The sequence below is a fragment of the Callionymus lyra genome, chromosome 3, assembly GCF_982586985.1.
Source record: "Callionymus lyra chromosome 3, fCalLyr1.hap1.1, whole genome shotgun sequence".
Taxonomy (NCBI): domain Eukaryota; kingdom Metazoa; phylum Chordata; class Actinopteri; order Syngnathiformes; family Callionymidae; genus Callionymus; species Callionymus lyra.
This window is the reverse complement of record NC_141820.1, coordinates 40,639,751-40,696,745: the sequence shown is the minus strand read 5'-3', so window position 1 is coordinate 40,696,745 and position 56,995 is coordinate 40,639,751. Positions and strand designations below refer to the sequence as shown.

Genomic DNA, 56,995 nt, shown 5'->3' with positions numbered 1-56,995 from the left:
AAGGAGGCACTTGGGTTTGTGCTCTCACTTATGTGTTCTAATTATCGCTTGATAACAAACCTTACTCGTCTATGTACGAAGCCCCGGACATGGATCAATGTTTTTTTGTCTTGTGTTACTCGTATCTCATGAAATTCAAGTCTAGTGTTATTTTATTGTTCACTTCTTCACGATACTTAAGCTAAAAAGGACCAGAAATATATTCCAGAAGTTATATTAACTGACTTTAGAATCACATAGTAAATGTTCATAACTGTAGTTATTTAGCTTAAACCAAGTCAATATAGTTAATTTCTATTAACGAGAAGTTAACAGACATTGGTTTCAGCTGTATGAATGGAAAATGTTAGTTCTACTTCTTGGTTCTCTGCCCTCTAACCAAGCTTCAATTAGTTAATCTTCAAGGCCCTGCCTCGTCTCTGAGAAACCTCAATGAACTCGCAACCTAGTTGGGTGCAACCCCCTTCCTATAAAAGGTTGGGAATATCCCCCGCACTTCCTCCTTTTCAACTCCACAGACAGCTCCTGACTGTGAAAAGAGAAAGTTCACACTGGAACACGATGGTAGGTAAAAATATGAATATTGAAGCTGACATGTGTGTGTTTGACATGCGAAACTGCCCTGGAGAGGGGAGAAACATGTATTCTGTTTCAATCATGCAGCAGTTGTGGCCAGTCATCTTCCTGGCCTCTGCTGCCATGTCTTTCCTCCAACACTGAGGGACTGAGAGTGTTCGCCTCAGCCATAGGCCCAACAAGGCACTTCAGGTTCGAGGGATCTTTGGCTCGTAGTCAACCTCTGGTGGTGCAGTTATTGTGGGTGGCCTGCACGCTTCCACCTCCTGTGAGGCCTTCCAGCCCTCAGTGGGATCTCCACACAACAGATCCACTGATTCAGACCTTAATTGATTGGCAGATACAGTGAAACTGCGCCCAGGCGAGAACCACTGTAACACAGACTCAGACAGTCTCACTGCATCCCTCAGTCTTCTCAGCAGGATCTGCTGATCAACTGTGTCAAAGGCTGAGGACAGATCCAAGAGAACCAGAACAGTGTATTTTCAGCCGACATCATGATGTAACTGAACACTTTCAGTAAAGCTGTCTCTGTAGAGTGATGTTTGCAGAAGACAGACTGAAACTTCTCATGGATGTCGCTCTGATCCAGGAACAAAGACAGCTGCTCAGACACCATCTTCTCCAAGATCTTGGACAAGAATGGGAGCTTAGAAATAGACCTGAAATTGAGTTTAGTCATGTCTAAGTCTGTCTTTTTGAGTAAAGGCTCCACAATGGTATACTTAAATGCATTGGGAAAACCCCCTGTGGAAAGGGAGAGGTTTACCATTTTGGTAACCCAGAGGCCAATTACGTCAAACACTTTAATAAAGAGCCTACATAGAAGGATGTCTGACGAGCAAAAAGAAGGTTTTCATCTTGTTCACCAGTGCCGAAATATCGTCCCGAGTTACAATGTTAAAGGAAGACCACAAGGCGGAGATAGGCTCAGTGACAGCTAGGGTTCCAAACAAAAGGGGAGCGATTTCCGCTTTGATCAATTTGATTTTGTCAGTGAAAAATCACAACAAAGCATTGCTGAGGTGAAGTCTGTGCACCTCATGTTTAGTGGACTTCCAGAGACGCTCAGTCTTTTGACAAAGTGTCTTCAGACTCAGGAGATCTAGTATTTCAACACATTGATTAGTGAAACAGTGAATCAAATTGTCCACGTTAAGGCAATCATTGAAAAAAGATACTGTCTGCAGTATCGGCTGAGATAACACGCCTCTGAGACCTAACTTCCAAGGGCTTAGGTTCAGGGTTCCAAGGGCTTAGTCTAGGTTAAACAAAACAAGAGAATGATCACTCAGATGGACATCATGTACAGATACATTATAAATGTCCAGGCCAAGAGTAAAAACTGAGTCTAAAATGTTGCCTTTTTGGTGAGTGGGTTCAGAAACATGTTGCTCCAAATGAAAGGCTTCACTCAAAGTTAAAAGTTCTTTATCGGAGCAAGTTGTGATGCATCAACATGAAGATTAAAGTCTCCAAGAATAAGAACATTGTTGTAGACTTAATAATACAGTTAGATTATTACAACTGCAGCACAATTACTGTACCCAGACAAACACAGACATATTCAGTGTGCACAAGAAACTCTGCCATATCACATTTATTCATATTTACACACTATAATAATAAATCAATAAAACAACTTCCTTCAATAAAGAACTGTCTTAATTCACATAAAATACAATTAACTGTCATTCGCCTGAGTGTATGTTTTTTAGTTGCATTACTTTTGAAGAATAAAAAAAATAATAATATGAATGTTGATACACCTTAATATTTTGTACATCATCAGTGTGCAGCTTTAGTAATCGCTGAATACAAATTAAGCTAAAAATGAATCCATTAAATTCAACGAATCACTTGTTAATGTCGTATAGTTATTCAAATTAAATATTTGGATTTTAACATTTGTCCAATAAAACATTTCTTTAAGACTAATTTAATTATATCGATATATACAAAATACTGATGAACTAAACAAAGGTCTGATGTTAGTCACGTGTTTACTTTATTACATTATGTTTTAGATCATTGTTGGCAATGGCTTAAAAACCAGAAACAGATACAAAGTGATGCCCGCGAATGCGCAGACCGGATACTGTAGGCCACTGAAATGGATTTTGTCCCTTTCAGTACACGATCAAGTGTAGGTACCATTTGGGTCAGCCCTGCAATTTGGGTCCTCGCACTTTCTACATGATGACGTCACAAGTTGCATATTTAAAATATTTTTGATAAGTCAAAGCAACTAAAAGATTGCTTGTTACTTTTTACCACACGTAAAACCTTTATATTGATAAAAAGACGATCTTTGTCAGCCAAATCACTTTCCGTTACTCATTTCCTGGTCTAACGACAAACGTGACTTTGGCCCCAACGGAATGTGGCAGAGCCACTGATTGGCTAAAACTGTTTTGCTAATAAGTAATTAGGTAAGTAAATTATTTGTATTTATATACTCACTCTTAACTGTACAAGGCAATATAAACATTCCAGTGCGGAACAAAGATTACCAATTAATTAGCTTTTCAAACCCCTGTGTTTTAACAATACTCGAAATAAACATTTTCTTCTTCATATGATATTATTGTGATTTGTTCTCTTAACATAATACAATTGAAACGTACCCTCCTATATTGTCGAAACTTCTGTTGCCTAACTTCTACAGTGAGTGCTTTCCTCATCCATCACACTGTGGTTCGCAGCGAGCACAGCAGGACAGGAGGAGTCTTCAGTGGACTGTGAAGACTGCAGAGCGGATCATGCCCTCCATCCAGGAGCTGTACGAGTCCAGGACGAGGAAGAGAGCAGGAAACATCATCAAAGACCCGACTCACCCCGGATACTCCCTCTTCTGCCCCCTCAGGCAGGCGCTACAGAGCCCTGCGGACAAGGAACACCCGCCACAAGAACACTTTCTTCCCCTCCGTCATCTCACTCTTTAAACACATTTCATTCCTACCATCCCATTTATACTTCATTCATTGCACTGCACTGGCGTTTTTTTGCACTGGTTTTCTTGATTATTATTATTATTTCTCTTGTATATTTTGTACATATTGTTTATCCCTATTCTTATTGCTATTCCGGAGTCGTCCACAACCACAGAAAATTCCATGTAGTTGTACTGGCGAATAAAGCTGCTCTTGAACCTTGAATTCTTCCAGTTGCATAATAAATACAATTCTACAGTAAAGTCTGTTTATTAACACTGGAACGAAAACCATAAATAACAGAAACAATGATAACATGACAACATAACTAAAAAGAAGATGCACATGGTAAGCAAGATAATGGCAAAGTGGTTTGCATGTTTTTCTGTACATGCACATTTCTTTTACTAAAACTGTTATCGTTTAAAGGTTCAGACTGAAAAGGCCAACAGGTGTCTCATAGTGGGGGTAATCCTAATTCAAATGATGTTGCCCTGAATAACAGGTATTACAAAGAGAAAAAACATAGCGGATGCTTCATGTCACTCGTGTCAGAATCACATGCATCTTTTATGTGAATTTTTCCATCACATTTAATCTTGCATCTTACTTTTGTTTTGCAGTTGCCAAAAGAGATCCTCTATAATGCATGCCTAACATTGAGCCTGGTGTGCACCACCTTAAGTGTTACTGTTTTCTTAATAATACGAGCACATTTTCACTGACTCCATAGTAAGTACAACATGCTTGTATCTACAAATCCTCTCCAACTTTTTTTTTAAACAACTTTTATTTTTTACATTTCCTGAGGCATCAATACCTGGATCTGCATCCTTCAAAAAAAGAGTTCTACAGGATGTACAAGATAGACGTATTAAAAAACAGTTTACCAGGTTAACACGTTAAATTATATGGCTTCGATTCAATCACAAAGGTACATTATGGTCTTCCATAGAACTGACAAATGGATAACCTATATATTTATTTCTATTGGTTACACTGGGACCGGAAAAGGGGTAGATTTGAAGGCCCGAAGCTCAGAAGCTACCGGATACTGCAGTCATTCTTGCAGTCTAATGCCATAGGCAAAAGTATGTTTTTTTCAGATATCATAGTGTAGAGTAGTTGCACTCCATACTATGCATCTCTGCCTTCGCAGTTCTTTGCCTACAGGCACACATCCAGTCTCCATTGTCCTTGTACATTTTGGTTAGGTGGCTTTTTTCCAACATGTTGAGGTGCAGGACACAGGTGAAGTGACCCGATACTGTTTTGTTCAACTAAGAAAAATCTCTAAACTTAGGGAAATGTTGTGTCTTCTCGTCTGGAGTATTGTAACAGTTTGTTTTCATGTCTTAACAAGAAGGAGCTGTCTCGCCTGCAGTTGATTCAGAATTCTGCAGCGAGAATTCTGACCCGCTCAAGTAGAAGAACTCACATTTCTCCGATCCTTAAAACTCTTCAATGGCTTCCAGTTTCTTTCAGGATCAACTTTAAAATTCTGGTTCTCACTTTCAGAGCTATTCATGGTCAAGCTCCTCCTTACATCACTGATCTGATCAAGCCTTACACCCCAGCTCGGGCTCTGAGGTCTGTGGATCATAATCTACTGATGGTTCCTCACACGCGGTTCAGGACCAGAGGAGAGAAATCCTTCCACACTGTTGCTCCTAAGGTTTGGAACAATCTTCCTCTCTCTTTGCGCTTGATGGATCTACTGACTCGGAAATGACGCGACAGCTTCTTCTTCTAATACTATTTAACGATGGTTTCAACGAGGTGTAGGAACGATATCGCCGACACCTGTTGGCAGCACGTTTTGCAAGTTTGGAAGAAGAATTAAAGAAAAATATGAGCAACGAAATATTCGCGACATATTTACGCCTGTATCAGCACAGAAGACGTGTCATTACTGTTGGCTGTAAATGCACCTGTAAGTATATGCATATATATGCATTTATATATGACGTAACTTCCATTTACAACGTCACTAAGATGGCAGGGTAGATAGTGTCCATCGAACCATACTCAGTTTGGTAGGCGTTTTAGTACGCCAATTTAGTGTTCATGGCGCACTAAATTTCACATACTAAGAATTGAGATTCACTTACACATTAAAATACTAACTTTGAGTACGCAAGTATGCGATTTGAGACACAGCATAAGTCTGTTCATCATGCTTGGCCTTTGTGCAACCAATTAAGATTTACAAATATAAATATAGACGTTATACGTATAAGTAATGCTACAGAATGTCAGAGGTAACTACATAAACAATTATTTCAAGTTATCTAGGAAATTTCGCTGATTTCAATATAATAGCAGATCGTTCTTACCTTTTAATAAGAAGTTGCGAGCAGAATGACGCATATCCAGTTTTTCGGTCTTTGACAGGCTGGAGTCAATGAAGCCGGTTAAGATAAATTCTCTAAAACACTTAAAAAACCTAAAAGTCATCATCTTTAGCTAATAGATGTGGAACACAACCTACTTCTCTGTGATTGGACGTAGAAGAACACGTGTATCTAGTGAGGCGTGCTCTAATGACGTTGCTAATTATGCTAATATATGGAGGTTCTCGTAAAACGTTGTGCGCATGTGGAAAGGGAATGACGTCACAACAACCCGGATGAGGAAGGTAATTGGCACGGAGGAGGTTTTAGGGCAGTGACAGACGTGTATACATAGACAGAATAAATCTCCATGGTAACTGATGTCATACGTATCACACTTTCTTCAATCCTGCTTTGTGCAACAGGATCATAGATAAATTGATAACCAAGATAATCCCTTATCCTACTTTTGTGCAAAAGGCTTCTGGTGTATACTAATAGTTTGTGTGCGTGCATGACAGTATTTTTCGTTATTTTTTTAAGTTTGTTATTTTTTGGTTTATAGATCTTGTGTATGTCTTTCTAATGATGGTCGGTTGTTCTACACTGGGAGCCATCAGCAATACTTCTGTCTGGTGATTTTGTCTGAGGATATAAAGTGTTCTGTTCTTCTTAAGTGTCATGATCAACCTGGGACTAGAAATCATCGAGGTTTTAGATCCTCTGGAGACAAGGTTGTTTCTGGCTGCTACTGGACAACTCTCAAAAGTAAGTAATAGTTGATGTGGAAGACTAGGTAAGAACTTAAGCATAGTAACTGTATAAAAAAAAAGTAATAGCTAAAAAGCTTCTTGTCTTTTTGTTTTGTTATTTATCTGGTGAGAAGTTGTCATCGATGCAAGCTCAACGACCCCATTAAGACCCAGACACCAATGTTGCATCCAATTAAGATGGTGTACATATTTTTTTATGAACAAATGCCACAAAGGTGTTTAGATATATTGTATATAATAATAATAATTAGTTATATTCCACTAGGTTAACAAAGCTTGGGATGTGGTTGGCTTAGACCTCATCGGTCCTCTATCAGACCTCTGATGACAGATCTCTACACAAAGTAGGTTGTTGCGAAGACACTGTGCAACAAAAGTGCCAGTGAAGTGTCCTCTGCCATCGTCAACAAGCTCTATGCCTATGGTGTGATCAGGAAAATCATCACTGAGCGGGGAAAGGAGTTTGTGAATGAGGCGATTTTCAGGTCAATGTGTTACTGCTATTTACTTTATTTATATATTTTTAAGAAAAAGAAAAAAAGTTCAAAATATCAGTTACTTTGGTCGTTGCGTGGAAACTTATCTTCAGTATGTTCCGTTTGTATTTTTCCTAGAAAATTGCTTTGTCGCTTGATGTAGGACCATGGAGGGAAAAAACTGATCGTATTGTCAGCAATTTTAAATGTTGACATATCGTGTTGTGTTTTTCACAGCTTTCCTGACAGACCTCATCAAACCACTGTGGAGTGGTTATGGCTATGGTAAAAATTGAAGGGTAAGAAGACTTTTCAATCAGCAAACCTTTTTTTCTGTATGTAATAAATGTATTATATTAAAGGCATGGTCAGTTATTTGCATACTGGAACGATCACTTCTGGTATTTATTTATTTTTGTACCGTAAATATATTAATTTTGGGTGGTAATTAGAAGTTGTTTACTGTGCTGTAGGGTCACTCAGAAACTGAACAATGGATTGATGATAATCCAGGTGTTTTCCTCAGGAAGGTGTTGATTCTTTGGTGCCATGGCGAATGGGGGAAGGAAGATGCTGTGTCAGGTCCGCTGAACGAGGAAGTTGAAGACGACAACTTGGTGTCCAGGGATCCTTTCATGTTTGTCTTTGACAACAAGGAGGATATGAGAAGGTTTATGTGTCTTGATCGGATAGATCCGAGAACGTATTTTAGATACTTGTGAGTTAGTGAGTTGTCTTTGTCTGTTGGGGCATTTGAAAATAAAGTGGCTGTGTACTTGTTTTGTTAATAAATTGAATTGTATGAACTGAAATTGTACCTACAACGGTGTAGGTACAATTTTGGTCCCCCCTACAATATCGGTCCCCCCACTTCCTACGTGATGACGTCAAACGCTGCTTATGCGAACGTCTCTTTAAAATATGTTTATGGGTTAAAGAAGCGTCAGCAGAACGTTAACTTTTAACCACATAAACATTTATATTGACAAAAAGACGGTCTTCGTCAACCTAATGACTTCTCGTTTGTTCATTTCGTAGTCTGACGATACATGTAACTTTGACACCAACGGAAGTGCCCGCGCTACATGTGACATAGCCGCTGATTGACTGAAGCTGTTTTACTAATAACGCACAACTGTACAATGCAGTACAAACATTCAAGTTCCGAAATAATTCGCTTATGTACATTTAATAATTGATTTAGATCGGGGGGTTAAAAAAACGAAATGAAAACTAAATAATTACTGAGGTGTTTATGATCCGAACTAATTTAATTTCTAAGAGGGTTGTATTTAAAAATCTATGACTGAGGTAGTATGTTTTTTTTAAATAGATTTATAGTAAAATATTCCTTCTAATAATGTCTGTCTATTTGGTCTGAGGTTTGAAAAAAGCTTGACAAATGAGCGATTTATCACTTTTATAGTGTAAACACATCATTCCTCTATCGACGTAATGCACTGAAGGAGCGAGTGGCACTGTGCCAAGATGGCCGCCCTGTATACGCACCGCTCTAGTGGACGGCAGTAGTCGATGCGGTGTCTAAGTATATCTGTCTATGGTCAGTACAGGATCGGGGCTTTTTTCACGTGGTTTGTTTTTAAAATCTCAAACCAGATAGAAAGACATTATTATAAATATTTATAGTATTATAAAATTTAAAAAAAACATGTATTGAATATGATGAATTTGATACAACAAATACCGTTTAAAAATAGGTCCAGAATTCAGCGTCAAACGATGCCATCCAATGGCTGAACTAAAGAACTACGGTTATAAACATTATATATTATTCAGAACAAAGACTTGTTTATTTTAGTGAAGACGAAATCACTATGTAACTACTTAACAACCACCTTCTATATTTCTGGTCCCTTTAAGCTTAAGTATAGTTAACAAGTGCGTCAAAATAACACTAGACGTAAATGTCATGAGATACTAGTATGACGAGATTCCATGTCAGGAGTGTTGATGATATTTCAACAATAGATATTATAACAGTATATATCATATACATTAAGAACCAGTTTGAAAAGAGCGATTGAGGGGGCACCCGGATTTGAACCAGGGACCTCTTGATCTGCAGTCAAATGCTCTACCACTGAGCTATACCCCCATGTTTTACCGTCAGTGTACTTTGTGTTTATAAACCATTACTGGTAACAGCTCAATTCTAAACCGGTGTTAACTAAAACTCTGTTTTTGTCACCGTACACGTGTTAGCGTTCTAGTGACCTCGTGATCATTTCACATATACTCTTAATTTATAACATTTTATAAAACTCAACCTAGATTCTGACATCAATCCTCAAAGTTCAGTGAAAACCAAGTTAAAGTCTGAGGTGTAATACACGCTTAAAAGGGGGGTAGGTGGAGCAGAAGGGCAAAAGCCCACTTTGTTGACACACCCAAACTGCGCCTGGGGTGTGTGCTGGAGGCTTGTATTGTAATGTGCCGGACTTCAACTCCACCGACACAGCGGACGGACATCGGGTTTACGTGGACTTGTTTAGACCCACAAACAACGAGCGGCTCCAGGCGAACCCTGATCCACACTCCGGTCTCGTGTCGGTGACAGTATGTCTGTTCGCTCCAGGACCGGATTCTACCGACAGGAGGTAAACAAAACCGCCTGGGACGCCCCGGAGCGCTACCGGGAACTGAAACAGATCGGAACCGGAGCTTATGGCAGCGTGTGGTGAGTTATTGGGTTTGAATGGTCGTTCTACAAAAGTGTTACAGAACTTGTCTTCCGTGGAGAAACTATCACCATAACTCCACGCTTGTGTATCTCTGTCTATCTGACCGCATAGAATCAAATAGTCTCTCTCTGTTATTTATTTTCGAAACCCGTCCTAAGGATTGGTGTGTACTCTTCAAGTTGAACTGTGTGTGGGGGATGTTTCTCCACAGCTGGCTCTGCAGGGCCTCACATATAGAATTGAATGGGGGTCAACAAAGGCACCCACCCCCAGCTTCATTGTTATGAAAAGTCAAAGACTTTAAGAGCTGCTTTCTTTCAAGCACAGAGTATATTGAGCTTAAGTCCACAGCGGAGAAAGGCTTTAACTAAAGCTGCACAATTGTTTAATCACATTTTCAATCACAGTTCTGCCTGGGACAGACGGGCCGGAACCCAAGTGGCCATCAAGAAGCTCCATCGTCCCTTCCAGTCCAAACTGTTTGCCAAAAGAGCCTACAGAGAGTTGCGACTATTGAAACACATGAAGCATGAGAATGTAAGAGGTTGAAGTGTTTCCAAGTTCAAACACCACAAGCTAAAAGATGGTCCTCTGCTACAGGTGATTGGTCTCCTCGACGTCTTCACTGCTGAGATCTCCCTGGACCGGATTCTGGACTTGTAAGCCTTCTTTCTGTTAGACATTGGGGAAGCAAGCTTCCTAAAGTTTCTCATAAAGTCCACTACTCCGTGACGAATGCTAAACATGAATATAATTAAAGTCCTGGAAGTCTTTGGCGGCGATCTTATACAAAATTAAAATTTATGACCGACCACAAGATGACTTCTGATGACATGGTTAATTTTTTTTATTGTAGCCATACGTAACCCAAGGGACGTCCCAGCACCCCTTAAAGAACTGACGCGTGTCTCTTCTGCCATAGTTACCTTGTGATGCCCTTCATGGGCACAGATCTTGGCAAACTGATGAAGCTGGAGAGGTTGTCGGAGGACAGAGTACAGTTTCTGGTCTACCAGATGCTGCGAGGGCTGAAGGTGACACGTTAAAAACATCTCATCTAGACTGACACCATATAAAACATCCTGATATTAGATGACTGTATGCTTCTTCTTTTACAGTACATCCACTCTGCCGGGATCATACACAGGGTACGTGTCCAACATGTTTGTGTGTTTCTGAATCTTTGTGTTTGCATGCATGCTGTCTTTTTTGTTGTGTGTGTGCTTCTTCTATGGTGTTTGTCCGTATGTGTGGTGTGTCTGTTGTTGTGTGTGTGGGTGGTAAGAATGATATGTTTAAAAAAAGTGTGATCTTCATGACGTGCTAGAAGAGAAAATGTTCATGACAAAAGACAATTTTAAATGTAAAACAAGGCCATATTACAAGGACAAATACTTACTTTCCTTTTTTATTTTCACCGCAGGACCTTAAACCAGGAAACCTGGCCATCAACCCAGACTGTGAGCTGAAGGTTTGTGATTTTCAAGACATTTCCTAGGTTATTGACTATGCGACTCAGTGCTTAAGTGTCTTGCTCCAGATTTTAGATTTCGGTCTGGCCAGACAGGCGGACGCAGAGATGACGGGATATGTTGTGACACGTTGGTACAGAGCACCTGAGGTCATCCTCAACTGGATGCACTACACACAGACAGGTAGACAACCACTAGAGACATGAGTCCAGGTACAGTGGTCATCCTGTATTTATTCATTAATTTTCTCCTCAGTGGACATCTGGTCAGCTGGTTGCATCATGGCAGAGATGCTGCTGGGGAAGCCGCTGTTCAAGGGCAATGATCGTATCCTTCTCACAGCCAGCAGGGGGAACTAAATCAGCGGCGTGCGTGTTATCTTTCCTCAGGCCAGTAGTTGGAACCCTGTTAATGTATCTGGCTTATAATGCTTTAACACAATTAAAACAATTGAAACCTTGGACAGAAAACCCGCCACTAGTAGATATGGGTGTCTGTGACAGATTTTAGTCACTTCTATTAACTTCCAGTAAGTTCCAAGGGTTAGTACCTGCTAACACTTTGTCCAACTAACATGAAAAATGTTAGCTTAGCGCCATGGTATTTGATCGTGATATTGACATGAGTTGGCAACTGAAGAGCAACATCCACCCCTGAAACCCACTTAATTGTCAGGTAGTGTTTGACCATTGACCTCCTCTCAGATCTGGATCAGCTACGAGAGATCATGAAGGTCACAGGGACTCCTGCTTCAGACTTTGTTGTGAAGCTAAAGAGTCAAGACGTAAACTCTCGCCTACAGTCGACTGAAGATAAGCCATCAAGTGACTTGTTTCTGCCCCACAGGCCAAGAATTACCTCAGAGGTCTGCCCAAAGTGCCAAAGAAAGACCTGAACACCATCCTGTCCAAAGCTAGTGCAAGCGGTATGTCTGCTCTGGTTCCTTCTGTGCTGACCATTATCAGTCCTGACTTGTCCTCTTGTCATCAGCTGTCAGTGTTCTAGAGAAGATGCTGCTCCTGGACCCGGACGAGCGGGTCAGTGCCTCAGAATCTCTAGACCTTCAGTTCTTTGCTGAGTTCAGCGACACAGAGGAGGTGACAGAAGCTCAACCCTACGACCAGACAATGGACAAAACCGACCTCACACTGGAGCAGTGGAAACGTAAGTCTGTTTTCAGGTCTGGAGGAAACGTTTGATAATAATTTAAATGGTCATATAAACAACTCTCACAGCTGCTTGTCCCAGAGTTGACAGATTGTCAGCAGCATAGAGACATCAACTTTTGTCTGATTGAATTTTGATGTTTAAAAACAAATTAACGTTGACTAGGAAATTCAATAGTCCTTTTCAAAGTGGCGTTTTTTCTCACTTAGAGATTTATTCTGGCCAACCATGTCTTTTCATGCATGTTATTCCTGACTTTCTCAGCACATACTTATCTTGCCAGTATATTTTTTACTAGTATCTTTAGCTTTATTTCTTAAATGATTTCCTTTGTGTCCTCAGGTCACACAATCACAGAGATCCTGACATTTCGTCCACATAAAGACTCCAAAGAGACGTCTTTGTAACGAATACAGGTTATGGTCAAGATGGTCTGACTTCTTTTGTCCTGAATGTTTGTTGCATTTGATAGTTTGAAATTGACTTTTTTTTAAATAAATCTTGAGAGTAAAAATTGTTGGAGGGCAGTTTTTAGGTGACAGACTTTCTTTTTCCCATAGTTACTAAATGTAATGCAATATAACCTAATCACACGGTTCAGGACCAGAGGAGAGAAATCCTTCCAGGCTGTTTTTCCTAAGCTTTGGAACGATCTTCCTCTCTCTCTGCGCTTGATGGAGTCTACTGAACATCTTGAGACATTTTTATTTGTGCAGGCTTTTTTTTTCTTGATTTTCTGGAACTCCTGTGTTGTTCTCAGTATTATCTTGACCTTTAAAGTATATATTTAAATTTAGTTTTGTTTTGATTGTTTAAGCGCTTTGTGACCCAGGTCTGGAAAAGCGCTATACAAATACAAATTACTTACTTAAAAATCAAATTTTACTCAATTTTAACGGACATTAAAAATTTAACTACAACCTGCAACTTTTATAATTCATCAAAACTCTATATTATGGCGGCCCTTCCTGCAGTCCTATGACGTTTCATTTTGACTTGACGGATGTACGGAATCATTTTGAAAAATGGATCATGAGATGGCATTATTCGTTGGACATTTATAAATGAAATCACTTTACTCAAACACTTCATTATGACACTGAAGCCAAACAAGACATGTAAAGTGTCATTAGTAAGTCGTTTTTATTAAAATAAATCTGGGATGTTCTGGAGTTCCTTTTTGCACTTTTCCATCTTTATATCAACACTTTCCAATTCTTCAGCATCGCGGTGTCAGACGCCATACTTATTCTTTAAAGCTGCGACCAACACGGTTTCTGAGCCAGCGCAGAGTAAGAAGTCAAATATTTCTCTGAGAACTGCATAGAGAGGGAATGTTATGAGAGTGATTGACAAGGTAAAATAATTGACTTCAAGACGCTACCTTGCTTTTCTGACGAGGACATGAACATGACGGCCATGTTGAATCGCTGGATGCACGAAAGGTTCTGAAGAATCTCCAGTGTGACACTGGCCGGTTCATTTCTAGACATATCACATAAAAAATTGAATGGAGGTTAAAAAAAGAAAGCTAAATATTAAGATGACGAACACTCACTTGATGTAGAAGTTATGAAGTGTGTCGAGGATCTGGTTAAGAATGTTAGGTTCGAGGGAGTTCTGGAAAATGTTAGCAAAATCCTCCGGCCTCATTTGCTGCGTAAAGACGAGATTAAAGGGATAAGTACATAAAGTGATTGATAGATAATGATAAATCCATTAAGATGCTGCAGGTTGAGATATGTAAAAAAAAAATATTTCCATCATGGCTGAAGTACTAAGAGTTCAGAAGGAAAAAAACAAAACCGGCCACTGACCACAATTCGCCCATTTCTGTGAAAATCCCTTATATCACTGGTGGCCCATACTCTGCATAGCGACAAAACTACAACAAACATGTGGAAGTTTTATACTGTGTGTGGGAGCGATGGAAAGTTTGAATTCAGCAACAAAACCCTTTAAAGCATGAGCACAAATTTAATAAGACATAAAAGGAGGAATATTTAGATTTTGAGGCTCACAGGAGAGAACAAATAGAGAACAGCCTGAGCAACTACATTTAGACCAAGCCCTAGCCCGTATGAGGTTAACGGTCAGAAACCAGAAATAATTAAATTTCATTGGATTAGATAACCATCCTTTTTCAGTGGTTGAAGACACCTGGTTTCGCCTACTGCTCCATCACTTGGAGACCTGCTGCATGCTAACGTAAACTTGCTTAAACTGTGGACAAATACAAGAATAGACTCTTGACTGTCAAAGCAGACGTACTACTCTACCTGGAATGCTCAAAAAAGTTGGTTTATCTGTTAAAAATGGGCCATTTTACATAAAATTCCAAAGATCCATAATATTAATATTATTTACATATGTTTATTAAAAGTAAGTAATGGTTATTTCTAGAGCGCATTTCTAGAACAGGGACTTAAAGCGCTTTAAGTATCACAAGCAATAGACACAGTTTTTTATTAATTTAAAATTGAATTTTAAAAAGTAAACTGTTACAATAGTCGTGTTGTACTAGAGACATGTCTTTGTCAAACACAACACTCAGGTTTCTCAGGCTCAGTTTGGCAGACTGGCCTAAGACACTGACTCAACCCTGGAGCTTTATCATCGGGCGCAATAACCAGAGTTTCAGTTTTTATAAGACAGCCAAACAATATTTTCTTTGAATTTTCACAACATATTTTGTTTATTCAGAAAGAAAGTGATACTTTGGTATTTTATTAAGTAAGTTGGGATACTTAAAATAAACGTACATTTAACTCACTATATAATTCATTACTTTATATTATTTTATTGATCCAAATCTGTCTACAATATTAACTTGTTCTCTCGAGGGATTTGGTTATTGTGATCTTTTAAGGAATGCAGTAGCAATCATTACTAAATAAAAAAATACAATGCCAACCATGTGATCGTTATATGTGATCGGCAGCATCAAACCTGAGCATTCTGAATATGAAATAACACAGACGACGAGGAAGTCACGTGACTTACACACATGTAGGCATAGACCATCTCCGGCGAGTTTCTGATTGAGCGGAGGTCGGCCTCCAGCTGAAAGCGGTTGCTAGGAGGAGGGGGAAGAGCTGTGGACAAGGGAGGTCTAGCCGGTTTGTTCTGTGTCTGAGGTCTAGCCAGTTGGTTCTGTGTCTGAGGAACTGTGTATGAAACCCTGAAAAAAAAAGTTAGAGAAAGTCAGACGATGTCAATTGAATTATTCACTACGTTAATTTCCAATTTACCGATCGGATGGCTGCAAAGAGCTAGTTTCATCTATCTTGATGATCTTGGCCCTTGGTGATGTGGCTAGCTGCAAAGAGCGGCATTCCTCCTGCGACACTTTCTGGACCAGCGACACGCTGGGCTGACAACTGACCTCCTCGATGTCCAGCCTCCTCAGCGGCTTCTGAGCATCAAAATACCATTATCAGCAACAACAAAAAATGAAGAACCTAAGCTCGACTAAAACTGCTTTAATGTAATATATGAGCACTCACCGTCGATCTCAGGCTTTCCAATTTGTCGACAGGCTCAACGGTTCTTTTCTGAGAGTCTTCCAAAGTTTGAAGGAGTCCACTGGAGTCCTGAAGCACATTAGGTCAGGTCTCTGCAGTCATGTGACATACTCTTGATGAGGAACTTACAATTTGCAGTTTCCGGAGTTCATTAAGCGCCTGCTTGTTTCCTGGCTCCAGTTTCAATAACTGCTGAAAGTCTGCAAACACACCTCAACTGAAGAATCAGAGGACATGAAACAGAAAGTTTTTCACATCTCACCTGCTCTTGCTTCCTCCAGCTTCCCTAATGCCAGTCGGGCTGTTGCTCTGCGGGCGAAGGCTTTGGAATAGGTGGTGTCCAGAGCGATGGCTTGGGTGCCGTCTTCCTCCGCCTCTTTAAACCTGGACAGGACCTGTTGTTACATCACTGGGCCAAGATGCATTTATCAGTGAATGAGTGCTGACCTGTCCAGTTTCAAGTAGGCCATGGCTCTGTTGGCGGGCAGCAGCTGGTTCAACTGGTCCGCTTCCATTCCTCGACTGTAACACTCTACCGCCGCCTCATACTTTCCCTCTTTGAAATAAGCATTTCCCTGGAGACCACAAACTGTCTTATCAAGTTGGCTCAAAGTAAAAAATGGAAGAGTAGAATAAAGTTAGCTTGTCATGGTCACACAAGTTTTGAATGGATTCTTTTGTCAGCTAGTAAGCAAACATAATTCCGGTACTGCTCATCATTTGGCCCACCATCGGTGTTTATCCTTTTTAATTCCTTTTTCAACATTCTTGAAATGATTCCATCATTTAACAATACATGTTTGAATAACCAAATTTAAATGAACAATTAATTAATAACTTTAGGAAATCTGTTATTAAACTTCTCTCAATGATAGTTATGAGAGATATACTTAATTATTATTTAGTGTAATTTAAACTGTTAGGTGTCTGACACTATAATACAATACAGTTTGATTACATTTAAAAGTACAGCAGACAAAGGCGAGAAAATGAAGCGCAATGACCACATGGGGTCACCATTTCACCAACAAACAACTGTATGACTAGCATAGCACTTATACATAATTTATTACGCTCGCATTAACCATTATTCTTCATAAAATCACTTATAACCCAATTATATTTAATATAAGGCCTAAGGCCAGGTTGGCTGCAGTTACGTGTAAATAACAATAAAAGTGAAAAGTGAAATAGAAGTAGAAAATAGAAAATATAGAAGTAGTAAAATATAAAACTGAATTATTTTCTTTCTCTTCATCATATGCAATATAATTCAAAAGTGACAAGTAATACTATGATGCAAACACTGAAGCATTTCATAATTCATAATTCATTTAATTCTTAACAACAATTAAAATATATATTCAGCAATTAAGATTGGGTAAATAAACAGAATCCTACTCTGTCCTTCTGTACGACTGCTTCCTGTCGTCTTTGCTGCTCATCCACCAGTTGCTGCTGCTCAAGGTCAATGGTTGAATTCTCCTGAGGCTGTGGCACATCAGCTCGGTCAGCAGGAGCCGGACGTCCAAGTCTCTGCCAGGACAAGAGTCATGTCACAGAGAAGAAGCAGGTAGAACAGAAGCTTCTCCCAAACACCTCTTTGATCATCTTTGCTTCATTCTGGGCTTCCAGGTTCCCTGGGTCCAGCTGAAGAACAGTCTCATAATCTACAATAATAAAAGAACAAGACTATTGAGTGAACAAAATGAAAAAAAAAAAATTGTTACCTTCCAACGCTGCTTCATAATTCTTCATAGCGAACCGGGCAGCTCCTCTTCGTGCAAACGCTTTGTAATAGTTGCCGTCCAGAGCAATAGCCAGGTTACAGTCGGCCTCTGCCACTGCGAATCTGTAAGATAAATTATTTATGTGGGGGACGAGATACATGCGAAAGTGTGGAAAAATAAATGTAACATGTACATCACAGATTAAGACAAGATAAAACATTGAAGCATTTACTGAGAAAAATCACTTTCTCTAAAAATCTCATGGTGGTGATGAATTCCCCTAAAATGTCATCCAGATGATTTATTCATGTTTCATTCTTTAAATCATAATGTATATCTGATGCGACTACTAGAATTTAAAGTGATTGTTAACTGGAGTCAGAATTCAAATCTTTAGGACAAATTGGATTAAAGTCCTTTAGTAAAATGCATCTATAACAATACTGAGGAAGTTTAACAGGTTGTTAAAGTCTGAGCGAGTCATTTGTACAATTTGATGATTTGGGCTGTTCATGGCTCGGAAACATAGCTGTGTGGGCCTGTATGAATTGAGGATTGCTTTCTTTTGTGACCCCAAATAATCTGGAGTTCACTTATTCATCAGTATAAATTAGTGCTATCAAATAACAATTCATTCATTTATCAGTTTAATTAAACAAAAATCTTTGAATTAATCACATTTAATTGCAATTTTTTAAGAAAAAAACTAAACGTAAATGCCCACTTTTGAAATAAACAAGTGCACAGTGATCTGGTTTAAGGAGACTCTGAACTTTTATTAGCACTGCTAGTAAAGATTAAACTAAAATTATTTTTTTTAATTATTATTATTATTATTAATTGAAAATAATAGTAGAAGAAAGATATAATATATTTATCTATATGTATACATTAACTTATTTAATATATTCATATCAGATAATATAAATAATTAGATAATAGTAGAAAAAAAGTGGGAGTGTAAATAAAAGCAGAGGCCACTAAACAAATACATAAACACTCACTTCCTGAGTCTGTAGAAGGCCGTGGCTCTGTTTGTGGGAAGAACAGGGCTGTAGGGGTCTGCGTCCATTCCTCTGCTGTAACACTCTATGGCCTCATCATATTTCCCTTCCTTGAACAGCCTGTTGCCCTAGTGATAGATGAAAAGTATAATCTGAGTTCAACAATGTTTTCGTTCCATGTACTTAATTCTTAACTTGCTTTTTCCTTTTCAGCCAGAGCTTTTTCTTGATCTGCCATTTCGGAGTCTGACTCATTTGACTCTGAAGGACTTTCTTCTTTATCCAGCTCTGCCAGGGCCTTGTCCTGCAACAGAGGAGGCCTTAATCAATCAGTTATCCATTTTATTTCATTTACTTCTTCATATATTCTCATAAACCACATTTTGAAATTACTTGTTTAAGAGCAGATGAAATGAAAACTCATTAAAAAGAATAATTCCAAACATAATTAGAATGTTGTTTTATATAGAATCTAGAATAAATCAATGTATATGGCTTGTATACTGACAGGGTTTTTTGCAGGTATCAGCAAATTTGATTTAATGCTTTTGAAATGCTTTTTTATTACCGTTTTTTGTGCCACTTAAAATATCATATCCATGTCCAACGGCAGATAATTTTACACACACACACTTAAAATTGTAAGCATTTGATAATGACCATTTTTTAGAAGTTTAAAAAATTTAGTTCAGCAGGTGTGATGGTGACTGCAGAAGTTAGGTTGCTGGTCACTGCAAAAAAAATAAAAATAAAAAATGTTTCTTGCCTTAATTGCCAATTTTAGACTGTCTGCATGTGTGATTTCACATCATCGGGCTGGGTATCAGTTTCTTAAATCGCTTCGACTTCCTTAAGAAGGTATAGAATCTGTTCATTTTGATTAAGAATATGCTCTTGAATAATGAACATAGCTCAACTGTGTTACAATTTACTTATTTTTTTCATTTTAGCAACAGTTATATTCCATGCATGCTCTGCATGCATAAACTGAAAGGGAAACCAATGTGTTGATTTGAGTGTCTCTTAAATTAATCTTGGACGTCTATGGTCTTTAAATTGAACTACTTACATTAAAAAAAAAGGGGTTAAGCCACGCCCACTGAAATTAAATCTTCTTTTCTATAACCATACTCACTCCTGCGATTGGTCAAAAAAAAATTCACAACTCGACATCAATCCCAGAAGTCTCAATTTCCAAATGGGGCGTGATTAAAGATGGCTGGAGGAGGAGCCCATTATTTTTTAAATCATCGGCGCTACTCTCGTAACGTATCCTTCGCAGAGATTTCAATTGGGGGGAAATAACTTCAAAACGGAGCACCGTAATGATTAGGGACTTGCAGAATCTTGGAAAGTAAGACTTCAACATTTGAAACTTGCAAGTACATGTTTTACATGTTCATGTATCCTGGGAACAACTGTTTCAGTCGGACGTTTATGCTGCATCATTACGTTGTGTAGTTCGAGCACCTGAATCCCTCGTTTATCACCATCAAGTCCGATTTGGGCGCATCTCATCTTGATGGTCTTTACCAGTTGATTCTCGGCAGACCATCAAGATGAAGTCAAATTGAAGTTTGATTTTCCTTTTCCTAGAAGGCTACTTCCTAAATTATAGGTAGATGTTTATAAACATTTTAAAACAATCGTGAAAAATTATGATGCATTTTTGTTTTATCAGGTTAACATTATTTGAATTGCCTCTGAACATCTAAATTGATGCTTTTTCATGCTTTGATTTTCAACAAATGTACGATTAATACTAAAATCGGAATCATAACCTAACAATATGATTCTGTCATCTACCACATCAAACTTGTCCCACGATTGATAATCGCTGGATTTAATTCTTGAAGATTCCTTTCCCGCCTTGGCGTGTCCATTTTCTGTGGCGACTTTCTTATTCTTTTCTCTCAACTTTGATTTGTAGTCCTTGTTTCTCACAGGTGGAAGTTTCTTCTAGAACACAAAAGAAAAATCATAAGCCAATGGAATTAAAACAAACAAACTCTTCGTCAAAAAAGTATTCCATGCTAAACTAGCTTTGAAAGGGTATCAATACAGTACTAACTAATTGGGAAATTATGTTTTTCAGAGATGGAAAATATCAAAATACTTTTACTCGCATTACTGTAACCAAATAGTTCCTTTCATTAGATGGTTTTAAAAATTAAACATTAATTTCTTTGAATTTCTTGAAGAACTTAATTCTTATTTTAAACCAGATCTGTTATTGTGTAAAAAGGGAAAAAATAAATAAAATGATTATCTAAAAAGGAAAATAAATCAGACAAGTTTTCAATGTATAATGGGAAGAACTGGCAATAAGTCACATGAACGATAGGAAAACATCTCTAAAAACATTTAAGTGTCATGTTTGAATATGTGATTATATGGGGTTTTTACGTAGGTTGAGATCTATAACTAGACCTTTTTACATGACAACAACAAACTGTTCATCCTCTTCTGTTGTTCCAAGTAAAGATTAGAAAGTAGATTAACCCAAGCTTTCACTGACGTCTTTCTCTTACATGCGTTTGATCATACAGGCCAATTTTTTTTTTTGTAAAAAAATGGTGGACATTTGTCGGATCCGGTGTAGGTACAATTTCGGTCCCCCCTACAATATCGGTCCCCCCACTTCCTACGTGATGACGTCACACGCGTCATATGCGAACGTCTCTTTAAAATATTTTTTATGGGTTAAAGAAACGTCAACAGAACGTTTACATGATACTTTTAACCACACATAAAACATTTATATTGACAAAAAGACGATCTTCGTCAACATAATCCCTTTCCGTTCTTTCATTTCCTGGTCTGACGACACACGTGACTTTGAGACCAACGGAAGGGTCCGTGCTACATGTGACGAAGGCGCTGATTGGCTGAAGCTGTTTTACTAATAATAAAGCACAACTGTATAATGAAATAAAAATCATTCGAGTTCCGAAATAATTCGCTTTTCAAAAAAAAAAAAAAAGTTAGAATATTCCCCTTTCAATAACTTGTCTAACTAAATAACACAAATAAATGACAGAAACAATGATAAAATGACAACAACATTTAATAATTACGGCCTTTCAGTATATTCATGAGCATGAGCATGTGGCCTCTAGGTCACAACACTCAAAGAGTGTGTAACGGGTCGTTTATTCGCCTCTTCATGGAGGTGCTGATCTATTTTTCCTTTATTAACTATAGTCTTACTTCAACTGTGAAGTGTCTTGAGATAATGTTGTAATGATAAGACACTTTAAATAAAATTGAATTGAAAGCTTGTATTTTCTTTGACTTGAAGAGGCGAATAAACGACCCGTTACACACTCTTTGTGTTGGAGCGACGGAAGTGTCGTGTTTTGATCGTTTTATGAACCATTGGTGGTCAGACAGTTTATTACTGTTTGTTGAGTGTTGTGACCTAGAGGCCACATGCTCATGAATATACTGAAAGGCCGTAATTATTAAATGTTGTTGTCATTTTATCATTGTTTCTGTCATTTATTTGTGTTGCAGTGTAAATAAACAGACTTAACTGTAGAATTGTACGTATTATGCAACTGGAATAATCAGCCTAAACATGTTTCCCCATTGTTCTACAAGCCCGTTTACAATTGAGAACAAAAAGCAATATAGGAGGGTATATTCCAACAGTATTATGAAGAGAACAAATCTCAATAGTGTGAAAATTAGAAAATGTTTATTGCCAGTAGTGTTAAAAAAAACAAAAAAAAATTTGTAGTGCATACATTATACAAATATGACAATTAAAAAAAATGACTTTTTCAATAAAGTGGGCATATGTACATTTAATAATTGATTTAATTGATTTTAAAAAAATCGAAACCTAAATAATTACTGAGGTGTTTATGATCCGAACTACAGACAAGTTATTGAAAGGGGAATATTCTAACTTTTTTTTTTTTTGAAAAGCGAATTATTTCGGAACTCGAATGATTTTTATTTCATTATACAGTTGTGCTTTATTATTAGTAAAACAGCTTCAGCCAATCAGCGGCTTCGTCACATGTAGCGCGGACCCTTCCGTTGGTCTCAAAGTCACGTGTGTCGTCAGACCAGGAAATGAAAGAACGGAAAGTGATTATGTTGACGAAGATCGTCTTTTTGTCAATATAAATGTTTTATGTGTGGTTAAAAGTATCATGTAAACGTTCTGTTGACGTTTCTTTAACCCATAAAAAATATTTTAAAGAGACGTTCGCATATGACGCGTGTGACGTCATCACGTAGGAAGTGGGGGGACCGATATTGTAGTGGGGACCGAAATTGAACCTACACCGGACAGAGACAAGATCTAATGCAGATCAGCCTCCATTTACTGTCAAAAAATAATGTGGTTCGTCCCTACACTGATTTGTACATTTTTAAGATTATTTTTATTTTTATTTAACCATTAAGTGTACTTTTAGAAGTATCCACACAGTGCTGTCTTTAAGTGTTAAATATATGAGGTGTTTTTTATATTTCTATATGCAAGTCAGTTTATAAATAAGTATGTGAGTTTTACTTCATTTCGAACTCGAGTTTGCACTGCTATTTGCTGACATCAGGCAGCATCCACTGAATAAGCGACAGCCCTTTCCACCCAACCATCCTTGAGCATGGCCTTGACAGACTGTGACACTTCATCAAGAGTTTTTGATGTTGATGCTGCGGGCGGTGGATAAGTTGGCCGGACCCAGAGCCTCCCCACACCCTCGGTGTTATCTGGGGCTTATTTCACGAGTCGGTGTCGGTTCCGACGGCACCTCGCCCCCTCCCAGTCTTAAATGACTTAACGAAGGAGGTAAGATCTTCAAGGGGGGCACCACAAAAGACCCACTTTCCCATACAAGCTTTTAGTGCTTGGTCAACGCTGGACACAGAGCCGGATTTGGGCTACCTAACCATGCCTCCCCTCAAAGAGTCGGTTGCGGCACACCTGTGCCCCTCCCTTTCTGTGGAGAAGCCACAGCTGTAGGGAGGCTTGTAGGCTAACAGCTAGCTTAGCTGAGCAGTCCTACAAAGTGGCAGGTCAGTCGCCAGCGCTGCTCAATAACATACGTCTGCTCCAAGCATATTAGGCTTTACTTCTCCGTGAGTTGGAGGGCAACGCTACACCAGAGATGTAAGTTGAGCTTTGCAAAGCTATAGACATCTGCCTCAACATGGCGAAAGGAGCGGCCCAAGATGCAGGCAGAGTGATGGGGTTTTCAGTAGTTACACAGCGTCATTTGTGGCTGAACCTCGCCAAATGTCAGAGAAGTAGAGTGTGAAACTCCACAATGGTCCTGTGGTCGACCCCATCACGCACACGTTTGAAAGACAGCAGAAGGAGTCAATGGCCCTTCATAATATCATGCCCCGCCGGGGGCATCTTATGTGAACTAAGATGAAGTGTGATGTTGTTGATCTAACCGTGCCATGCCCGAAATAAACAATTCATTCATATGAGGGATAGGAACTTTTGTTGTTATCGGCCGGACTACTTTGCCAAGGTGGGAAAAGGAAGGCAGTGCATTCTATCAACGTTGTCAGATAATAGAGGCAAACGAAGGATTGATGACATGGCAGAAAACGTGTCGGAAAAGCTGTCCGCAGCATAAAGAGGGCAGCTTCTATGCACTCCAAATAGATGAATCGACCGACATCGCAAGTCTTTCAAGCCTGGTGCTCGGAGAACGCATTATGATGTCTTCGTATTTATGGGGTTGGAGGTGGGCTGCAAAGGTTGTTGAGACTTAAAAGTGGGCCCTGAGTTGGAAAAGGTTGGGGACCACTACTCTATGGCGTCAGTGCACCGAGTATGCGCGCACACTGCCCAGAGCGGGAGATATGAAATGTAGTGAACTAACTAGTGATGTGTCCAATAGTGTCGAGGCTTTGAAGCGTGTCAAGTAAGCCAGGAAGATTTTCATTAAGCGTCTTCCCTCGCGGCTTCCTGCGCATAATAGGACACAAAAGGCAATGAGCTCCCCTCACATCTATAGATTTTGGCTGATTATTTTTCTAGACTTCTTAGCAACCGACAATATTTAGTCATAAACCTTTAAAAGAAAGAGGACATTTTTCTTTGAAGCGCTGATCCCTACGGAGCCGTGTTTGTTTGGAGAGTATTTATATTCTTATATAATTGACACCAGAGAGTTTATTCTGAAGAATGTACTACCTTAATATTTCTACGAATTGAATTCCTAAAAAGACACCTGATCATTCATCCAAGAGAATGAAGTTGGGTTTATAAAAACAGCAAAAATATATCTCAACAACAGTATGGTCTGTAATAGTTATACATATCTATAGATATTCAGATGTTTAACAAAATACAAACTAATATCTCTCTTCTAATCAAACAAATCATAGAACATTTTTGTAAGTAAGTAATGGTTCTTTCTAAAGTGCCTTTCTAGACGAGGGCCACAGAGAGCTTTAACATCAAGAACAAAACACACTTAAAATAGCATACTATAAAGGCCAAGACACATAAGACAAACACAAAAATCCCAGAAAATCAGGGGAAAGCCTGCACAAGTGTATAATATATTCTGCTCCTGAGTTACTGTTGCTAATCAGTTTTAATTAATTATTATTTATTTTTGTATTATCTTATTTTTCAGTATCAATTGGTTCAAGTCAGTCATAAAATGTTTATAGTTTTAAGTAAGGATTTCATTTATTTTTTAAACAAAACAAGAGAATGATCACTCAGATGGACGTCATGTCCAGACACATTTGAAATGTCCAGGCCAAGCATAAAAAATTAAATCTAAAATGTGGCATTTTTGGTGTGTGGGCTCAGCAACATGTTTCTCAAAGTACATGGCTTATGGCAAAGGTAAAAGTTATTTTGCAGAACAAGATGTTTCGTCATCAATGTGAAGATTAAATGTTCGAAGAATAAGAAAAGGTTCCATTTAATAATGCAGGTAAAAAGTCACTAAAATCCATCAAAAACGCTTGAAGAATCAACCATGATCACCTGGGACTAAAGAGAAATAAATTCCTGTGGAGATGATGGCATCACAGAAGCAGTCGTAGCAGGACTGGTCATGGTCAAAAACCATTTGGGCCAAAAACACTAGTTGAAAAAAAATGGAATTCATAGCTCGGATTTTATTTGGTATTTTAGTCTAATATGCCATTCAAAACACTTGAACTTGTAACTTTGACCCTAGAGAACCTTTAACACCTAAAGTTTTATTTTAAAACAGTGTTTCAAAATGCAAGACCTCTGGAAACTTTCAAGACCCGTACAATCGCCGAGGTAACAGTAATACTTACGATTTGTTATCGTTTTCTTGACTAACCTGAGCATCTCCGACTCCACCGATTCTCAGTTGCTCGTCTTTAGTTTTTATGTCAGTCTCCCAAGTCTCCAACTCCTTTATGAAACTGTGCAAGTCCTCGGCATTCTGCCGCATCTGAAGCTGTAACTCAACAGCTTTGTTTCCAGAAGACATGGTCTCTCCTTAAAGCAAAAACATATATTTTAACGTTCCACTGTGAAGTTAACACGCGTTTTCACAGCTAACACTATGTTAGCATTCAACGATTTAACCACTTTTTAGAAGGAAATTCGGTTGAGAACTCAACCACTGCCAATATGAATACATTGGGAGTACCTTTCGATTCCTCTCTGGGCCGAGAAATAACGCCGGAGATAGTTTGGCAATGAAATGTGCTGTTCTCACTTGTTTCTGTTTCTGTTCGGAGCCATGACAGCAGTGTCCCAGCAGCCTTTGCGACAAAGCGCCTGCGCAGTAACCACCATAGATTGTTAACAAGGAGAGAGCGCAATAACGTTTAGTGCTGAAGTGTCAACCGTTTACTGTTTGTTACGTCAGTAGAATACCCTTAAATACCGATTCTTTCACGAAAAGTAAAGCTGATTCATATTCGATTTAATCTTTGACTGAAAAAACGTACATGTGGTAAAAATCACATACAAATCGAGAGAATGTCGTTACTTGGTTGACCTCGCAGTATATGCAATCTTTGTATTGTCAAAACGAGGTATACGGTTGTTGCTTTTTTGTTTGTTTTTTAAATTAAAATCCCTTTTATAAAAAATAATTTCTGTCTTCCATAAAGGCGTCAAAACACAGTCAGTAAGAATTCCGGTGTAAATGCATTAAAAACTATTTGATCAATGTCACGTGACCAAGCAAACCGATGACCTCTCTCCGGTCTCCGTAGCTAGTGGCTGCTAACTTGAAGCAGGAACAAATACGGTCATTTTTAAATTGTCTGCAAGGTTTCTCGCCATGGGTGAAGCTACGGAGGACGGGGACTATGGCTTCGGATATTACCCTGGGCGAAGCGCTCCTAAGAAAAAGACGAGTTCACTCGCTAAAAGCCTGCTCACGTTTAACAGCAGTTGTCGCACCATGCTGCTAGTGGCGCTGAATAGGAGTAAGTCGGTGCTTTAAGTGACACTTGTGTTAGCATGATGCTCGTCGTGTGCGTGCCAAAGCTACATTGAAGAAAACCATTAAAAACATTTCCTTTCAGGTCCTCATGCCAAACTTCTCCTCAATGCCATGGACAGTTCAGGATGGTGAGTTCACCTTCAAGTTTGTGACACTCCAAACTCTACTTCCTGCTTTATTATTAAATTATGTTTCATTATATCATATGTATTTCTATTTTACGTGCAGCTGCTTTCACCCTACTTGCTCTCTCTTCTTAACTTCCCTATTGACTCCCACATGTTGAACTTTAAAACAGTGAAGGATTCCCATTGAGATGAACTTGTATTTGTGTCTGTGGCAGCAAAGTGTTAAAAGAGCGTCATTTCTCCTGTGAAGATTGTGACGGGAGCGTGAGCGGTGGCTTTGATACGACAACTTCTCAAGTGAGCAACACTGTGTTGAAAGGTGGAACGACAAAAATGACAAGACATCAATGTTTGTTTGCAGATAGTTTTGTGTCAGAACAACATCCGCCAGCAGGCCCACATGAACCGGGTGGTTGTCCATGAGCTCATCCATGCCTTCGATCACTGTCGTGCCAATGTGGACTGGTTCAACAACTACAGACATCTGGCGTGCTCAGAGGTGAGAGGATGTCAATTTTTCATTGGTCCTCATGAAATATTTACAAGACCAGTGAATTCAAACAAAACATTTGGTTGTGATTAAAGATCAGAGCGGCAAGCCTCAGCGGTGACTGCTCTTTTCCTAACGAACTTGGGAAATTAAATTTTGCTGTCAAAAAACATCACCAGGTATGCATTCAGCTTTTTACAATGTGATGATGGTTGATGTTGACATGAATTTATTTTCACGCCAACAGGAGTGTGTCCGTTATCGTGCTGTGGGCTCCATCCTAGCGGTCAGGAAGATTAAGCGCGAGGATGCAGGGAAGATTGTGAACGAGGTTTTCAACTTTTGCTATAACGACCGCGCACCTTTCGGACGCATCCCGCATTGCAAGAGGGACGCTGAGTTTGCCTTTAGAGATTACGAGAACAGACACCGATACTACAACAACTTGTAGAGTTGTCACCCCTAAACCTTCCTCCACATCGTAGTTGTAATAATAGTAAGAAATAATGTTCTAAACTTTCAAACTGTTAAATTGAGCTTGAGAAGGAGATGGTGTTCTTTCTTTCTGTGTATAGAGATTATTTAAATAATCATTTTTTTCCAATTAAGCCTTGTTTGTGTGCTTCATAAATCACTGTGAACTTCAATTTTTTTTCCACTAACATTGAGCTGCTAAGAGGATTGTGGGAGACTCTAAACTTGAAGACAACTTTGGGGACATTTAAAGAGTTTGGTCCTTATTCAGAGATCAGTGAGAGAATAAGCCTGATAATCCTGTGTGCTTTCTTTTAGACGCATATGGTGAATTCTAATTAGTGGCTTGTTTCTGTCTTTGGACGTTTAAGACAAGGGCATCATTGGGAGCATATAATAATATTAGGATTTGTTTCCCTCGAATATCTTTAATTAAAACAATAATGACTTGTGTAATGGTGCACATGTACTTAACATTTGTATATTTACAAGCAAAAATACAATATCGTTTTTTTTAAATGTGTGGCCGGATTACAAGTAGAGCCAGATAAATTAAACTCTTGCGTTCATTCTGACGAATGACAAGAGGTGGGAGACTGCTAATTATAAAACAATGTCAATAAGAATGTATTTTTTGTTGAACACCCAGTAACGAATGTCAGGACTTTATAAAGATAAACATTAAATCAGAATCAATAAATATATATACTCTCCACCTACAACACCTTTCTTTTAATTTTAATCAAAGCGGTGGTCAGCAACCGTTGCCATAAAACTCACTTGGTGCTTCAAAATCTGTATGACTGAAAGTAAACGCAGTTAATATTCCCATTAATTCAATTGTAGAAATGAACGAACAAAAAACCCCCACACTGAACGATACATTTTTGTATCAACCGAAATGTAGTACAAGTCTATTTGAACTTTTAATAAGTAGGTTGCATTAAAATGTCAGCATAGGAATTAAATATTCTCATAAACATCCAACTTCTTGTTCATAAAGCCAAATCAAGATAATTTAGATGCGCAATATTTGTTTACTTTTGTTTCGTTGTCCTCCGCTTATTCGGGTTTAGCAGGGAGGTCGAGACTTCCTTCGCCCCAGCTCATCATCCAGCTCCTCCCGGGGGACCCAAGACGTTCCCAGACCAAATTGTAGATAGATAGATAAACTTTATTAATCCCTCTGGAGGTCTCCTTCGGGAAATTGTTTTCCAGCATACATCAACACAGATGATAGATTCATAAAAACAAGAACAAAGTTCAATAAAAAGATTTAACACAGAATAGAATAATCTTTTCACACTACTCCTGCCCCCAAACTCTTGTACAAAGAATTGTACAATCTAATAGCACGAGTAATCAATGAGTCTCTGAGTCTATTAGTGTTGAATCTGGGAAGGAGCATTCATGCACTCGATCTGCTTCTCTGCTACCTGATGACAGTGTTCAGAGGATGACTGTCATCATCCATGATGGACAGTAGTTTCTCTAGAGATTTCTCTGCACCAGTGAGTCAAGCTTCATGCCAACCACAGAGCCAGCCCTCCTGATCAACCTGTCCAACCTGTTGACACTCCTCTTGGATACATTTCCACCCCAACACACCACAGCATAGAACAGGACACTAGCGACCACAGACTGGTAGAACAAGCAGAGGAGCTTCCTGCAGGTGTTAAATGATCAAAGCCTCCTCAGAAAGTACACTCTGAACTTTCTTATACACATGGTCTGTGTTGCAGGACCAGTCCAGTTTACTGTCCAGCCACACACCAAGGTACTAATAGTTGTGAACTATCTTCACCTGGCTTTGTCCTGCGCCTCCCAAAAGTCCAAAACCAGTTCCTTGGTCTTTCAGGTGTTCAGCTGCAAGTGGTTTCTCTCACTCCAGTCCACCAAGTCACGTATTAGACTTCTGTATTGTCCTCACTGTTGTCCCTGATGCCTCCAACAATGACAGTGTCGTCAGCGTACTTCTGGACGAGACTCAGCTTAGAGTTGAAGCAGAAGTCTGAGGTGTAGATGGTGAAGAGGAGTAGGGCCAGTACTGTCCCCTGAGGTGCTCCTGTACTGCACACCACAGTGTCAGACATAATTATAAGTAAGTAATGGTTATTTGTAAAGCGCCTTTCTAGACCAGTGCCACAAATGCTTCTTAAAGGAGTCAGAAGACACAGAGGGAGAGGAAGGTCGTTCTGGAAGCGTGAACGTGGAACCATCAGCAGATTCTGTAGTCTCTCCAGCGCGACCGGAGTCATTACATTACATTAACTCCTCTCAACGCAGAGGAGCATCGGTTTTACTATGAGCCTCTCCCAGATGACCTTGCTTCTCACCCTATCTCTAAGTTTACATGCTCTTTTTATGTCCAAGTTCTCTTAACTGCAGGAGCCACGTCAAGGTTGTGAGGGAGCCATATGTGACTCTAGAGCCATGGGTTGCAGAACCGTATTCTAAAGTATTCCTGATATAGTATTCAACAAAACATATAGTGAAGCTGGGATTTTGTTTTAGCATTGATTGACATCATTTTGTTTAATGTTAACAGTGTGTTAATGTTAACAGTGTGTTATTCCTAACACACTTCTTTGGTCGAGTATGAGGTGTTATTTGTTTTTTTTAATAAGTCAGGTTGTCCCATCCCACTGTTGACCCGCAGGGGGCAGTGTTAGCCAAACGTTGTAAGCGTCGCTCCCTGAGCGAGTTACTGTTTTTTTTTTAATTTGCAGGTAAGTGCGAGCAAAGCCTCGTCAGCTGCTGAGACAAGCTGCGTAGCTCCATCTCTAACCGAGGACGACCTCCCGTTGTGTTCTAATGAGAAGCTCCAGCCACTAATGTAGAGAAAGACAACACATTAACCCCAGAGCTAACGAACTCGTATCATTAATTAGAGAGCCAGGCTGAGGAGGCGGTGTCCGGAGGGTCGACTTCCAACTGGATCATTGAATTATTTAGACCAGGGTGAAGAGAAGCTCGCAGAGGAGGTTTTTGCTCTCGTCCGCCATGACTTTGAGAACAAGAAGGAAATGGATTTAAGCCGACAACACCACACAGATAAACACAAGTATACACTCCTTGTCAACGAAATACATTAAATCTATGTAATAATTTACAAGAATAACAAAAAAAAAGAAGCTCAATACAACCTTTGTTTTGTACACAGAGTTAAATTTATTTTATTCTAAACACGTAAACGCAGGCAGACATTATAGAACAAACCATACAAACAGAAAACAGTAAAATCTCACCAAATGTAAACTAAAAAGAAAGTTGTTGTTGACTTGTAATGACAATAGATAATGATAATTTATTTAACATTTCTACAGTAGAATCTTTCCAAATGTACAGGGATAGTAGTCAAGGTCATCATGGATCATAATCCAGTGGACTTTTTCACTAACCTCTTAAGGATCTTTCTATATAATTAAAAAAGAAAGTTGTCATCAACATGTAATGACATATGTACATAATGATCATTTATTTTACATTTCTAATCTCATCAAATTTAAATGGATATTAGTCAAGGTCATCACAAACAAGTGCCAAGTTGAATATTTTACTATCCTTTTAAAAGTTTCGTTATATGATATTTAAAATAAATGTGTAGTTATTGACATTATAATATTACTTTTAAATTTACCACAAAAACAGAGTTTTAGATACATCTTCTGCTATAATCATATCACAATTTAAATTAATTTATTTGTATTGTTGGTTAGAGTAAATAAATACAAAAATAAATATAAATAAATGTTATAATAATTTACTCCAACGAAAGTAGAACAGGACTGTATCAGGTTGAATAAAAACAACACAAAACAAAACATAATTACTGTTAATTTGTTGTGTGAAAAGACACATTTTAAATGGTCTCACACTATCTGATAGTGTTCAGCGTCTTTACCGTAAGCTTAGCAATAGACGTGCAAGATTTCTTTCAGTGTGGGCTCACGAAATGACAGTGTTACGTTTACCTAAATGCTACAACAAGTTTACACAACAATTCAACACTAATGTTGTATTTAACTAATTAAGACAGCAAAATAAGACTCAAAGAAAGTAAAAAGTTAGTCATCAAAAAACTTAACAAACGAAACAAGGAACAGCCGATCACACCGATTATTAAATTTATGAATCAACACAAGAGTGAGACATCACTATGATTACAAACAAAATCTATTACCAGGTGGATGACACAAAGCCTGGCCAATCCTTCACGACTTTGGAACACAGAGAAAGGACGACACGCTGGAGAACTGAGGTGGAGGTTCGACCGTGCCTCTCGGAGTCTCCGGGGAGAGACTTGAACAGAAGAAAATATTTTGAGCAGACCTGCCTGAGGAAAACGATCACAACCAGCTGGTAGAGGACGATGGAAGTGAGGGGGGCAGAGGAAGATGGGCTGCAGTGAGGGTGAGGTGGTCTGCTAAACCTGTTGAAAACGTTGTTAAGACTGTTTGCCTCTCAGTCAGAGAGGACTTGGTCTCGTGACGAGTGATGGTTTTAACACCATCCCAGAAATCTCTTATTTGTTCCCCATTCGCTTTAATAAAGTTGCTCACATAAGAGGCAGAATTGCTCCTAACCAGGTAAACTTTAGTAACTTAAGTTGCCTAAAAGAAAATAATTCCAACGAATGCAAAAATGACTAGCTACCGCTTGTGAGAAACTAACCGACACAGTATTCTACATTATTTCTATCATACGGACTCATAAGTAACTAATGACTTGTTAACCCGACTTACTTGGACAATTAACTATGAAAGATTTGTGTCTAGCCCTGGGAATTGTCTCATCATGACAGGTGACACCTGTTGTGACTGTCGACGACACCTTGTTAATGAATCAATAAATGTTATAGAGTTGTGTCTAAATGAGTCATCTGTGTTGTGCTGGGCCTCTGTTGGATTTAAAGTTCTTCTTAATAAACTTGTACAGGCACCCTTAATAAATCAGGAAGCTCATAGGGGAAGTAGAAGAGCTGTTAAAGAAAATCTACCTGTAACTCTAACGTTTCAGGACATGGAAATTAAATGTGGAAAGGTAAATGACTGATCCTTGTCTTTAAATGCTGCGCTCAGATAAATAGAACTCAGATAAATCAGATTAAAACAATGATTTGTTCTGGTCGAGGAAGTGGGGTCGCAGCAATCCTCAACTCCCGTCAATCAGACTCTGTTAGACCACAATCAAATTTTAACCGTTTAAAAATAATTGATTGAGAATTGTTCTTAGTCTCATAGAACCTCATAGACCTCAAGAACAGGTCAGTCACTTCTATTGATGTACTCGATCGCCCTGCAGGCCTACATCCTTATTTATTTTCTATGTTACCTCAGTTCTTATATTTTGTTGTTCCTTGAGTTACTGCATGATAGCCTCATCAATTTCATTCCTACCTGTACTTCTAGTACAGTATAACAACCTTCATTTGTTCTTGGGTACAAACCTGTGTTCCAGTTTTTAGAAAACACAAAGTACTGACAATGTGTTGAAGGTCAGTGAATGATTCATTAATGAGCATGCAGCTTCAGGGAGCAGTGGGATGAAAAAGAAGTCCCACTCTTACCCCGGGACAGTGTCCAGTTGTTATGTTAATGACTTCTGCCTAATTAATACCATGCATATAATTAACAACATGGAGATTGAAATGCCAGCATGTCTTAATTACTGTCCTCTGAGTCATCCACAGTCTCCAACTGTCTAAAAAAAACTTTTTAAATCGGAACTGCTCCAAATTAAAGTTGTAGGCTATACTTTCCTACAACATATTTGCATTGATTTAAACAGAAGTTTGTTTTTCACTCATGTCTATGACCTTTTAATATAGGCGAAATAAAAGCTGATCTCTGTTAACCCTACCCTTGAGTTAGCACATTAGCGCGTTAACATTTCACCTCTAAAATTCTTTTAAAAAGTAACGTGTTAGAGTTAACACAGGCCTGAGTTTGGCCTAGCTGCTGGACAGGTCTCAAGGCCCGCACAGCGCAGTGTTCTGCTGTATGTATGTTCTTAGACTGTATGAGGAAATTGGAGTCCCTGAGAAAACTGATGCAATATTGTGGAGACATTAAAATGCCACACAGAAAGGATGATGTTCACTTCAAAGTTCAAACCGTGGCCAAGTAAAGCCAAACGTACTATTTTAAGATGGTCTACCGCGAAACGGTTAGCCTCACTCAGAAAACATGGTCTCTAAGGAGATACTTTGTTTGTTAGAGGAAATGTGTGTGTCTTTTCAGAAATGATGCTGTGAATCCTCCAACTGCCTTATTAGTGGAAAAACGTCCTAAAATGCTAAAAGTCCTGCAGCATTCAAAGCGAAAATATCTTGACATTCACCATCAATCGACCCTCCAAGGACGTCACCTCCTTCTCTGGCGTGGCCCACTTGTGAGACATGGTCTGCTGCTGGGACCATCAACTGTGTAAGGGGAGGGGTGGCTTTGTCAAAGACGTGTGGTAGAGTCCTGGCAGCCACGGAGCGGCTCAATCCGAAGGGGATTACTGCGCCGAAGATTGACGTACTTTTGTCTGACACTGTAGATAAGAATTGGAACAGGACGTTGCTCCTTTTAGGAAAGTCAGAAGAGTCACTTTTGTCCAAAGTGCCTTTGAGCAATAACAGTTATTTTTGTTCCAATTCAGTGCACTTCAATCAAGTCAGTTTAGGTTATTCAATGGATTTAATTGCATATGTAAGATAAACCTAGTCAGACATTTTTTTTATAGGATTGTCTTCAAAATTATAGATAAAAAAAGATTTTAGGAATAAGCACAATAACTATATGGATTTATATGGAGCAAGACAGCGCTCAAACAATGTGAGCTACTGATCCTGTCGCCACGTCGAGGTGAAGGTTGAGGTACAATGAGGTACAATAAAGTCTTCCAGACAAAAACATAGGATTAAGAGAGCAGCTGCTAAGATGCCATTACAAAGTATCAAACAGATTTTTGAAGTTGCTGGTGCCTCTGGAGTCCCACGAACATCAAGGTGTAGGATCCTCCACAGGCTTGCAGTTGTGCGTAAACCTTCTATTCAGCCACCCCTAAACAATCCTCACAAGCAGAAACGGCTGCAGTCAAACAGTCTTGTTCACTGATGAGTGCCATGCAACCCTGGATAGTCCAGAGTAGTGTATGGTTGGTGGACGGCCCCCATGTCACAACAAGGACAACGTCAGCAAGGAGGTTGCGGAGTCATGTTTTGGGGCAGAATCATTGGGAGAGAGCTGGTCGGGCCCTTTAAGGTCCATGAAGGTGTGAAAATGACCTCTGTAAAGTATGTGGATTTTATGACTGACCACTTTCTTCCATGGTGTAAAAGAAAGAACAGTTCTGCCCGAAACAAAATCATCTTCATATATGACAAAGCACCATCTGAATGCTGCATGGAATACCTCTGCATCATTGGCTGCTATGGGCATAAAAGGGGAGAACCTCATTGTGTGGCCCCCATCCTCCCCTGACCTCAGCCGTATAGAGAACCTTTGGAGCATCCTCAAGCAAAAGGGGGGCATGAGGGTGGGAGGCAGTTCACATCCAAACAGCAGCTCTGGGAGGCTATTCTGACATCCTGCAAAGAAATTCAAGCAAAAACTGTCCAAAACCTCACAAGGTCAATGGATGCAAGAATTATGAAGCTGCTATCACATAAGGAGTCCTATGTTCAAATGTAACTTGACCTCTTAAGATGATTTTGATTGAAATAGCTTTTGATTTCAGTAACTATGACCTCTTTATGCTGCACATTTAAAAAATGAGCATTTCCAGTTATTAACAACCTATAAAATGTTATAAAACTCTGTTGTGCGTAATCATTTGGAAGTTTTTTGTCCTTAAAATAAATACAGTTATCGTTTGTTTAATTGTCGACTGCCCCACACAGGAGAGCTATATAGTTTGCAAGGGAGACCCCTGTTTAATAAAACGGTTAAAACTGAGTCCGTTTCCGTCGCTCCAACACGACGTCATGTCCGGGTCTTATACTTTGCTTTATGGAAAGAAAAGGTCAATGAAGAGTGTCACGGGTCGTTTATTCGCCGCTTCAAGTAATAATAAACAATAAAAACATCGCTATATTTAAGGCAAATTTGCGGGCCAAGAGGTCCTCCCCCTATCGCCCTATTGGTTCCCTCAAACTCCCTGTGTCACGATCTCCTGTGGAGAGCTCCTCTAACTTTGCTTCCTTTTCCAATCATGCAAATGCTCTTCGGTGGAGATAACTGTCTCCTAGCCCCCCCCTCATGGGTGTGTCCCTGCTTCGTTCTTTTGATCCACGACCCAAGGTGTGAAAAGGGCAGAAAAACACGTTTGAACAATCGTTGTCTTGACTCTACGTCTGTTCCAAGCTTGCACCGAAAACAGTGTGTCAGTCTGGAGTGAAATGTTGACTGTGAATGTGTATTCAAACATCCAAGCTCCTAGATGAAGCCAGTAACCTATACTTTCTATTTTGATTATCTTTTAGCATTAATTTAAGTTAGGCGCATACGTATAGTGTATAATAATTTCCAATCTAACATTAACAACATTGCCGTTAACCTGTCACGCCATCGATCATGATCATGATCTCTGAGGATGAGGCGGCTTAGCTTGACAACTTGAATGCTTCCCGTCTGTGGGAAGCACTCGGCAGGCCACACAATCAGCCATGTGTGATTTGGGCCTAGGAAAACGAAGCAGAGGACGTGTGTGTCCCCCCTCTCCAGGAAGGCTTTAGCACTTCATGCACACACATTTGTCTACTTCTTTTTTTTTTTGAAATTTTTTATTTTCATTTTTTCAGAACAAAATGGTACATACAAGTATAATGTACAGATTGAAAAGAAAGATGAAATACAAAGTAAGAGTAATAAAAAAAATAAAAAAATAAAAAAAATAAAAATAAAAACACACACCGCAGGGAGCATACCCATCAACCTTGTTACTTTACAAAATACATATATTTTTCAAGAGTTAGAAAAAGAAAATCAATAAATGCATCCAAACAGACAAAATGGAAAATAAAATGACATATCTCCTTAAATGAAATCACTTCTAGTTGGTTTGACATATTCTGTCCATTTGGTCCACATCCTGTAGAACTTGTCCATTTCTGTTTGGAGTGCAAAGGATAACTTCTCCATCTTATAGATGTCGTAAATGATGTCTATCCAGTCCTCTGTCGTGGTTGGTTCAACTTGTAACCACTTCCTCGTGATACATTTTTTACTCGCTGCCAACAATATGAAAAGCAATTTCTTGTCTCCATTGTTCCAGTTTTCGATTGGTAAGTCACCGAGGTAAATGTTTTCACCTTTACAGGGAAGATCTTCACCAAAAATGTTGTTTATATGGCTGTGGATCTCTGTCCAAAAAGTTTTGATTACACTGCAGCTCCAAAAGACATGCCAGTGATTTGCTCCATTATACCCGCAAAGTCTCCAACATGCTTCATCCGTGCCCATGTGTTTTTTTTGAACGGGTGTGATAAAAAAAATCGAATAATATTCTTCTTGTTGAGAACCATTGTAGATGACACATTTTTTCCCAGCTCTCATTTGTGATTGATATATCTCCATCCTTTTCCCATCGCTGCCTTATATATCCTGTGTTCTCTTGTTTAGATTGTCGAATTCCTTTGTACAATTTAGATACTATTTTATTACTATTATTTGCCTCCAATAATGAAATGAAAATCTCTAGTAATCCTTTTTCACATGCATCAATTGGCTTTTTCAAATTTTGATTAAAATCATTTCTGACTTGTAAGTATCTGTAAAAATCCTCTTTTTCTAAACCGTGTTTTTTCTGAAGGTTTTCAAAACTCTGAAAATTCCCTTTGTGAATAAATGATTGATAATCAGTTATACCTTTTAAGATCCAAGTCTTAAATCTGCCGTCCCTTTTATTGGGCACAAAATCGGAGTCAAAAGCACACCACCTCAAGATCCTCGGGGAATCCCCTAGGTGGCATGATTTAACCAATTCCTGCCAAGATTTTAGAAAAATGCTTGTAAAAGTGTCATCTTCAACCTTCACTTCATCCTGCAGCTCCTTGTCTGCCATAAGAGCAATCAATGGAACACCATTTACGCTAGAACCTTCCAAGTTCTTCCAGCCTGCAGTGTAAGATCTCGAACAGAGACAGATTAAGGGCCACAACTGTGCTGCATGGTAATAATCTTGAAGGCAGGGCAGGCCCATACCTCCCTTCTCTTTACTTAATTGCAGTGTTATATATCTGACCCTGGGTTTTTTCCCTTCCCACACAAATCTTGAAATTAATCTGTCCCATTCTATAAATTGTTTTGGTGGAATTTTGACCGGGAGACATTGAAAAAGATATAATATTCGTGGCAGAATATTCATTCTGATGGAGTCTATCCTTGAGTGAAGATTTAAATACGGTATAGTTGCCCATCTTTGTAAATCCAACTTAATTCTTTCAACCAAAGGTCCATAATTGATGTCATACAGTCTCAGCAAGTCTCTAGATAGTGACACCCCTACATATTTGATGAGTTTTGCATCCCATTTCCAGTTATACATAGTCCTGATGTTTGATGGTGGGTCATAGTTCAGTGTTAGAACTTGGGTTTTATCAATATTAATTTTATAGCCTGATAATAGACCATATTCTTTTAACATCTCCATCACTTTGGGGAGTGTCTGAGTAGGTTGTGTTATGGTCAACAGTAAATCATCAGCAAACAACGCAAGCTTTTGCTCCCCCGTGGACATCATGACCCCTTGGATTTCTGCCCTCTGCCTTATCCATTGACCCAGAGGTTCTATGAAAATGGCAAACAACAGTGGTGACGCACAACACCCCTGTCTTGTTCCAGCTGTTGGTTTTTTGTACAATGCTGCACAGGTATCAATTATAGTTTCATGAAATCCAAATTTTGATAAAACTTTATATAAAAATGACCAACTTACCGAGTCGAACGCCTTTTCTGTGTCCAGACTCAGTAACAACGTTTCTAAGTTTTGATTCCCAGCTTGTCTTATAATGTGTAATGCTCTCCTGATGCTTTCTTGAGTTTGTCTATTTCGAACAAAGCCTGTCTGATCCTTCAATTCTTCTTGTAAGTATGGAGGTGAACAGTTTATAATCAATGTTCAAAACGCTCACTGGACGATAATTCCCACATTCCATATTATCTTTCCCTTCTTTGGGAATGACAGATATGATCGCCTCACTCCATGAGGGAGGTAGAACTGTATGTTCTAAAACCCAGTTAAATGTTCTCAGGAGTGTAGTAATTAGCTGATCTTGCATTATTTTGTACCACTCGGAGGTAAATCCATCTGTCCCGGGGGATTTCCCTCCTTTTAATCTTTTAATTGCTGATCGAAGTTCATCTTCTGTGATTTTTGATGTTAATTTTTCGTTTTGTTCATTGTTAACCTTTGGAAGCTCTATTTAGGATAAGAATTTGTCAATCTGGTGGACATTAGCTGTTTGAGGTTTAGAATAGAGCTTTTCATAAAATTTTAAGAAACATTTCTGAATGTTTTGCTGATTAGTTTCCACTTTTTTAGTTGAGGGGTCTCTGATTTTGTGTATTGACCGGTCAGCTTGCTGTTTTCTCAATTTGTAGGACAGGAGCCTCATAGATTTTCCACCAGCCTCGTAGCATTTTTGCTTGGTGAAAAGTAGTTTTTTTTGTATTTCCTGTGTATTTATTTCATCTATTTCTTTTCTTAGTTTTTGGACTTTCAATTTAGTGTCATCGTCTAAGGACTGGGAGTGTTTCATTTCAGTTGTCCTCAGTTTGTCTTCTAATTCCATAAGTTCTTGTTGTCTAAGTTTCTTCTCATACGAAGAGATAGAAATTATTTTACCCCTCAACACAGCCTTTAGAGCATCCCATAATATAGGTGGTGATACTTCCTTGTTATCATTTAATTCTAAATAGTCTTCAATTTCAGCTTTCAGTTTTTCTTTAATAGCGTGGCTATTTAGAATGTTTGAATTTAGTCTCCAGACTGTAGATCTACGCTTTTTACCCAGACAAACCGTCATGTAGACAGGACCGTGGTCGGAAACACTACTGGGGCCTATTTCACAATGATTTACCCTTTGCAGATCCGTTTTAAACATGAAGAAATAGTCAATGCGAGAGTAAACATTGTGAGCTGCTGAGTAATGTGTATATTCTCGATTTTTTGAGTTCAACTCTCTCCAAGTGTCAATAATTCCCACTTCTTCCATAATATTGTTGAACTTTTTGTTGATGTTTCTTGTGTCTGACTTGCCATTAGAGGAATCCATTTTGGGGTTAAGTCGAATATTGAAGTCGCCCCCACAAATCAACATCCCTTGGCTTTTTGTTGTCATTATTTCAAGTAAACGTTTATAGAAGGACCAGTCGCTCCCAGGTGGAACATACACGTTAAAGAAACTGACCAATTCATCTTCAACTTTATCTGTAATTATTATAAATTTACCTTCATTATCTTTATACTCTGAAATGTGCTGGTAATTTAATGCATTATTTATGAGGATTGCCACTCCCCTCCTTCTTCCTGAACTAGCAAAATAGACGTGTTTAAATCCTGATTTATTCAGTTTACCATGTTCTATGTCATCAAGATGTGTTTCTTGTAAGAAAGCAATGTGAATTTTATCTTTCTTGAGTTTTGACAATATCTTCGCCCTCTTAACTGGGTTGAGTACGCCGTTAATATTAAGTGACACAATATTTATTGATCTTTTATCCATTACTGGTGTCCTTTTCCAACAATTTCACAAAACTGGTATGCTCCCTCCCCCCCTCAAAAACCAAAAATGAATAAACAAAGCCAGAAAAAACAAATAAACTCAATATTACATTCAACTTAATAAACAATTTGAGTGACTCCCAAAGGAGGGGTCTCAGGAACTGACCCTGTTCAGCCACATTAGGTGGCTTGAAGGGAAAAACCCCCCATCCGAATTCGCAGGGGGGGGCCCTTACGTGTGACTGCAACATGACTTAAAGCAAGAGTCTCAAACGAACCTTTTCAATTCTGCGTTTTCTTAGTTCTTAGTTATGAATGAATAATAATAATATTCGTGTCACAAACCGCTGAGTGGAGAGTTAGTTGATGGGCGGAGCAGGAGAGGGTCTTCTGAAAGCGCGCAGTTTCTCCTTGTAGCTCTGATCCTGACGTGGAAGTGTGACGCGTGCTCCTCGCCTCCTGCCGCCGCCGCCGCCGCGCGTCCACGTCAGTCGACTCAGCTGCTCCATCAGTGACTGCGCTGGTCTGACAAGTGTGACGTCGTATCCCCGTTTTCTCATATCCTCCGTTGTTTCCTCCACTGTAGCGTAGGTTCTGGTTCCGTCTTTGTATTTCACTCGTAGTCTGGCCGGGAAGAGAGTCTGAAATTGAACTTGGTCCTCCTTCAGGACTTTGCGCACCTCTGCATACTCGCGCCGCTGTTTGATGATGGCTGGAGGGTAATCATGATCCATGTTTATTTGGTTAGATTTCCAGGAGAATCCTCTGCTCTGCCAAACCTTGTGAAGAATCGACTCTTTCGTAGTGAAACTCAGAAACTTGACGATGATGGAGCGCGGTCTTGCGCCGTCGGGCGGCTGAGTTCCAGCGGAGCGGTGCGCTCTCTTGATCCTCATCCCCAGTCCGTTACGAAGCAAGTTCTCCACAAAAGTTATCATTGAGGATGACTCCTCAGCCCCCTCCGGAACGCCATCGATCCGTATATTTTCCCTTCTAGATCGGCTTTCCAAGTCCACCATCTTATCCTCGACTCTCGCGTGTAGCTTTAGCATCTCTGTAGCAACTTCCTCGATGTTCTGAAGTCTTTCTTCTGCCGTCACAATCCGTCCCTCTGCCTCTTCCATTCTTGTATTTAGCTTCGACATCTCTTCTTTTAATGACTGAAATTGAGTTTTACTTTCCTGTCGGAACCCTCTCAATTCTTGCAGGATGACATCCATGTCTGCCATGTTGGTTCGTTAGCTTCATTGTCTGCGCCGCTACAGGTGTTTTCGCTGTCCTTCGAGACACGTCTTTCAGGTCCAAATCACGGAAAATTCTTACCCCCTTTGTTTAAAATGTAAAATCTTTAGAAATTTCTCCGTTTGTGGGGGGTTATTTCGTAAATTTATCCGGTTCTATTGAGAGACTCTTCACCATGCTGCCATCACATCGGTGTTCACCCGGAAGCCCCACATTTGTCTACTTCTATATACATTGATTCACTCACATTCGCCATTATTCCTTTTCACTTTTCACTGTCAGGAGCTTTCCACTGGGTTGAAAAGGAGGAAGTGCGGTGGGTATACCCCACCTCTTATAGGAAGTGGGCTGCACCCAGCTGGTGGGCGACTTCATTGAGCTTTCTCAAAGACAAGGCAGGGCCTTGAGGATAACCCAATTGCGAAGCTGTTAGAGGGTATAGTACCAAGAAGAAGGACCTTGGCGCATAAAAGTACATAGCTCAGATGGTAGAGTGGTTGCCTGCAGTCCAAAAGGTTGCAGGTTCAATCCCAGCTCCAGACAAGCTTGTGTCGTTGTGTCCCTGAGCAAGACACTTCAACCTGATTGCTCCTGATGGTGAACTTGGCGCAAGTGTGCATGCCTACTCACATCAGTATGTGTGAATGGTTGAATTTCCCCTCGCGGGACTAATAAGGGATTCTAAAAAAAAAAAAAAGAAAAAAAAAAAAAAGTACATAATCAGCGCGTAAATATTCCCTCGTATGCTTTCGAGACATGCTGTGAGGCTGTAACTGCGAGTGTAGAAATGCTCTTGCCTTTAATCTGCACGCTCAATGTCTCTTTCTGTTGCTGCTCATGCTGGACTTAAACTGAGTTTTGTCACTCGGGTAGGTGCTTTACAGCCAATCCTCCCGCTTTCTGGTTGGTCTAATCAGAGCCAATCCGTGGCAGAGAAGGGCGGGTAATCGAAGCTTAGAAAACCCCTCATTTATTGCTTTCATAACTTCAGGTTCTAAGAATTGGTGCCATGCCCTCTTACTGCTTCGCTACTGGTTTATCCTCGAGGCTCTGTCTTGTCTCTGAGAAAGTTCAATGAACTCACCACCCAGCTTGGTACAGCCCACTTCCTATAAGATATGGGGAATCCCCACCAAACTCCCTCCTATTGAAAACTAAGCTGAGAAAGGCGGCAGCCGGGCGACGTGTTTAGAGGGTTTCGCACCAATTCGTGGAACTTGAAGTTATGAAAGCAATAATTTGGGGGTTCTACGTCATTCGATGCTCTGCCCTCTAACTGCTTCGCTACTGGTTTAAACCAAGGCAAAGCCCGACCGGATCAATGTACCCTCAGCTGGACGCCACTCATGACAGCAGCATCACTAGCGCCTGATCCACATTCACTGGAGCCGGGGGCCTCTGGGGGGGGGCATCGCCAAATACAGTATGAGCTACTGAGCCTGTCGCTACGTTGAGGAGAGAGGCTCTAGCGAAGGTTGAGGTGGACCCCCAAGAAGCGGCTGAGCAGATGTCTTCTGCTGGAACACCCCACAAAAGAGCCACTGAACCTGCCACACCACAGGTGGAATGTGCCCCTAATTTGCTAGGAGCAGATCCACCCGCTGCCTGGTAGACCTGGATAATGGCTGATCTCACCAATGAGAGACCTCTGAGCTGGGATTTGGTCAAGAGGCTCAAAGGTCAGGCCTGCGAGAGAATCCTGCACCAGCTTGAGATCCCACTGAGGGCTGGAAGGCCTCACAGGAGATCAAAGCCTGTAGGCCCCCCGTGAGAACCGCACCACCAGAGGGTGGGTACACGCCGAAGCACCCGACATGCCTTGTTGCTATGGCTGATGTGAACACTCTCAGTGTGGCCACCGCCGTGTGAGCTGCTGCCATAAGCACCATGAGGGACATGACAGTGCCTGCTGACGTCACATGACGCAGAGCTTCAAGCAACTTTGTTGTCAGTCGGAGAATGTGCTGGATACATTGTCCTGGAGGCACGCGCATCCTTCCTCCATGTAAAGCAGCACCCCCAGGTAAACCAACAAGTGAACTGGAGTCAGAGCGCTCTTGCTGAGTTTCACCATGAACCCCAGAGTGACAATGTGGCTCAACACCTTGTGTGTGTGTGACCGGGACTCTCTGCTTCTGACCTGGCTAGGATCAACCAGTCGTCCAGATAGGTCAAGATCTTCTAATTGGTCAGGGTGATTGATGTCATCCAGTCTTCTAGAGGTACACCGGTCAGCAGTCGTTTGACCGCCAACATCCGAAACGGGTGGACAGCTATGAACTTGTTCCAATAGCTGAGTTCCAATAAGAGCCTCCATCCTCTGTTCTTCTTTGACTCAAGAAAGTACCCACTAATCATCTCTGCTGCTGGGACAGGCTCTATCACCTCCTTCTGCAGAGTTTAGACCTCTTTTTTCAGGCAGGATAATTTATCCTTCTCCACCACGCGTGTCCAGAGAATACCTGAAAAAACGCTGGGGTTGACGGGCAAACTGGAGTGCATAGCCCCGCCTGATTACTTCCCTCTGCCATCTGGAATGAAGTGTAAACCAGGCAACTCCAAGCCGAATAATTTTCTGTAAGAACCAAAGTTCTGATCAATGTCGGGTTGTCCCAAGGAAAAAGGGCATCACACGAGCCGTGTCTCCATCTCTTGAGCCAACAGAGTATGTAACTGAGCTGGATTCTCTAGAACCCCCACTCTTGTACATATAATCCAGCTTTGTGGGATAAACACGTGACCACGTGTGGAGAACCTCAGACAAGTGATTATTTGAAATGTCTGTTAAATCTAGACGATTGAGACAGTAAAAAATGTAATTTCTCAACACTCCCCTTGATCGTATAATGTAATAATGATGCGATAAAACAAAAAAAAGTCTGATTACAAAATAACAATTGCAAATCTGATCACGAGCTAAACATGCTAAACTATCATCATTATAGTAGTGCCACACAAAGATAATGAAAGTGGAAAGGTTATACATTGTGAAAAATTATCAAAACAAATATATGTTTATACTAACTAAAATCTAATAAATAATTTTGATCAAGTAAAAATTTTATTTAAATATATATTGAAAAATGTAGAGCCACTATCCACTTCTTTGAAAAACCCCTTTAGCAATGTAAAAAGGAAGCCATGGACCTCGGCTCTTCATGTGAGGTGTTGTTGACGTACCTCCCCGTCAACAGTGCATCATTAAGCTCGTCCTGCAACATAGGAAGGAGATGAACAGCACCGCGTTCTTTGGACAAAACAGAAACAAAGAATCTTTAAATCATACTTCATAATTATAATTTACTCATACTTCTTCATGTAAAATTAACCCATTCCTATTTACTAAATAAGTCAGAGAGATAGTCAAACACAGGATAAACCGTACCTTATTCACAAACAGTTTTCTACGCCAACAATTTTATCATTCCTCTTCCATTTGGTTTGAAAGTCTATTGCTGAAATAAAAGTTTCAATGGATAATTTAAATAGTAAAGGGACTATGAGTAACCATTTCTGCAGCCGTTTATTTGTTTAATTATGTTTTAATTGTTAGCATTTTTGTTTAACCAATTAAAAAAATAACTAAAACTTACTTTATGAAAAAAATAATTAAAAGTAAAAATCTACTCTATCAAATGTTTTTCATATTATAATTACAATGATTCATTTTATTTTATTTTATTGTAGATCTCCATTAAAAAAATTGGGAACCTTATTCTCCATTATTAACTGTTAAACTCAAACAAATTGGTATTTATTTTAGGTTTACTTTGTTTTAACTTGACTTCAATGAAATAATTTTGTCATGTGGATAAAGAATAGTATTTTCCAATGCTTATATAATTCAATTCCTTCAATAAATGCGGTTTCAAGTCCATATGTTCGATCAATTTCGAACTCAAATTGTTTATTTTCCATCAATCTCAATCTCTCTTGCTCTAGTTCATAATTTTGATCATCTTTGATTTAAAGTAGAATTATCTTAAACAAAGGTAATTTAGAGACGGATATGATTCTGTAGTTTCTAAATATATTATTCACTATTTTCTTTCTTGAAGGCATCATTTATTTCTGGTCTTACATTTTTCGGAGTCAATTCTTTTCCCTGCTTTATATATATAAAAATGTGTTCTTAAAATTATTAATTCTGAAAATATGTTTGTAACAGAAAGTACACTATCTATTTTAGTTTACTTTAGTGTTCTTTTGGTTATTATTAACTATTTCCTTTAATTAATATTCACTTCAAGGAGATTTCCTCTAGGTCTATAGGTGTTTGGTTTATTCAACTAGAAAGAAGAATTTCATATTTATTTTGCTTATTCCATAGATGCTGAAGTTGTGGCTTCTTAGGTTCAGGCAGTGTGACCTTAAGGCTCTTCAACCTTTTTTTTTTTTTGCCTCAGTGTTTCTTTTAATTTATCTCTTAATATATTATTTTTTCTTTGACCTTCCTTTTACAGTATTTCAATTTCTATTTTTACTATTTGCACTATTTTAGTCTAATTCCCCAAAAACAATATCATCACACATCAAGATGGAATGGTCTGGAGGTGACAATTCAGCAGCTCTAGACAGATTCAGTTTTAATTTGTTAAACTAAAGTTCTGCATCGGTTGACCACACAACTTTCTGTTTAGTGTTATTATGGCTGCTTTCATCATAGCTCTGAGTGGAGCAATGAGAATATGGTATTCAGGTATTAACTGTTTACTATTACAATTTAAGATATCATGTCTCTAACAGGCTAGATTTGTCTTAATTTTCGTCAAATCGCAAACAACTTTGCATTCTTTCATGATGTGTCCCCGGGCCCTAGCTTCTCCACCAGCAACCACAGCAAGAGCAACACAAGGGACAGAAGTGTCAGGGAGAGCACAGAGAACACCTTGTTCAGTTGTTGGTTCAACTTCAGCAGCCACAACATCAGGACCCGCAAAAATGTCACCGCAGACAAGAGTCAAGTTTATAATTACGACCATATCGTGCCTTTTGTCGTCATAAACAGGGTCATCATCATCCCAGACATAGTTCATAGTGCAGTGTGGCTGGTCCACAGGTGGTTAATATGAATGAAGCGCTATAATCCACTTTTTCCAAAGTCTCAAAAGTCTTTTCAAGATCAGAGAAACCATCAGCTAGTCCGATCACATTGAACCAATACACAGATGCCTCCCTCTCTGGAGCAGGCAGAAGTTCATTCTTGGTGGATACTTGGGCAACGTTGAGTTCTTGTTTGTACAGTTCAGGGAAATCACAGAAATTGTTGGTGTCACTATTTGGGAACTGGACCAAAGTTCCTGGGGGACTAAAAGCCAAAGATGTGCCATTGTTGACCAAAATTCTTTGTTTGTTTCCATATCCTTGTCCCCTTCTCCTGCTACACCCATGCATTCCAGCCAGTAGCCAATGGGGAGCTATGATAGGACCCCGAAAACTATCATTATTCCTCTTTTTTTGGAGAAGCTCATTCAAGTCTTTACATTGAATCTTAGTTAGCTGTATCTGGAGCTCAATGAGAGCACTTTGTTTAACTATTCTATTTATTATGAATTCTCAGAAAATCATTGATGGCAGTAACCCACTTATAATAAGATTTACCATTAAGTTAAAAACAGAGTAAAGGCTCTTATTTTCTTCACTGTCAGGGAGCTTTAACTTGATCCTGAAAGAAACTGAAAGCCAGTGAAGATTTTTAAGGATCGGAAAAATGGGAGTTCTGCTACTTGAGCGGGTCAGAATTCACGCTGCAGAGTTCTGAATCAACTGCAGGCGCGATAGCTCCTTCTTTTTAAGACACGAAAACAAACTGTTGCAGTAGTCCAGGCAAGAAGACACCAACGCATGGATTACAAGCTCCAGATCATGTTGTGACATTTTGAAGACATCAGATCCCTGAGGTGAAGTCTGTGCACCTTAAGTTTAGTGGACTTCCGGAGACGCTCGGTCTTTCGACGAAGTCTCTTCAGACTCAGGAGATCTTCATTTGTCCAAGGGCACCGTTTTTTCTAAATTTTCATGTTCGATTTAACAGGTGCCACTTGATCCAGTATTTCAACACAATGAGTAGTGAAACAGTGAACCAAACTGTCCACGTCTGGGCAGTCATCAAAGGAAAGAGCGTCAAACATAGCAGAAAAACTGACTGCAGTATCGGCTGAGATGACACGCCTCTGAGACCTAACTTTCAAAAGCTTAGGTTCAAGGATGAAGTCCAGGTTAAACAAGACAAGAGAATGATCACACAGATGTACATCATGTACAGATACATTAGAAATGTCCAAGCCAAGAGTAAAAACTAAGTCTAAATGTTGCCTTTTTGTTGAAGGGGTTCAGAAACATGTTGCTCAAAATTAAAGGCTTCTGTTAAAGTCCAAAGTTCTTTAGCAGAGCAAGATATGATGTCATCAACATGAAGATTAAAGTCTCCAAGAATAAGAACAGACCATTTGAATAATGGAAAATAAGAAGTCACTGAAGTCTGACTTCTGAGACTCAAAAGAAGTGAATTCCTGTGTCTGAATAACCTTGCGAGAACAACTCTCCCTAAAAACTGTAACAAGACCTCCCCACGACAAAGAGAGGCGAGGCTTCCCCAGGACAGCGCTCCCTACTGGACAGAGTTCGTTCAGATGAATAAACTCTTCCTCTCTCTGCCAAGCCTCAGAAAGACATAATAAATCCAAATTAACTCTTGTAAAAAGATCATTAAGAATAAAGGGTTTATTAGTAATGGAGCAAACATTTAGAAGTCCCACATTCTGTGAAGTCACTGATGACACCGCATCACTGACAGGCGCGCAGAGAGGGATCTTTTGCACGTGACCGCTGTTCTCTACTCGGTTGAAAAAGCCGAATTAAAGCGAGGAAATGGAAAAATCTTACCACCTTTCGTTGAGGTCTGAGCAGACGGCAGCGCTGACGTGTCGTCACACTCTTCAGTGAGAGGAACGTCAATCAAACATCGATGACGTTAGAGTTCTTCCGAGCGATCGTCCTGACCTGTACTCCAGACCTACTCGATCGCTTGTGGAAATCGCCCGGTACCCGAGAGATCAAACGATATTCCAGAGAGTCCGAGTCGATGAGAAGCGAAGGAGGAAACACGGGACGTTGGTAACTGTCGCGAGTGAAGTCCTCCATCAACTCTCTGATGTTGAAAAGAGCATCACGATCATAGATCGAGATGCTTGAGACATATCTTTAGGGACATGAGCATAATATCCGGACAAGTAGTCGTTAAAACGACTGTTTTTGGCAATTATTGCAAGAGCTCACTTTCAAGCAGCCGATCAACGGATCACCAGAAGCGGAGAGAAAGAACTATTATAAATGAATTATCTAATAGAACAAATTATTATTATTAATAACAATAATAATAATAATAATAATAATGCAAAAAATATATGGTAAAAAAGCAAGATCTTAATCAAAGAACCAACACTTTAATTAACTAATTAAAATCCATTATAAAATCAGAGATCCATAAAACAAAATAGTAAATAAAAATATTAATAATAAAAACAATACAATTAAAATCAAATGGAATAACTTGAAAATCCAAAGTAATAATAATATTCAAGTCAGATAAATGCAATTAGATCTCTATTTGTTCAGGCTTTTCCTTGATTTTCTGGAACTCCTGTTATGTTATCAGTTTTATCTTGATCTTTAAAATATATACTTTATTGAATATTGTTTTGATTGTTTAAGCGCTTTGTGACCCTGGTCTGGAAAAGCGCTATACAAATAAAAATTACTTACTTACTTATTTACTTACTAATCCAAATATTATACTAATAAATTAAAATTATTCAAATCAAAACAAAAAGTTGGTAAAAGTTGGTATGCATATATATACAGTATATATATATATATAAATATATATATATATATATATATATATATATATATATATATATATATATATATATATATATATATATATATATATATATATATATATATATATATGAATACCAACTTTTACCAATACCGTACCAAGAGAATTTTTTTCCACAGATTCAAATATTGAGACACAGACAAGACAATTTTAACAAAAGAAAGATGACAAGACGACAAAAGTATTTTATATTAGTAAAACACACCTTCTACGATTGAGCCCAACTGAGCCTAACACAACACTCTAAACAGAGAAGTCTGGCGATCTGACTTCTTACAAGTCAAATTTTCAACATGAAGGTTGAAGAGACCAAAGAAACAACAGGTTGTGTGAGGCAGCAAGAGACACACTATGCTACGCGGATCGAGTCTCTACCAGCATGTCGTGTCTAAGGTATCGAAGACGAGAGCATCCCAAATTGCTTAATAAGCTTTAAACACCCTGCGGACTATAGGAGCAAATCAACTATTCCACCTATTCCAACACCAGTCTTTCTGGTGCAGAACTGACTCTAACTAATCACCAATGAGAATGTATCCATCACCGTAATGTACACAAAAATTAACTAGCCCTAACTACACTGCCAAATACCTGTGGAGCATTTCTAAAGAATAACAATGAAATGTTATAGGCCTACACACTCCAGCTGGCAGAGCCTCAAGATCAGGATATCTTTTACAGGTCTGTGACAGGCGAAGGTAGGTGTGCACGTTCTTCAGCTGATTGTTTGGCGGGTTCTTCCCATTCTTATGGAGCATCTCGTCCCGGAAGAATCCGCCAGAGAATTACGTCTCCTGACAATCCTATTGTTGTCTCTGGATCGATATACTGAGTTTTTTGGACCCCTTCTGTTCTGACGTTGTCAGCATCTTTAGGTTAGGTAGAACTTTATTGATCCCTCAGGAGGTCTCCTTCGGGAAATTGTTTTCCCAATTAGACACAGCAATACAGACGATTATTCATAAAAATCAAAATAAGAACACAAACAAATAGAAAGAAAAAGAAAGAAAAAGATGACAAAATCTAATAAAAAATAACAAAGACAAAGGATACAAAAATGAACATGGAATAGAATGTCAAGATACTTTCGCTTCACTCCTGCCCCCAAACTCAGAATTATACAATCTAATAGCCCGAGGAATGAATGAGTTTAATTTTTTATTTTATCTTTAATGACCCAAGTCTACAGAGCAGGAGCACTCTCAAAAGATGTCTGTCTGAAAGTTTCATAACGAAATTTAAGGAAACAGTTCCCTCAGTTTTCAGGAAAATTTCTGGTCTCAGAGTGTCAGGAAACTCTACCCATAGTCACCATGACATTGATAACTTTGTGGACAGCTTCACAGGCTCGCTACACAACACGCTTGACTTAATTGCACCACTAACTCAAAAGACTGTTAACAGAAGTAGTTGTGCTGCCTGGTATACTCAGGAAACACGTAAATTAAAACAGTTAAAAACAGATAAGCTGAAGTCCAGGAACAGCATTCACATGTGGGTGTTCTTGTCATCCAGGTGCTCCAGACTCTGATGGAGAGCAGTGGAGATGGCATCCTCAGTTGAACGTTTATGCTGGTACGCAAACTGGAACGGGTCGAAAGATTTGGGCAGTACAGAGAGGATGTGGTTCTTAAACACCCGCTTAAAGCACTTCATGATGGTCGTTGTTAGTGCAATCGGACAAAGTCATTAAGGCACGTGATGATTGGTTTCTTGGGCACTGGGGTGATCGAGGCAGACTTAGGGCATGCAGGAACAATAGCCTGGGTCAGTGACGTGTTGTAGATGTCAGTGAGGACGCAGGCTAGTTGGTCTGCGCATTCCTTGATTCCTTAAATTGTTTGAGGAGTTTTAGACACCAAGCTCTGCATATCCTTATTTTCTGCATTAGATTCATCACCTGTGCAGTTTAAACCCACACTTTTTATTTCTCTCCCAGAGCCCCAGGGCTCCACCTCCAGAGCTGCTGCTGATCCAGGATCTTCACCACGTCATCAGATCCACTCTTCTATACTCTCCTCTTTTCTCCGACTGTATCCTCTCTCACTCCATACGTCTACCCCCCCATCCTTCCTCCCAGCAGGTCACAGCAGGAGGTCTTCAACAATGAGTCTGGTTCTGCTCGAGGTTTCTTCCTTCTAAAAGGAAGTTTTTCCTCTCCAACACCACCTTGTGCTTCAGTCATTATTGAGTTGCTGGGATCTGTTTTTCCTTTCTCCACTATAGTCTTACTTAAAATCTCAAGTGTCTTGAGATAATTTTGTTATGATAAGACACTTTAAATCAAATTGAATTGAACTGAATTGGTGAGCAAAAATGAAACCCTCTTCTTGCTCGTCAGAAATCCTTCCGTGTAGGCTCTTTATTAAAGTGTTTGATGTATTTGGCTCCTGGGTTATCAAAATGGTTAACCTCTCCCATTCCACAGGGGGTTTTCCCAATGCATTTAAGCATGCCATTGTGGAGCCTCAAAAAAACAGGCTAGGACCCAACTAACCTCAGTAATTTCAGGCCCATTTCTAAGCTTCCATTTTGTCCAAGATCTTAGAGAAGGGGGTGTCTGAGCAGCTGTCATTGTTCCTGGATCAGAGCGACATCCATGAGAATTTTCAGTCTGGCTTCTGCAGCATCACTCTACTGAGACAGCCTAATACAAAGTGTTTCTTACGTTTCTTGGACTTTTATAGTATATGTTTTAAATGTGTATTGTTTTTGATTGTTAAAGCGCTTTGTGACCCTGGTCTAGAAAGGCAATTTACAAATAACCATTCCTTACTTACTTACATACTAGTAAAACTTGACTGCAAACGTTGAAAGGGAAACTGGTATAGATAGATACATACTTTATATCAGATAATTTACAATCTTTTCTATACATTTTTTTACTCTTTGAAGGCATCTATTCCCATAACCTCCACGCCACATCGGCTCAGACCACAAACCTCCTGCTGCCTTTACGACTGCTCCCTCTCAGGCCAGATCTCTATTTCCATACAGTACCACCATTTCTTAATATTCCTCTGAGGATTGACTTCCAAACATGGTACTCTAGTTCTCATGCATCCCAACGAACTTCAAAAGCAGAGCTACATCTTTAAATGTGTTGCAATTACCAGCACATCTGTGGGCCACACTGCCCCAACCATCAGCCAGCAGAACCTGATTTTAATCAGCTGTTTTGACGCTTCATACACATGGGCCAGCAATGAGAACAAGAGGCCAATAAAATACTAAGATCAGAGAACTAGAGACAAACTCCAGAGCTGTTGTTATCACGAACAACAAGAGCAAGTGAAAGCGAGCATCATGTGACAATAGCTTAACTTTCTTCTTTGGTTGTTAGTGATGTACTGTATAGTTAAATTGAAAACCCCAATAAGCAAGACGTATGTCATACTATTATGAAAATTTAACTTTTTTCGACTGCAAAAAGTTAACAGCTGTTTACAGTGAATACATAAAGTAAGCATCCTGGTCAAAACAAGGACAAGAGTCAATCTCATCAGGTCTTTATCTGAAGAATTCCTCAAGGTCGCACAAGGAGTGAGCCGGGGGAATGTGGTCTTCAAACATTTTTCATATCAGTAAACTAAGGTTTTCATTTATATTAGGTAACAATCCAAATAAAAGTTAACATAAATGAGAGGCCAGAAATCAAAGTATGGTGAGTAAAAAGGGTGGACATAGAAGGAGGACACTATTTTTTTAGCGAGGGAAGACAGGGGAAAAAGGGGATGGTGGCTCCCAGGCCTGCCAGACTGCACTTATTTATGCTTGTTGATTTCAGCAAGATGTTAACCAAGACTCTCAGCCGTTCAGTCTGGAACATATTTGAGTATCTTTGGTGCAGGGCTGATGCCAGTCCTGGTGCTTGGCGGTGTCGAGGTCCTGCTGAGTAAGTGAGGAAACACACTCTCTTGGGTGGGTCGGTAAGGTTATTAAAATCAAGTCTGTGAGGGATTAGGTTTGGATCCCTCAGCAGTTTTTGTGGAAATAACGAAGTCTTCAATAGCTTGACGTTTCTAAGAGTTTCATCACCTGAGTGTTTGGGGCAATAAAACCTTGTGAAAAAGGTTTCAGAAGTTAATGTGTTTCATTCAATGTTTCTATCTTTATTTAAGTAAAGCAGGCCCATGGTTTTAGACAGAAAGTAGTTATGACTTATACAGATTCACTTAGCGGATCACAGCTAAGAAGTGACACACACACGCTTTAAACAGAAGTGATGACTCAAGTATATCACCTTTAAATGAACTTTTTCTGCCGAGTGAAACTGTTTTAAGATTTGTCATGATGCTAAGCAAAAGTTCAATCAGGAAGATGTTTCCTTCTCACAACTCTTTCATATAGTTGGGACTCTTAACCCTTATCACTTTTAATGCTAACTGGTGCTACACCACCTCATCCAACCACACGATCACAGCTCCACCATAGACCGATCATGACTGTCAAGTTTATATCTGTGTCACCTGCTGTCTGTCTATCTTGCAGATACACAACAAATCCCTCTTCCCCATTCCTCTCCAGTCTTCATGGTTTTGTCTGCCTCTACTTGCTCTCCTTCCTTCCCAGCTGGTTGCATCTTGTGATTTGCTGGGACCTGTTTTCGATTAGTTATTGGGTAAATAGCTTAAGTTAACACAATGATTAAAAAAGTATTACCAATACACTGCTACGTACCGCACCACCAAGACTTCACCAGCGGGGGTTATATAAAATACTCATTCATCAACCTCTGATGATAGGGTCCAACTGCCAAAGATATTTAGCTACCTCACTACATTCAAATATATTTTTTAAAATCCTAGTCTTGTGTCCAAGTCTCTCCTGGTTGGGGCAGTTGGCAGACTCGACAGACCTATGAGTCAAGATTATAAATCGATTAGTTCAATAAATCTCTAATAGCTCTTTGACCCTTAATGCAATACTGAATATTCTTGGCATTTATAAACTGCAAAACAAGAATTTGGCAACTCAATAACCAGCCAGGAAAATTCCTCAAAAATTAATAAAAATACAAACCTCATAGAACAAGTGTATCTCAAACATCCTATATTTAGAGATGTATAATTCATTGACATTTCCAGTAACTCAAAATTGCCTCAGGGAAAGATTTGAGACTTGGACCTGCTTCAAAGCATCTTGTAGATTTCCAGAGTTTAAAACAGTAAATGGTAACGAGTCGTGGAGACACGGACAGTGTCTTTACAAACAACATGTATCATGATTTAGAAAAAAACTTTTTTTCAGTGTCTGTCCAGGCATCGACCTGATATGTTCCTTCCCACCCTTCACTTTATGGATTTACTTAACCAAACCAAAACCAGCAGGCCTCGTGTGCTGCCTAAACAATGAAATAAAAAAATGGAAATCCCCCTTTTTGACAGATCTCAGTAGACTTCGCTGATTGATGTAATCGTATAAAGTTCCTGCCAGACCCATCTTATGCTTTTTTCTCTTGCTGAGCTCTAATGTCAGCGGCTGTCTGATGCTGGATCCAAACTGAAATCCAAAAAAAACAACAACAATCCAACGAAGATTCATCATATGGAGGTTTGCAAATTTGCAAATTAAAAACACTTGGCGTGGGAGCCGACGCTAGTGAAACTAGTAGCCCTGATCGAACAGGCGATTTTGCTGAAAGCCAAGCTACGAACATGGTAAAATTCAGCTTAATTAAAGCTAAAATGTTGGGGTTTTGTTCTGAAGGACAGGCCCCTCCCCAGTTCAATACGTGGTGGTGGTGGTGGTGGTAAGAAGGACACAGACACAGGAATGAGTTTAAGAGAAAAGGCTTGATTGCGCAAAAGTCAGAGACACACTTACATGATTCATGGGCCTTGGCAAAAGCAGAGACTATTGCAGCGATGTCTTTGAATGCCAAACACAAAGTTCTAACCAAATGGCAGATCTTTTATAGTATGAATATTCAGGTAAACGCCTCTAGTCATTTGTGCATGTATGATTGGTCAGATACTCTAAACACTTGTCTTCTAAGATGGCCGTCTCATGTGTTGGTTGTGGAAAGTTACCAGAGTTTGATCTTCTAGAGAGAATCTGTTTATCAGTTGACTTACGCTTGTTGTATGTCCATCAAGAGATGGTGCCAGCTGTGGTGATTTGTCTTTCTCAGTGTGAGTGTCGACGTGACCTGCACTGAACAATTTAAGTTATTGCAGTGAATAGATTTTAATGCAAGGCAATAATTATTTACTATGAATTAAGTATGAAAGATTATCAGTTAAAGTGATTATTGAAAATGATTATTTGAAAAAAATGCGTTAAATCTAGATGATTGATTACAGTAAAGTTGTATATATGCATATCCTTACAGTACTAAAACAGTCAATGTGGTCAGGCCATCTTCACTTAACTGACCTCAAGAGCCATGTGATCATGTCTTCTTTGGACCATCTGCTCTCAGAGAGTGACCTGTAAAGCACTTGGTGACATGAGCTAACAGAACTAGTGTGTGTTTATGCACCTTGTCGTCTTGGGTTAAGTACACACTCAACGCTTGTGACCCCGCCCTCCTATAAAGTGTTGATTCCCTGGTCAGAGGTCAGGTAGAGACCGGTAAGAGACTTTAAGCTTTATTTAAACTGGGATCATTCAACACATCTGTCAGCTGTTTTTATCGAAAGCAGCAAGCATGTAGGTTCGATTTTGTCAAGGTATCGCGCAAACATTTTTGAATTTCTTTATTTTTTGGCTCGGTTGCTCTTTTTAACAATATTGTCACACCTGTGTGTTTGTATGTGCAGGAATGCAATAAATCTTTAGAGCCTAGCAATAGTGTTGACAGGAGAAGCAGAAACCACCTGGAGTTAAAACTAGCAGGTCACTTTTTCCTCATTTTTCTGTCTGGGAAAACAAAAGTATGCTAGATGAACAGGTTGCACGTCTGCATTTGAATAACACAACT

At 39.4% G+C, this 56,995-nt stretch overlaps 3 protein-coding genes and 1 non-coding gene across 6 annotated transcripts; 2 read left to right on the top strand and 2 right to left on the bottom strand.

Moving 5' to 3' along the window:
* Positions 1 to 9,135: 9,135 nt before the first annotated feature.
* trnac-gca (transfer RNA cysteine (anticodon GCA)) lies at positions 9,136 to 9,207 on the bottom strand. The gene has a single exon. It is a non-coding gene; the product is annotated as a tRNA-Cys (tRNA).
* A 321-nt stretch (positions 9,208 to 9,528) lies between these two features.
* mapk12b (mitogen-activated protein kinase 12b) lies at positions 9,529 to 13,441 on the top strand. The gene is made up of 12 exons (XM_087788011.1): positions 9,529 to 9,789; positions 10,201 to 10,330; positions 10,394 to 10,452; positions 10,716 to 10,827; positions 10,912 to 10,941; positions 11,217 to 11,264; positions 11,334 to 11,448; positions 11,521 to 11,592; positions 11,970 to 12,049; positions 12,112 to 12,190; positions 12,256 to 12,429; positions 12,775 to 13,441. The coding sequence occupies exons 1-12, from the start codon at positions 9,671 to 9,673 to the stop codon at positions 12,837 to 12,839; spliced, it is 1,083 nt and encodes a 360-aa protein (XP_087644137.1). The 5' UTR covers positions 9,529 to 9,670; the 3' UTR covers positions 12,840 to 13,441.
* A 115-nt stretch (positions 13,442 to 13,556) lies between these two features.
* rpap3 (RNA polymerase II associated protein 3) lies at positions 13,557 to 26,443 on the bottom strand. Of its 3 annotated transcripts, none has more exons than XM_087788003.1 (17): positions 26,313 to 26,443; positions 25,998 to 26,158; positions 20,497 to 20,649; positions 18,890 to 18,994; positions 18,691 to 18,818; positions 17,687 to 17,808; positions 17,556 to 17,626; positions 17,358 to 17,492; positions 16,404 to 16,531; positions 16,219 to 16,340; positions 16,086 to 16,156; positions 15,939 to 16,025; positions 15,684 to 15,847; positions 15,436 to 15,613; positions 13,991 to 14,088; positions 13,817 to 13,917; positions 13,557 to 13,751 (listed from the first exon to the last, which is right to left on the bottom strand). In XM_087788003.1, the coding sequence occupies exons 2-17, from the start codon at positions 26,148 to 26,150 to the stop codon at positions 13,666 to 13,668; spliced, it is 1,902 nt and encodes a 633-aa protein (XP_087644129.1). In that variant the 5' UTR covers positions 26,151 to 26,158; positions 26,313 to 26,443; the 3' UTR covers positions 13,557 to 13,665. The 3 variants fall into 3 exon arrangements, with proteins under 3 accessions (XP_087644129.1, XP_087644130.1, XP_087644131.1); XM_087788004.1 differs by having other exon boundaries at positions 20,497 to 20,646; XM_087788005.1 differs by lacking the exon at positions 20,497 to 20,649.
* Positions 26,444 to 26,873: 430 nt separating this feature from the next.
* atp23 (ATP23 metallopeptidase and ATP synthase assembly factor homolog) lies at positions 26,874 to 28,341 on the top strand. The gene is made up of 6 exons (XM_087786034.1): positions 26,874 to 27,102; positions 27,202 to 27,247; positions 27,463 to 27,544; positions 27,609 to 27,746; positions 27,833 to 27,916; positions 27,985 to 28,341. The coding sequence occupies exons 1-6, from the start codon at positions 26,955 to 26,957 to the stop codon at positions 28,186 to 28,188; spliced, it is 702 nt and encodes a 233-aa protein (XP_087642160.1). The 5' UTR covers positions 26,874 to 26,954; the 3' UTR covers positions 28,189 to 28,341.
* Positions 28,342 to 56,995: the final 28,654 nt, after the last annotated feature.

What these genes read in the sequence shown, in the direction of transcription:
- rpap3 (XM_087788003.1), bottom strand. Translation starts at nt 26,150, where the DNA reads ATGTCTTCTGGAAACAAAGCTGTTGAGTTACAGCTTCAGATGCGGCAG. An exon ending in CGTGGGACAAGTTTGATGTG is followed by an intron (nt 18,995 to 20,496) that starts GTAGATGACAGA and finishes CCTCTGTTGCAG; the next exon opens with GACAAGGCCCTGGCAGAGCT. An exon ending in TGGAAAGCCTGAGATCGACG is followed by an intron (nt 15,848 to 15,938) that starts GTGAGTGCTCAT and finishes TTTGATGCTCAG; the next exon opens with AAGCCGCTGAGGAGGCTGGA.
- mapk12b (XM_087788011.1), top strand. Translation starts at nt 9,671, where the DNA reads ATGTCTGTTCGCTCCAGGACCGGATTCTACCGACAGGAGGTAAACAAA. An exon ending in CTGCCGGGATCATACACAGG is followed by an intron (nt 10,942 to 11,216) that starts GTACGTGTCCAA and finishes TTTTCACCGCAG; the next exon opens with GACCTTAAACCAGGAAACCT. An exon ending in GTCCAAAGCTAGTGCAAGCG is followed by an intron (nt 12,191 to 12,255) that starts GTATGTCTGCTC and finishes TCTTGTCATCAG; the next exon opens with CTGTCAGTGTTCTAGAGAAG.
- atp23 (XM_087786034.1), top strand. Translation starts at nt 26,955, where the DNA reads ATGGGTGAAGCTACGGAGGACGGGGACTATGGCTTCGGATATTACCCT. An exon ending in TTGATACGACAACTTCTCAA is followed by an intron (nt 27,545 to 27,608) that starts GTGAGCAACACT and finishes GTTTGTTTGCAG; the next exon opens with ATAGTTTTGTGTCAGAACAA. An exon ending in CTGTCAAAAAACATCACCAG is followed by an intron (nt 27,917 to 27,984) that starts GTATGCATTCAG and finishes TCACGCCAACAG; the next exon opens with GAGTGTGTCCGTTATCGTGC.